The sequence below is a fragment of the Musca domestica genome, unplaced genomic scaffold (genome assembly GCF_030504385.1).
Source record: "Musca domestica strain aabys unplaced genomic scaffold, Musca_domestica.polishedcontigs.V.1.1 29, whole genome shotgun sequence".
Taxonomy (NCBI): domain Eukaryota; kingdom Metazoa; phylum Arthropoda; class Insecta; order Diptera; family Muscidae; genus Musca; species Musca domestica.
The window spans coordinates 2,784,297-2,856,385 of NW_026712296.1; the positions used below are offsets into that span (position 1 = coordinate 2,784,297).

General features: G+C 35.3%; 4 protein-coding genes across 6 annotated transcripts; 1 reads left to right on the forward strand and 3 right to left on the reverse strand.

Annotated features, from left to right (window-relative positions):
• Nucleotides 1-13,611: 13,611 nt before the first annotated feature.
• On the reverse strand, nt 13,612-18,325 carry LOC101888909 (cytochrome P450 4d8). Its single transcript, XM_005189732.4, has 4 exons — nt 18,107-18,325; nt 17,568-18,024; nt 14,122-14,666; nt 13,612-14,059 (listed from the first exon to the last, which is right to left on the reverse strand). Exons 1-4 carry the CDS (start codon nt 18,267-18,269, stop codon nt 13,713-13,715), a joined length of 1,512 nt encoding a protein of 503 aa, XP_005189789.2. The 5' UTR covers nt 18,270-18,325; the 3' UTR covers nt 13,612-13,712.
• A 4,025-nt stretch (nt 18,326-22,350) lies between these two features.
• On the reverse strand, nt 22,351-28,933 carry LOC101888728 (cytochrome P450 4d8). Its single transcript, XM_005189731.4, has 4 exons — nt 28,752-28,933; nt 28,218-28,674; nt 22,858-23,429; nt 22,351-22,793 (listed from the first exon to the last, which is right to left on the reverse strand). Exons 1-4 carry the CDS (start codon nt 28,912-28,914, stop codon nt 22,450-22,452), a joined length of 1,536 nt encoding a protein of 511 aa, XP_005189788.1. The 5' UTR covers nt 28,915-28,933; the 3' UTR covers nt 22,351-22,449.
• Nucleotides 28,934-32,072: 3,139 nt separating this feature from the next.
• Nucleotides 32,073-49,287, reverse strand: LOC101899206 (cytochrome P450 4d8). Of its 3 annotated transcripts, none has more exons than XM_059124454.1 (5): nt 48,943-49,287; nt 39,846-40,077; nt 39,328-39,784; nt 32,685-33,268; nt 32,073-32,615 (listed from the first exon to the last, which is right to left on the reverse strand). In XM_059124454.1, exons 2-5 carry the CDS (start codon nt 40,006-40,008, stop codon nt 32,269-32,271), a joined length of 1,551 nt encoding a protein of 516 aa, XP_058980437.1. In that variant the 5' UTR covers nt 40,009-40,077; nt 48,943-49,287; the 3' UTR covers nt 32,073-32,268. The 3 variants fall into 3 exon arrangements, with proteins under 3 accessions (XP_058980437.1, XP_058980438.1, XP_058980439.1); XM_059124455.1 differs by having other exon boundaries at nt 39,846-40,166; XM_059124456.1 differs by having other exon boundaries at nt 32,685-33,256; nt 48,943-49,286.
• LOC131803329 (uncharacterized) lies at nt 33,434-36,382 on the forward strand. Its single transcript, XM_059124453.1, has 3 exons — nt 33,434-34,101; nt 34,174-34,433; nt 34,492-36,382. Coding segments are annotated over exons 1-3 (1,911 nt in total). The 5' UTR covers nt 33,434-34,100; the 3' UTR covers nt 36,142-36,382.
• Nucleotides 49,288-72,089: the final 22,802 nt, after the last annotated feature.

A 72,089-nucleotide genomic window follows, 5' to 3' on the forward strand; every position in this document is an offset into this window, starting at 1 on the left:
TCAGTTTAGATTTGTTCGAATTGGTCACCTTTAGCACGAATTATGGCCTTCAAACGGCAAATGAAACCATCACATGCTGCCCGAATGTTTCTCTGCGGTATTTTGACCCATTCCCGGCGAAGAGCTTTCTTGAGGTGATCGACGCTTTGGTATTTTTTAGTGCCAGCCTTGCGTCCCAAAATACTCCAGACAGTATAGTGCAACGGATTTGTATCCGGAGAGTTTGGTGGCCATGCGCCACCAATGCGCTGGAAATGAAGCGAGGAACCTCATTTTGTAACCATTCTTGGGTGGAGCGTGCTGAGTGCGATGATGCTGAGTCATGTTGGAATGTCCAAGGTCTGCGGCCAAAATGATTGCGTGCCCAAGGCTTTAATACACCCTCCAAAATAATTTTGGGACAATATTCGGCATTTATTCTGACGCCACGGTCGATTAATACGAGCGGAGAGCGGCCATCGGCTGTTATGGCGGCCCACACCATCACCACGACCGAAGGTGCATATTCTCAGCTAACCTCTTTGGCAAGTAAACACGATCACGTACGCTTGTAAACAATATAATGAGCTGTCACTGGAATAAATGCCGAAGATTATCTCGCAAATATTAAAAGCGTTGGGCACTCAAACATTTTGGCAGCAAACCTTGGACAAACCAACAGGACTCAGCACGCGCCACCCAAGAATGGTTACAAAATGAGGTTCGTCGCTTCATTTCCAGCGCACAATGGCCACAAAAATCCTCGGATACCATTCCGATGGACTATTGTGTCTGGAGTATTTTGGGACACAAGGTTGGCAGTAAAAAATACCAAAGTGTCGATCACCTCAAGCAAGCTCTTCGCTGGGAATGGGTCAAAATACCGCAGAGCAACATTCGTGCCAAAGGTGACCAATTCGAACAAATCTAAACTTATTCTAAAATTTGATGCTATTTCCGAAATTTTTTTGCTTTCATTCAATAAAATCTAAAAAAAATGTAAAAATTATGGCGTTTGACTTTGTTGCAGTTTTTTATCTCACCCTGTATATAAATTTTTGAGTTTTCAAGACAATATAGCCCTCCCCGTCCGTCTGTAATCATGCTAGTGTCATAACGAATTATGATAGGAAGCTAAAATTTGCACAGATAATTCATATAATGCTTGGAGATGTCCGGTAGCGACTTTTTTACAAGAATTGTTTCAAATTCCGTACTTAAAGTTCATAATGTGTACAACAGCTAATGTCAAAATTTTGCATGATAGTCCAAACCTTCGTATAGGCTCATACAACGATACCCCCGATATTCGGTAATTTGATGATTCACCGAAATTACTTCAAATTTCGCATTTAAAATTCATAATGAGTACTCCAACCTATGACGGAAAATCGTCTTCGTTCGGCCCGTAGAACTTATTTAATTACATCTTTTTGCAATGTGTTGCTACAGCATCCGTAGATGAAATATTTCTTCCCTTTTTTTCCTATAAACAGGTTTGATATAGACATAAGAACTTATATAGGTCTTCAATTGATAAAATATAACCTACATATTTTTCGTATACCAAATACTTAAATTAAAATAACATTTTATGGAAAGCCCACACAGCATTAAATATTTTTTTTTTATTGATGATGTGTCGAATGAAGTTTTTATGTCCCTCGCAAATGTTATTGACCCATCTAATCATCGCTGTTCCCACACTCATCTTCAAGTCTCCCTTCTCAAACTTATTCCAGTTTGTTTGTGTCCGTTCTTATTAAATTATCTACATAAATACTAACAATTTCGTTTGTAATTCATATTCACACACATTCGTTACTGAGTCATACAACTCTCGTTGGGAATTCCCATAATTGGGTCGGCTCGTTTGGTCAGACGTTCATTACAAATGCCAATCGATTCCAATCATTTACTTTTTTTTTATTATAGTTTTTCATAAATAATTGATGGCGATAACTCAAAGTGTAGAAAAAAACCAGGTGCGGCGATAAGACAATAAACCAACAATAACAAAGTAAGAACACAAACAAAAATATAAATTGATTGAATAAAATAATTTTGAGAATAAAATCTCAAAATAGGCGAAATCTAAACAATGGGCCTTTAAAGTTAACACTCACAACGAATGTTCTATTGGTTTGTTGGGAGATCTATATACATACTTTTATTCTACATGCCACAAAAGGTCACACACGCAAAACAAAAAAAAAAACAAGTAAGCAAAGGCTACAGTCGAGCGGGGCCGACCGTTGAATACCCTACAACACTATAATAAACGAAACTGTTTATATAGGCGAGAAACTCGGAAGAATTCCAGAAGATATTGTGACAAATTATAAAAGAAAACCATCAGGTTTCGTTCTCCAATTTTCGGATAATAGCAACTTAAACTAATTTGCTCATTTCCAATTTATTGGTAGATGTTGCACGTAAATGGTCTTCCTAGATCTGGAACCAATATTTCCCAAAGACCTATAATCTCTCATAAGTCGCAAAATATTAACATTTATTATTGGTTTTTGACTGAAACGCATCTATATGAGATACAGACATTTGACTATATTCTTCAACGAAATCAGCGTTAACGAAATAGTCAGAAGTGCGTCTTTCCTGTATTTGTGAATTCTCCAAAAAGTCACTGGAATGGACATTTTCGTATTTTGTCTACAAAAGTTGACAAATTATTCACACATTGAATATTTTTCGATGGCCATCCAAAACTGCTTGGCTTTTGCAATGTCCGGTAACCACCATTCAAATGAGCGTGAGGATTGGGCGATAATTACGACCTGCTGACAATTTTGCACTTTTTGGTCCATTTCAACCCCTAAATATATGGCGATCATCTCCAAAAAGAGTAGGCTTCTATTCTGACCCTCATGTTATCCCCATGCAAAATTTCGTATGGATCGGGCCATAAATGCGATCTGTATATGATATCCTGATATCCTAACTACTTAGTTTTGTTAGCTGTAGAAATATTACCAAATGTTTAATTCAAAATGAAAATATGCCAAAAATATGACAAAATGGAAAAAATATGAGAAAATGTTACAAAATCAATATTTTCGTCTTTAGAGAGATATTTGTATGCGTTTTTTAGACGTTTTTCCTTTCCTGCCAAGAGGCCATTCTGAATTAATGAGAACTGTCGAAATCAGTTCAGCCGTTCTCGATATATGTGAGATCTTTCAAGCATATCCTCTTTGATAGACATATATATCGCATATATTTTGCTATATATTCGATTTTTTGGATCTTAACATCAATGTAAAGATAAGAAGTAACCTTGTCATGGCTTTGTGATTTCCCCGGAACATAAAATATTCGCGGTTTAATGAACAATTTTGAATTTTTTCAACAAAAAAGATATGGTCTATTTTACCCGCTAAATTTTATCCGATGACCACCCAAATTGGTAGGCTTCTTCCCCGCCCTTAACTCTAGCTACATGCGAAATTCCGCGTCGATTGGTCTATAATTGCGTCCTGTATAGCTACTGCAAAATCCGACATTTTTTTGTATTTGGTCCATTTCAACCCCTAAACATTTCGCGATCATCTCCAAAAGAAATAGGGTTCTATTCTGACCCTAGCCCCATCTCCATTCTAAATTTCGTGAAGGTCGGGCCATAATTGCGACCTGTAGAGTGATTACAAATTAACATGGACAGACGGACGGACGGACATACATAACTAGATCGACTCAGCTCGGCGAGATAGGAAGATCCATTCTTTCCTATGTGGGAAATCAATATTTCGAGGTGTTACATAATTTTTGGCCCAATCAAACTTATAATACCCTCAACACATAGTGTTGTAGGGTATAAAAAGGTTAATGGTACTAAGAATTGCTAGACAATTAGTAAATGTACGATGCGTCACAAAATAATCCAAATTCGTGTTGGGAATAAAAACATTTAAAGGAATTTATATGTAACTTTTAACCTTTATTTATAATTCGATTCATGTCAATGGTAATTCAAAATAATTCACTCCTGAAAAAATGATCACAAATAATAGCTAAAACGCCGAAAACTCAATATTTAAGGAGTTATGCCCATTTTAAAATATTCAACAATTCACTCCTGAAAAACTGATCACAAATAATAGCTAAAACGCCGAAAATTCAATATTTAAAGAGCTATGACCATTTTCATACATTCAATAATTCAAGCTTTAGAAAGTGATCATAAATAACAGCTAAAAACGCCGAAAACTCAATATTTAAGGAGTTATGGCCATTTTTAAATTTTCAATAATTTAAGCTTTAACAAGTGATCACGAATATTAGATAAAAACGCCGAAAACTCAATATTTAAGGAGTTATGGCCATTTTAAAATATTAAATATTCAATAATTCACGCTTTAAACAGTGATCACAAATAATAGTTACAAATAATAGCTAAAAACCACGAAAACTCAATATTTAAGGAGTTATGGACATTTTAAAATATTCAATAATTCAAGCTTTGAAAAGTGATCAAAAATAATAGCTAAAAACGCCGAAAACTCAATATTTAAGGAGTTATGGTCATTTTAAAATATTCAATAATTCAAGCTTTAAAAAGTGATCACAAATAATAGCTAAAACCCCCGAAAACTCAATATTTAAGGAGTTATGGCCATTTAAAATATTCAATAATTCAAGCTTTAAAAAATGTTCACAAATAACGGCTGAAAATGGGTTATGGCCATTTTAAAATATTCAATAATTCAAGCTTTAAAAAGTGATCAAAAACATTAGGTAAAAACGCCAAAAACTCAATATTTAAGGAGTTATGACCATTTTAAAATATTCAATAATTCAAGCTTTAAACAGTGATCACAAATAATAGTCACAATTAATAGCTAAGAACGGCGAAAACTCTATTTTAAAGGAGTTATGGCCATTCTAAAATATTTAATAATTCATGCTTAAAAAAGAGATCATAAATAATAACTAAAAACGCCGAAAACTCAATATTTAAGGAGGCCATTTTAAAATATTCAATAATTTAAGCTTTAGAACGTGAACACAAATAATAGCTAAAAACCCCGAAAACTCAATATTTAAGGAGTTATGGCCATTTAAAATATTCAATAATTCAAGCTTTAAAAGTGACCACAAATAATAGCTAAAATCCCCGAAAACTCAATATTTAAGGAGTTATGGCCATTTTAATATATTCAATAATTCAAGCTTTAAAAAGTGATCACGAATATTAGCTAAAAACGCCGAAAACTCAATCTTTAAGGAGTTATGGCCATTATTAAATATTCAATAATTCATGCATTAAAAAGTGATGACAAATAATAGCTAAAAACTCAATATTTAAGGAGTTACGGCCATTTAAAATATTCAATAATTGAAGCTTTAAAAATTGACCACAAATTATAGCTGAAAACGCCGAAAACACAATATTAAAGGAGTTATGGACATTTTAAAATATTCAATAATTCAAGCTTTAAAAAATGTTCACAAATAATGGCTGAAAATGGGTTATGGCCATTTTAAAATATTCAATAATTCATGCTTTAAAAAGTGATCACAAATAATAGCTAAAAACTCCGAAAACTCAATATTTAAGGGTTTATGGCCATTTTTAAATATTCAATAATTCATACTTTAAAAAGTGATCACAAATAATAGCTAAAAACTCAATATTTAAGGAGTTATGGCCATTTTGAAATATTCAATAATTCAAGCTTTAAAAAGTGATCACAAATAATATCTAAAATCCCGAAAACTCAATGTTTAAATAATAGATAAAAACGCCGAAAACTCAATATTTAAGGAATTATGGACATTTCAAAATATACAATAATTCAAGCTTTAAAAAGTGATCAAAAATAATATCTAAAAACGTCGAAAACTCAATATTTAAGGAGTTATGGGCATTTTAAAATATTCAATAATTCAAGCTTTAACAAGTGATCACAAATAATAGCTAAAAACGCCGAAAGCTCAATATTTAAGGAGTTATGGCCATTTTAAAATATTCAATAATTCAAGCTTTAAAAAGTGATCACGAATATTAGCTAAAAACGCCGAGGCTTAATATTTAAGGAGTTATGGCCATTTTAAAATCTATATATATAAATGAAAGTTGTGTTAGTTACTACGCTTATAACTTAAGAACCGCTGAACTGATTTTAATGATTCATACAAATTCGGAATTGTCTCTTATCCGAAAAGGATAATATCCAAAAAAATCGCGTAAAAATGTGATATGTTAATATTTTCATTTTGACTTTTGAAATGTACAATAGTAATGTTTTATTTTGTATGATTTTTTTCCATTTTGACTTACTTTTTTCTAATGTACATTTGTAGTGTTTTTTATATTTTTTATTTTTGAATTCGAATATTAATACCAATTTATTTAATTGACTTGATTTCTTGAGAACTGAAATTGATGGCGGGTTACATGGAAGTGTAGTACCGAATTATGTGGTGGCGAAACGGAATAGATGATACCGAAATAATTTAATGCGGTCACACCAAAGTTAAAAGATAATTACTTTTTCAAAATCACGAAAAAATAGATCTCATTTCAACAATTCTCAAAACGGGAAAATATCGAAAAAAAAACTTCCAATGGAATTGAATTTTAAAATAAAAGTACATTCTATTGATAAACTTTGTAAGGATCTTTAAACAGTTGCAGTTGAAGATTTTTTTTCAATTTGTTATTCTTCTTTTGTCAATTTTTCTCAATTTGTAATATCATATTGAATTCAGTGGATTTTTTGTGAACAAAATAAAGAATAATTTTTCACTATATACAAATTTTCACCAAAAAATGAAATAAGAGGGAAATACGATGTTAACTGACATCTACCTTTGAACTCCAGGGCCGACATCGTGGTTCAGCTGGAAGATGCGAACACATTTGAACAAACAAAAATTACCGAAGAAGCCTAATGGGGCTCATTTCAAAGCGTGGAACTACTTCTTTCCTGTCACAATAATCCGTCCAATGTACAATCAGAAAAATACCGAATATAAAGGGTGGAAAATAGTAGAGCGAATGGGACTCTTAGTAAGAAAAGGATTTCTATCCTTCCAGAAATTCTTCCCAAACATTCAAGATACCTTAAATCGCTTTTGCAGGTTATGATATCGATCATAACTGACGGGTAAGGGTACAACCTGATTTCATATTTATATAACCATCGTATGATTTAAGCTATATTTGGCATCTTTGTTTCTAAGAAGGTAGAGAACCTCTTCGCATAAAATTTGAAATTTTCAGAGTAGGGCCCATTTTGGTCTTGACCACATTCATTAATTGATTTGGCTAAAAATTGTATTTATGCTACCCTGGGGTAGGGAACCATCATACAGATAATTGTCACATAGGAATTTATTTAAGTAAAGTCCCCACATTGGAGTATCCCCAAGTCCAATTTCACATCTAATTGGTGGTCAGAAAAAAATTTTGTTTTCTATGGAATTTGTAACCCCCAAGAGAATATTGGTTGGGCCACGTTTTGGTATAACCCTTATATAAATGTATCCCTGATTTCAGCTGTGACCGTGGTCTTGGCCACGTTTTTCAACTGATTTGGCCATTATTTGCTGTATTTAGGCTACTTTGTGAGTAGAGAACCATCTTACAGAAAAATGTCAACATACGTAAATATTTTGGTACAGTCCCCATATAGTCCCCAGGCCCGCCGATCTATAGTGATGTTTACCGATTGGCGAACAACAACGCGGGTATTGTTTAATCGTCATTGAATTTTACTATGAACAAGAACATAGACTTTTTGGGGACTCTAATGCGCAATTTGAGGTGCTATGGTAATGGGTGTAAAAGCGTAATTAACTTTGACTATTCAGAAATCATTTTGCCCTCCTTCCATAGTTATTTATTTCTATTTAGTCGAATCAATATTTATATTAAAATTTGTTCACCTTTATGAGCTAGATTTGTGAAATATTATGCTATGCAAAATTTGCATTAAAGAGTAAAACTACGGGCCGGCAACGCGGACCGGGCCAGCTAGTATTCAATAATTCAAGCTTTAAAAAGTGATCACGAATATTAACTAAAAACGCCGAAAACTTAATATTTAAGGAGTTATGGCCACTTTTAATTATTCAATAATTTAAGCTTTAAAAAGTGATCACGAATATTAGCTAAAAACGCCGAAAACTCAAAATTTAAAGAGTTATGCCATTTTAAAATATTCAATAATTCTGCTTTAAAAAGTGATGACAAATAATAGCTAAAAACGTCGAAAACTCAATATTTAAGGAGTTATGGCCATTTAAAATATTCAATAATTCAAGCTTTAAAAATTGATCAGAAATTATAGCTGAAAACGCCGAAAACTAAATATTTAAGGAGTTATGGCCATTTTAAAATATTCAATAATTCAAGTTTTAAAAGGTGACAAAAATAATAGCTAAAAAAAGCCGAAAACTCAATATTTGCAGAGTTATGGCCATTTTAAAATATTCCATAATTCAAGTTTTAGAAGTGATCACAAATAATAGCTAAAAACGCCGGAAACTCAATATTTAAATAATAGATAGAAACGCCGAAAACTCAATATTTTAGGAGTTATGGCCATTTTAAAATATTCAATAATTCAAGCTTTAGAAAGTGATCAGAAATTATAGGTAAAAACGCCGAAAACTCAATATTTAAAGAGTTATGGTCATTTTAAAATATTCAATAATTCAAGCTTTAAAAAGTGATCACAAATAATAGCTAAAAACGCCGAAAACTCAATATTTAAATAATATATAGAAACGCCGAAAACTCAATATTTTAGAAGTTATGGCCATTTTAAAATATTCAATAATTCAAGCTGTAAAAAGCGATCACAAATAACAGTTAAAAACGCCGAGAACTCAATAATTAAGGAGTTACAGTCATTTAAAATATTCAATAATTCATGCTTAAAAAAGTCATCACAATAATAGCTAAAAACGCCGAAAACTCAATATGTAAGGAGTTATGGCCATTTTAATATATTCAATAATTCAAGATTTAAAAAGTGATCACAAATTACAGCTTAGAACGCCGAAAACTCAATATTTAAGGAGTTATGGCGATTTTATGGTAAGGAATGCTCAAAAGTCGGGCGGGGCCGACTATATGATACCCTACACCACTATGAATATTTAGTAGAGCTCTCGTAAAAAGGTTTATACAGGGCATTTCAGAGCTCTATGAGATATTTGGTACAAAATCAAAATCTATCTAATTCTATCGTGCATTTTACGAACTATAGCTATATCTGCACCGGGTTTCTCCAAATTTGACATATTAGCTTCTAGACTGAATTCGGTCTTATGTACGAAAATTCAGGTGATTTGGGCTGATATTGACCATTTAGTGCACAATTAACCTGAAATCGTTAGAATAATGTGAAGAGTATGCTAGGCTATGCTATATCCATATCTGAACAGATTTTGATAAAATTAAAATCGACTATTTTTGGGCTTTATCTGAAATCTGGTACCAAATATCATTCCTGTGAAGAGTATATTACGAATGTAAGGGACTAAAACACTAACTCGGATGAAACATATATATGGTTGCTATATCTATATCTGAACCGATTTTCACTAAATTTGACTTTTACTTGCTTCTAGGCTGAATTTGGTCCGATGTACTAAAATTCAGTCCATTTGGACTTATATCGGCCATTTGGTGCACAATTAACCCGAAATCGGATGAAGATATATATGGGAGCTATATCCAAATCTGAACCGATTTCGATAAAATTACAAACAGCTATTTCTGGGCTGTATCTTATATCTGGTACCAAATATCATTCTTGTGGAGTGCATATTACGAATGTGAGAGGCTTAAACACCAAATCGGATGAAAGATATATATGGGAGCTATAGCTATATCTGAACCGATTTTCTCCAAATTTTATATACTTGATTCTAGGCCGAACTCGGTTGGGTGTGCCAAAATTCAGGTAATTTGGACTGATAGTGGACATTTGGTGCACATTTAACCCGAAATCGGATGAAGATATATATGGGAGCTATAGCTGTTTCTGAACCGATTTTCTCCAAATTTGTTGTGTTTGCTTTAAGGCTAATCTCAGCCACATGTGCCAAAATTCGGGCCATTTGGGCTGATATTGGCCATTTGGTGGTCAATTAACCCGAAATCGGATGAAGATATATATGGGAGCTATATCCAAATCTGAACCGATTTCGATAAAATTTAAAACAGCTATTTCTGTGCTCCATCTAATACCTGGTACCAAATATCACGGTTGTGGAGTGCATAGTAGGAATGTGAGGGACTTAAAGATCAAATCGGATGAAAGATATATATGGGAGCTATAGCTATATCTGAACCGATTTTCTCCAAATTTGATATACTTGCTTCTAGGCCGAACTCGGTTGGGTGTGCCAAAATTCAGGTAATTTGGACTGATAGTGGACATTTGGTGCACATTTAACCCGAAATCGGATGAAGATATATATGGGAGCTATAGCTGTTTCTGAACCGATTTTCTCCAAATTTGTTGTGTTTGCTTTAAGGCTAATCTCAGCCACATGTGCCAAAATTCGGGCCATTTGGGCTGATATTGGCCATTTGGTGGTCAATTAACCCGAAATCGGATGAAGATACATATGGGAGCTATATCCAAATCTGAACCGATTTCGATAAAATTTAAAACAGCTATTTCTGTGCTCCATCTAATACCTGGTACCAAATATCACGGTTGTGGAGTGCATAGTAGGAATGTGAGGGACTTAAAGATCAAATCGGATGAAAGATATATATGGGAGCTATAGCTATATCTGAACCGATTTTCTCCAAATTTGATATACTTGCTTCTAGGCCGAACTCGGTTGGGTGTGCCAAAATTCAGGTAATTTGGACTGATAGTGGATATTTGGTGCACATTTAACCCGAAATCGGATGAAGATATATATGGGAGCTATATCTAAATTTGATCCGATTCTCACCAATTTCAATAGGGTTCGTCCTTGGGCCAAAAAAAATATTGTTTGGAAAATTTCATCTCAATCGGATAATAAATGCGACCTGCATTTTGTTCACAAGAATACATGGACAGACGGACGGACGGACAGACGGACTGACATGCATAAATCGACTCAGAAAGTGATTCTATGAAGGTTCTCAAAAGTAACTATGGGTCTATCTCGTTTCCTTCTCCATGTTACAAACAAATGCACAAAGACATAATACCCTTACCACTATGTGGTGTAGGGTATAAAAAATGTGATCAGAAATAATAGTTAAAAACGCCGAAAACTCAATATTTAAGGAGTTTGGCCATTTTAAAATAATCAATAATTCATGCTTAAACAAGTAAAAAAGCTGTAAGTTCGGCCGGGCCGAACTTTTAATACCCTCCACCATTTGGTACAAATTTGGCAATTTCCAAAAAATAAAACCCGTTAAAAATTCTGTTAAAATCTTAAAAATACCGAATGCTTATACGACGACGTGGGCCTGCATAGGCAACTTTTGTCATAAATTATTACAATATTTAAATGCGAAACTTGAAGAAAAATCTGTTCATAATGTAGCTAAAATCGTCAAAATACCGAATATGGGGGGTACCGTTATATGGGGGCTATACGAAGACGTGGACTTGCACAGACAATTTTCTGGCATGGGCTGAAGTATCCATTACGAACTTCACATACGAAATTTGAAACAATCCCTGTAAATAACGTCGCTAAAATCATTAAAATATGGAATATCGGGGGGTACCGTTATATGGGGGCTATATGAAGACGTGGACCTACATGGCTCATTCTTTGACTTTGGATGAAGTATCCATTACGAACTTCAAATACCAAATTTGAAACGATTCCGGTAAACAATGTCGCTAAAATCATCAAAAACCGAATATCGAGGGTACCGTTATATGGGGCCTACAGGAAGACGCCTACAGACACAGATAATTTTCTGTCTTAGGCTGTAGCATCCATTACAAACTTCAAATGCCAAATTTGAAATAATTCCGGTGAATAATGTCGCTAAAATCATCAAAATACCGAATATCGGGAGGTACCGTTATATGGGGGCTATATGATAACTAGGACCAACATGGCCCATTTACGAACTTAAACTGCCTACTGGGAAAAAATACATGTGTGCAAAACTTTAGCCTTCTATCTCAATTTGTTCGAAAGATAGCGTGATTACAACAGACAGACAGACGGACAGACAGACAGACAGACTCACAGACAGACAGACGGACATGGCTAAATCGTCTTAGAATTTTACGCTGATCAAGAATATATATACTTTGTTGGGTCTGACATGAATATTTCGAGGAGTTACAAACGGAATGACAAAATTAATATACCCTCCATAGTATGGTGGAGGGTATAAAAAGTGGTCACAAATAAAAGTTAAAACCCCGAAAACTCAATATTTAAGGAGTTATGGCCATTTTAAAATATTCAATAATTCATGCTTAAAAAAGTGATCGCAAATAATAGCTAAAAACGCCGAAATCTCCATATTAAATGAGTTATGGCCATTTTAAAATATTCAATAATTCAAGCTTTAGAAAGTGATCACAAATAATAGCTAAAAATGCCGAAAACTCAATTTTTAAGGAGTTATGGCCATTTTAAAATATTCAATAATTCAAGCTTTAAAAAGTGATCACAAATAATAGCTAAAAACGCCTAAATCTCAATATTAAGGGAGTTATGGCCATTTTAAAATATTCAATAATTCAAGCTTTAGAAAGTGATCACAAACAATAGCTAAAAACGCCGAAAACTCAATATTAAAGGGTTTATGGCCATTTTAAAATATTCAATAATTCATGCTTAAAAAAGTGATCACAAATAATAGCTAAAAACGCCGAAAACTCAATATTTAAGGAGTTATGGCCATTTTAAAATGTTCAATAATTCTAGATTTAAAAAGTGATCACAAATAATAGTTAAAAACGCCGAAAACCCAATATTTAAGGAGTTGTCGCCATTTTAAAATGTTCAATAATTCATGCTTAAAAAAAGTGATCACAAATAATAGCTAAAAACGCCGAAAACTCAATATATAAGGAGTTATGGTCATTTTAAAATATTCAATAATTCAAGCTTTAAAAATGGATCACAAATAATAGCTAAAAACGCCGAAAACTCAATATTAAAGGAGTTATGGCCATTTTAAAATATTCAATAATTCAAGCTTTAAAAAGTGATCACAAATAATAGCTAAAAACGTCAAAAATTCAATATTTAAGGAGTTATGACCATTTTAAAATATTTAATAATTTAAGCTTTAAAAAGTGATCACAAATAATAGCTAAAATCGCCGAAAACTCAATATGTAAGGAATTATAGCCGTTTTAAAATGTTCAATAATTAATGCCTAAGAAACTGGTTAATATCAAATTTTATTTGGCGTTAAGAGCACAAAATTCAGTACTGATTCCGAAAAACAGAGCTGCACATATGGGTTCGTATCAATATTTACTTACGTAGGAAACTTCGAGATTCTATAAAGAATAGGGGTTATACCAAAGTATGAAAAATCCCACTTATTTATTGCTACCTTTATGTCAAAATTCAATTTTCTATTGGGTATTTCTTTTTTACTGTCCAGCATCACTTCAATCCTCCGAATTTCATTTTCAAAATTTGTGCTTGTTTAAGCAAAATTAAAAAAATCGCAAAATTGTGTTCTGCAACGAGGCTCATGTTTGTCTCAATGAGTATGTAATTTTTTATTAAAAATATCACAATTTGTCTTTCATGAAAATTTAAATGGTTCTCTTCCTCAAGCCCAATTGCATGCCAGTGACGGAACGTAGAACAATTCCCAGCTCGGGCACGAATGCTTCGCCCAATGGCAACAATTCGAACGATCGGATGACGTGGATCAAAGTGACTTTCATCTCGTACATGGCAAACTTTTGGCCAATGCAATTGCGTGGGCCAGCACTGAATGGGATAAATTGGAAACTGCTCTTTAAATCCAGGTTTTCATGGCGTTCAGGAATAAAATTAAGCGGATTATCGAATGCCTGCGGATCATATCCCATGCCAAAGACAATGACAATGAATTCCGAGCCAGCTGGTATAACTCCATCGCCAAGGATCGAGTGTGCTGTGGGAAGAGGATTACAATTTATTTTCCAATAATGGAAATTTTAAACATATTATACTTACTATACTTAAAATCTTCTGTAAGATTTCGAGCAATTAACGGTACTGGGGGAAATTTACGCAGCGACTCCTTTATCACACACTCCATATATTTCAGATCGTTTAGACTCTGCAAAGTTATGGGCTTGGAGAAATCTTCGCCATAAACTTGATTGATTTCGGCCAAGAGTTTATCCTGCACTCTGGGGTGACGGGCTAAAATGTAAAGGGAGCATGCCATTGAAGTGGCTGTGGTATCATGGCCCTCAAACATAAAGGTATCGACTTCTTCACGGATATCTTCATCGGTCAGCGGTTCTCCATCAATTGTTGACTGCAACAAGACATCCAATAAAGCCATTCGTTTTTTAGTGGCCACATCTCCATTGGCACTCTTCAATGATGCTTCCAAGGCATCTCGTCGCTCCTTGATCACTTTGTGGGTGAAATCATGCATTATTTTTAAATTCTTCTCTGATTGCCTCTTTTTGAAGGGATGCAGTACGGAAAAGAGGAAATCACTGTGCAGATGAATGCGCAGAAAACGCCATGCAACCGTTTTAGTCATTCTGAAATTGTAATGTTTCGATTAAAAAGTTAGTAATTATCTTTTTCTTACACCTGTATGGAACGGCCAAAGGCCGGTCGGGTCCGAGATTCCAATAGTGATCTTTTTAAATGCTAGTTACGACTTTATAACGGCTGAACTTTGAAATCTGTATTAATTTCTACTAAATTTGACGAGGTTTTTTTTCTGCTGTATGTGTACATGTATATTCATATAATCCCGAATTCAAATAGGGGTTTCCTTGGGCAAACAAATGTGGAAAATATAGTGTCATTTAGTACTACTCCAAAAAGTGGACCATGTGATGATAAAGATCTCTGTCAAATTTAAAAACTCTATACTAAATGTTTTCAAACATATATCTCAACCTATAGTGGTCCCTGTGCTGGTGTGTATCTACAAACGAGTAATATCAAGTCCACTTGGAATTATCCACAATTCAGACTTGCTATTGAACAGCGAGATTTATAGTGGAGTTTTATATGGAATATTGCTTCTTTTGATAACTTCTGATTAAAGTGAAATTTTATGTTAATTTCATCATTCTAAAACAAGTAAAGAAAGTAAGTCAGGCGGGGTCGACTTTGTGATACCCTACACCACTTTGCTAATTAAGTAGAGCTCCACATAACAATTAAAAGTTTTTATGGGAGAATTCAATCATACGCTCTATGATTATAATTATAATTTAAAGTTCAAAGGACTAAATATGCCGAAGCATTTGTATCTTTTAAATTCGGAATTATATTGCCCATTTGGTGCACAATTAGCTTGAAATCGGATAAAGATATATATGGGAGCTGTATCCAAATATGAACCGATCCCGATAAAATTTGGCAAAGGTATTTCTCAGCTGTATTTGATAGATTTCCCCGAATACCGTAGTTACGTAGTGCATATTACGGCTGTGCAGGACAAATTCAACAAATCTGATGAACAATATATAGAGGAGCTATAGCTATATCTGAACCGATTTTCCCCAAATTTGACATACTTGTTTCTCAATTTGGTCCAAAGTGCCAAATCCCATTTGGACTAATATTACACGTTTGGTGGAAATCAAAAGGCACATCGGTCGAAGATATATATGGGAGCTATATCCAGAACTGAACCGATCTCCATAAAATTTAGCACAGGTATTTCTGCGCTGTATTTGATATATTTCCTTAAATATCATTGTTACAGAGTGCATATTAAAGCTGCGGAGGACAAAACTAACATATCGAATGAAGAATATATATGGGAGCAATAGCTGTATCTGAAACGATTTCCATCAAATTTGATATACTTATTTTCAGGGTTAATTTGGTCGTATGTGCAAAACTCCATAACATTTGGGCTGATATTACACCTTTGGTGTACAATAAAAGACAAATCGGACGAAGATATATGTGAACCGATCTCGATAAAAAAATATCAATGGTATTTCTCAGCCGTATTTGATATAATTACCTAAATAGCGTTATTACAGAGTGCATATTACGGCTGTGGAGGACAAAAAAAAAAAACAATCAAAAAAATACCCTGACCACCTTGTGTGTAGGGTATAAAAACAAGTAAAAAAGCAGATCAGTTCGGCCGGGCCGAACTTTTTATACCCTTCCACTATTTGGATCTCGATAAAAAAATATCAATGGTATTTCTCAGCCGTATTTGATATAATTACCTAAATAGCGTTATTACAGAGTGCATATTACGGCTGTGGAGGACAAAAAAAAAAAAACAATCAAAAAAATACCCTGACCACCTTGTGTGTAGGGTATAAAAACAAGTAAAAAAGCAGATCAGTTCGGCCGGGCCGAACTTTTTATACCCTTCCACTATTTGGAAAAAGCTTGAAAATTTTCAAAAAAAAAAAATTGACAACTCTCTTTCAGGGGGTTATGTACTCACAAAGAATTCCTTTTGTGGATTATAAGACCATTCCATTGAAAAATATGGCTAAAATCATCAAAATACCCAATATCGCGGGGCACCATTGTATGGGGGCCATATGATATCGTCGACCTATATAAAAAAATTACTTTCAGGGGCTAAAGTACTCACAGAGAACTCCTTGTGTAGAATTTCAGACAATTTCATTAAAAAATGTGGTTAAAACCATTAAAATACCTAATATCGGGAGTTACAGTTATGTGGGGGAGATACAATATCGTGGACCTATATAGACAATTCTCTTTCAGGGGGTAAAGGGGGTACTCACAAGGGACTCCTTGTGTGGAATTACAGACAATTCCATTGAAAATCTGGCTAAAATCACCGAAATACCGAATATGGGGGGTACCGTTATATGGTAGCTATACGATATCGTGGACCGATATAGGCCATCTTCGAACTTGACCTGCCTGCAGAAAAAAGACAGATCTGTTCAAAATTTTAGCTTCCTATCTTAATTCGTTTTGACCGTAGTGTGATTAGAACAGACAGACTGACGGACAGGGCTAAATCGTTTTAGAATTTTACGCTGATCAAGTATATATATAATTGTTGGGTCTAAAATGATTATTTTGATGAGTTACAAACGGAATGACGAACTTAATATATCCTCTATACTATGTATGGTGGTGGGTATAAAAATACCAAAGTGTCAATCACCTCAAGCAAGTGCTTCGCCGGGAATAGGCCAAAATACCGCAGAGCAACATTCGGGCAGCGTGTGACGGTTTCATTGGGCATTTGAAGGCTATATTCGTGACAAAGGTGGCCAATTTCAGCAAAGCTAAACTAATTCTAAAATTTGATGCTATTTCCGACATTTTTTGTTTCCATTCAATAAAATTAAAAAAAATTGAGAAATTTTGGCGTTTGACTTTGTTGCAGTTCTTTATCTCACCCTGTATATTTGGGTTCAGAAAAAGATACGTTTTTTGCACTTTGTGTCGATTTATGTCAATCTACTTACTCCAAAACTGCATTCGTATATTGCTTGGTCCCACCCGTCTGGGCATTCACCTTTGTCCCCATTGCGGTTTCGGCAATTATGTCCAGTGTGTGGGCACACACAAACGGATACACGTCGAAAGCACTCTTACCATCGGCCTTTGTGGCTAAACAATTCACCAAAGTCTTTGAATTGCGATTGAATACTTCTACAAATTCTTCAAGAATTTTAAAATGAAATGCTGGGGTAATTACGCGACGTCGTGTGTACCACTTGTGGCCATCACTGGTCAACAAGCCATTGCCCAGCCATTCGTGGAGGATGCTGTACAATGTGTGCTTACGAATCTGAACGGTACTGCTTAAGAGTTGTTCGTTTAATTCGGCGTCGCCACTTGCAATAATCAAACGATTGAAAATCCACGCCTTTAAAACTAGGCCATATTTTAAACCCATTTCAAAGGACTTGTCAAAGATATCTGCAAATAAAAGCCGAATTAACAAGAAGTGTGTGGGTGTGTGTGTGTATGACACAACAAAGTGGTTTTGAAATTGACTTACTTTCCGGAGTTAGACCATAAGATTCTTGCAAAGCCCCCAGCAGGGGTATATTATATGGTCCATTTATGTTCTTCACTGCATCTCGTCTGGGCTTTTGTGACAAATGAATCCAAAATCCAAGAATAAACAGAGATAAGGTAATAACAGCTAATGCGGTGGACATTCTTGAGCGGAGGCTAAAGCGTTAATGCCTTTGTTTGTTTGGCCAGTATTTGACATTCAAATTATGAATCTTATCGGCCTAAAGTATATACAACAACTTGAGATAATCTAATCGTGGTATTTGTTTATAATAACATTTAACAAATATTCATTTAAAATGAAAAAAAGAAAGAGGCTGTTTTGTGGATAGAGTTCTTAATTCAAAATCTATGAATCGATTTGAAATATAAAGACCCCCACCCTACTTAATGATATGTGAGTCACACCACTCTTTTTACGCCTGTTAATTATAAGGTCATATGGCTTAAGAGCCTCATCTTTATTTCGATGAGGCTCTGTAGCCATATGATCCTAGTTTTACATCCTAGGTCTCTTTGGACCAAATCCGTTTCAGGATATTTGGAGTCGATTTAGGGGCGTCCGTCCGTCCGTCTGTCTGGCTGGTGCGAACGATAACTCTCGAAGGGTGTACTATTATTTTCAAACTTAAATCGCGTTCGGAGATGGGCAATATCGGTCTACTCCTTCTGGTACCTCCCCCAAAAAACGTAAAAATTTAATAGAAAATAATTTATCTCATAGAACAAGAAAGTAAGTTTAAATTATGTTCAAATTTTGCAAATCCCATTATTTATGTCAACGCGAGGTCCATATCGGACCACTCCATAAACATGGAACAATTACAACTCTTTTAAAGAGAAAAAATTATCTCATAGAACAAGAAAGGATTAATAAATTCTGTTCAACTTTTGCAAATCCCATTATATTTATCAGGACAAGGTCCATATCGGCCCACTCCATCAAGTACTTCCCCCACCTTGGGTCAAAACTTGGAATAATTATAACTCTTTAAAAGAGATTAACTATAACTCTTTTAAAGTGTGAAACAATAGTCCGATATTTTTATTAACAAAAGATCTGGTGAGAAGGTGGGATATATCGGTCTTGCGGTCTACTCCATCTGGTAGCTCCTCCACAAAGGGTCAAATTTTTGAATAATTGTATATCTCATAAAATGTAAAATAAGCATCACATTCATGTATCCCAATATTTTTACCAACGCACGTCCCGGGGTGAAAATGATAAATATCGGTCTATACCCTCTGGTACCTCTCCCACAAAGGTTCATGGTTTGCAGTACTTATATCTCTCATAATGTGCGAAACAAGTCGGCGATTCTTTTCAAACTAGGCATTTATAAATATTTTGCTCAATCAAAGATCTGATGAGAATATAGAATTCATCGGCTTACTTCTTCTTGTACATCCCCACAAAAGGTAAAAATTATGACTAACAATTATACCCCAAAATTGGTTATAGATGTCTGATTTTCTTCAAATTTTGCACAGACATATATTTTTATACCCCCGCCTTGAAAAGTCTGTCTGTTGAAATCACGATACAGCCCACATTACTTGACGTACATAGAGCTTTTACGCAGAGCATTTTGTTTTGTGTCTGGGATTAAATATATCTATCCACGTTTTGGTATAGCTGCCATATAACGGCACCTCCCGATATTCGGTATTTTGATGACTTTTGCCAGATTTTTCCACGGATTTGTCTAAAAATTTGTGTTTGTAGTTCGCAATGGTTTCTAGTTTCGGTGGCGGAACATTTTATGCACAAGTTCCATGCATATGTCCACATTTTCGTATAACGCACACATAACGAAACCCACCGATATGTGGTATTTTGAAAATCTTTGAAATTGATAAAATTAGGAAATATTTTTATATGGGGCTGTACCCAAAATTGGTCCTATAATATTATTATTGAGAAGTTTTCGAAAATTTTAGTTACAACTGATTTGGTTGGAAATTGGGGCGAAAAGCTTGTGTAGCAATGTAGCCCACTTCAAATATCAAACTTCTTAAGATTACTACAAACATCTATGTCAAATTTCATTATTTTATCTGATCATGAATATATGCACTTAATGAGGTCTACGACGATTAGTTCCGGGTGTTACAAACGGAATGACAAATTCAATATACTCTCCATCTAATGGTGAAGGGTAAAATAATTTAGATCAAGTCGCGTGTACGTTTTGTTATGTGCCTTTCCATATTGAATCGCTAAATATAAGTGAAGTAGAAAGTATCAAAAACACTTTTGATTTTTGTTTATTTCTTTATTTGAATTAGGTGCATTGATAACAAAATGGTCTAAGGCCCCCTGTTGGTTGAGATTATTCAATTGCTCAATGGACGATAAGAAAAGCCAAAGCCATTTTGGCAAATTAAATATATTTGTACACAGAAAGAAGTGTACAATAAATTTGTCATCCCGTTTGTAACTTCTGAAAATAATACAGCGTAAAGTTCACAACCGATGTTTTAAAAACTCTATCTTTTAAACGGATTCTGAATCGATTTTCACTAAATTTGACGGAGACATTTTAATATTTCATTCCAAATAACATTGCTATAGAGTGCATGAGAAGGATTATATTAAAAAATACATATCGGAGCCGAGTTCACAATATGGAAACGTTCACTCCATTTGGTCTGATCTTAACCATTATTTGCAAACCTGAAATCGAATTAAGTATATATATGGGAGCTATATCCAAAACTTAGACGTTCTCGATAAAATTTGGCAAACGTATTTCTGAGCTCTATAAGATATCTGGTACAAAAGTTGGCGAATGCATATAACGAATGTTAGGGACTTAAACACCAATTCGGATGAAACATATATATGGGAGCCATAGGTATATCTGAACCGATTTTCACCAAATTGGATGTACTTGCTTCTATGCTGTCTTCGGTCGGATATACCAAAATTCAGTACTTTTGGACTGATATTGGCCATTTGATACACAATTAACCCGAAATCGGTTGAAGATATATATGGGAGCTATAATCAAATCTAAACCGATCTTGATAAAATTTAATACACCTATATCAGAGTTGTATCTGACATCTGGTACCAAAGATCATTGTTGTGGAATACATATTGCGCTTGTGAGGGACTTTAAACCCCAAATCGGATAAAACATATATATATATATATATAGAAGCTATAGCAATATCTGAACCGATTTACACCAAATTTGAAGTACTGGTTTCTAGGAAGAATTCAGTTTTAATTGCCAAAATTCAGTCCATTTTGGCTGATATTAGCCATTTAGTGCACAATAAACCTGATAAAGATATATATGGGAGCAATATCCTAATCTGAACGGATCTCCATACAATTTGGCAGACGTATTTCCAAGCAGTATCTAATGTTCGGTACCGACTACCATGCTTGTGGAGTGCATATTACGCATGTGGGGGACTTAAGCCCCCCAAATCGGATGAAACATACATATGGGAACTGTAGCTATATCTGAACCGATTCTCTCAAAATTTGATGCACTTGCTTCAAGACTTAATTCGGTCAATGGTGCAAAATTCAGGTCATTTGGACAGATATTGGTGCACAATTCACCCGAAATCGGTTGAAGATATATATGGGACCTATGTCCAAATCTAAACCGATCTTGATAAACTTTAATACACCTATATCAGAGTTGTATGTGATATCTGGTACCAAAGATCATTGTTGTGGAATGCATATTACGCTTGTGGGGGACTGTAAACCCCAAATCGGATAAAACATATATATATATATGGGAGCTATAGCTATATCTGAACCGGTTTACACCAAATTTGAAGTACTGGTTTCTAGGATGAATTAAATTTTAATTGCCAAACTTCAGTCCATTTGGGCTGATATTAGTGCACAACAAACCTGATAAAGATATATATGGGAGCTATATCCCATTTAGTTTCACAGAGGTGTTTTTGGGCTGTATCTGATATCTGGTACCAAATAAAAATGTTGTGAAGTGCTTATTACGCATGTGAGGGCTTATATACCAAATCGGATGAAACCTATATATGGGAGCTATAGCTATATCTAAATCGATTTTCCCCAATTTTCATGTATATTTTGTATAATTCGGGTCATTTGGACTTATATTGGCCATTTGGTGCACAATTAAACCATTTTCCACTTCCATTTCACTTACCCCTCTCTCCAACGAACTATGTGGCTTATATAAAGAATGTATTTTGCCTCACAGAACTGGAATCAAAACTTACATTAATTATTCAAATTTTATTTTAATTTTCTAAACATTATCACATGTATTAATATCACAAATATCAGTCAACAATATAGGGTGTCGTCTACTTCACTCTCTTCCTCAGACCCAATTGCATGCCCGTTTTTGAACGTAAGACAATACCCAGTATCGCTTTGGTATCCTCACCCAGCGGCAGTAACTCATATTCCCGAATTACATTGGTCAGGGTAACTTTCATTTCGTACATGGCAAATTTTTGGCCAATACAATTTCGTGGCCCCGCACTAAATGGCAGATACTCAAAGCTTTTGCTCAGAGGTTTTTCGTGACGTTCGGGTATGAATTCTGAGGGATCTTCAAATGTAAATAAATCGTGTGACATTTTGTAAATGCCAATAATGAGTTCCGAACCAGCCGGAATTATTCCTTCGCCCAGTTGCGAGTGTTCTAGGGAAGAGATTTGAATTGGTTTAATATACTGTAAACGAAAATCAAATTTGAATATACTTACTATATTTTAAATCTTCCTTAATTTCCCGACCAATTATGGGAACAGGCGGAAACATGCGCAGTGCTTCCTTAATTACGCATTCCATATATTTCAATTCATTCAAATTCATCAGAGAAAATGGTTTGGGATCCTCCTTTCCATAGACGTTATGAATTTCGGCCAAGAGTTTTTCCTGGACCTCTGGATGGCGGGCCAATATATGCAGGGTAAAACTCAGGGCTGTAGCTGTGGTATCATGCCCCTCAAACATAAATGTATCGACTTCTTCGCGTATATCCTCATTGGACAGGGGTTCACCCTCAATTGTCGACTGCAGCAGGACATCCAGCAGCGCCATTCGCTTCTTCTGGCCAACATCAAAGTGCTCCTGATCATCGGCCGTCTCCTGGCTTGCTTTCGCCAAGGAAGCTTTCAGTGTGCTGCGTCGTTCATTGATTACCTTATCTGTGAACTCATGCATTATGCGTAAATTCCTCATCATCTGCATCTTTTTGAATGGATGAAGAATGGAGAAGATAAAGTCGGAGTGTATGTGTAATCGTAGAAAGCGCCATGCCATCATTCGTGTCATTCTGCAAAGACAAAATAAAGAAAAAGTTCATATTCAAGTTTGCATTTACAGGTGAAGTGGACGTTTTATTGTTGAGCAGAAGTAAAATTTCGTTGAGTATTTTACATCCTAATTTATTTCATATTTGGGCTAAAATGCGGCTCAAATGTAGGACTCAAAAGACAATCTGATTATTAAGAAGAAGATGTAAAATTTGTATACCAAAATCCCCGAATCCTGATTATAACGAAATAAATTATGGAAAATGCCCCCAACGATCCATTTGACTTTTTATCCTTTCACATTTTGTAACTAATCAAAATTATAAATTTTGACTCAAGCTTCAATTTATACATATTTCTTTTTTTAAATTCTGTAGAAGATGTGGCTAAACTCGTAAAAATATCGAATATTCGAAATATTTTGTAATCGCCTTTATTCAGTCTCTAACCCCACCTCCATGCTAAATTTTGTGAGGATCGGGCCATAATTCCGACTTGTGGCGTGAATACAAATTAACATGAAGAGACGGACATACATAGCTTGATCGACTCGGCTCAGCGAGATAGGAAAATCCATGTGTTACATTCTATGTGCAAGACCAATATTCCGAGGTGTTAAATATTGTTTGGATAAATCAAATTTATAATACACGCAACACATAATTTTCTAGGGTATGGTATATACAGGATGAAAAAATTGCAACCAACTTCAGACTGTTGTGATTCCAGTGACAGCTCATTATACTTTGCAAGCAAAAGCGTACAAAAGCATTTTGGTGAGAATTTTGCAGAAAAAAGTTATTCGTGATGGAATTCAAGCGTGATAGTGTGATTTCTTTATATTTGTCTGGAAAACCACCAGTGGCTATCCTTAGAGCACTCCAGCATTTCAATGTGAATAAATCTTTTGCGTCTCGTACCATCGCTCGTTGCCGTGATACTGGTAGCTTAGCTCGACGTCAAGGAAGTGGACGGAACAAAGAAGCAAGATCAGCAGAAATGGTTCAAAAAGTACTTGATCGAAACCCGCGACGCAGTGGCCGAAAAATGGCTCTTGAGCTGAACGTATCGCAATATTTCATTCGGCAAATATTGAAAAATGAGCTCGGGGTAAAGTCATTGAAATTCCAAAAAGTGCAAGAACTTACACCGCAATAGAATGAAAATAGACGCAAAAGAGCTAAAGAGTTGCTTTGCTTGGCCGAAAGTGGTGAACTGGCGAATTTGGTTTTCTCCGAGGAGAAAACATTCGTTGTCCAGCAGTTGTAAACAAACAAAATGATCGTGTTTACTTGCCAAAGAAGTCAGCTGAAAATGTGCACCTTCGGTTGGCCAACAGAACTCAAGCGATGGCCATGGTGATGGTGTTGGCCGCCATGACAGCCGACGGTCGTTCTCCGCTCGTATTATTCGACCGTGGCATCAGAATAAATGCCGAATATTATAGCGAAAATATTCTGGAGGGTGTATTAAAGCTTTGGGCACGCATATAGTTTGGCCGCAGACCTTGGACATTCCAACAGGACTCAACACCATCGCACTCAGCACGCGCCACCCAAGAATGGTTACAAAATGAGGTTCCTCGCTTCATTTCCAGCGCACAATGGCCACTAAAATCTCGGATACCAATCCGTTGGACTATTGTGTCTGGAGTATATTGGAAAGTAAGGTTGGCACTAAAAAATACAAAAGTGTCGATCACCTCAAGCAAGCGCTTTGCCGATAATGGGCCAAAATATCGCAGACCAACATTCCGGGAGCGGGTGATTGTTTCATTGGCATTTTGAAGACCATAATTCGTGCCAAAGGTGACCAATTCGAACAAATCTAAACTTATTCTGAAATTTGATGCAATTTCCGAAACATTTTGCTTTCATTCAATATAATTTTAAAAAAATGTAAAAACAGCTGATTCTCAATCAGCTGATGGTACTGGATAATTCTTTCTGACAATTTTTTTAAAGTAGGAATTTTCAAAATCTTAATGAATCTATTATGAAAATTACCCTTTCCTCTCCCGCTCACTAACTGGACTTTTGGGTTATCAAACAACATTTTGTAATTATCAGTACAAATTAGTGGGTTATTGTACACACCTAATATCAACATTACCCACAGTTTCGTATGTGATAAGAATGTATGGTTCTTATCACATTTTAAATTCTATAATAAAACAGCTGATTGACATACTTTTTTTGGAAATCGTTGAACAGAAGCTAATTGCAAGTAGCATAAACAAGTCGAAAAATGTAATCAGTGCCATTAAGGAAATAACAAAGCGGAACCCTACAGCATAACGAACATTTGCTTTCTGAACTACAACTGCGAAATTAGAAGAAATGTATATGCTAGACCTATAACAAAATGAAACCCGAAATGAAAATTAGCTTAAGAAATTTATTATATGGCCATCTGTCTTTTTACGATAGAGTCCACACTATTTAATCTAGAGCTTTCAAATTTGGCACAAAAGGTTTATATTATATGCAGGCTGATTGGTATTGAAAATGGGCTATATGAGTCTTTGATTAGGTATAGCCCCCATATAACGGTACCTCCCGATTTTCGGTATTTTGAAGGTTTCTGCCACAATTTCCAACCAAATTTGGTAATAAAATGGGTTTTGCTATTTGGGTTATTATACCCCCAGCCATATGGCTGGAGAGGGTACATCCCCCACAAAGGGCAACATTTTGAATATCTATGAACCTCATAAAACGCTAAATAAACATCCGATTCCACATCTCAACACATCTCAATATTTCCATCAACACAAGATCTGTTAAAAAGATGGTAGAGATCGGAACATTTCTTCTGGTACCTCCCCCACAAAGAGTCAAAATGTTGAATAACCAAAACGATTATAAAATCCGAAATAAGCACCCGGTTCCCTTAATATTTCACATATCCCATTAGAAGAAGGAATCTGCTATGAAGATGGGACCCCAAAAAGGGTCAAAATTTTGAACATGCTTCAATTTTGAATAAGCTCATAAAACGCGAAATTATTATCGATTGCATTCAGACTAGGTACATCTCAATATTTTCATCAACACAAGATATGTTATAAAGATGGTGGAGATATCTAAATATTTATCTTAACCAGAAATCTGATATGAATATGTCATTTATCGGAATTTATCCATTTCTTCTCCATAGAAGGCCAACAATTTGAATAACCATAACAGAAGACAACATAAATTTAAATAATCAAACATTGGCTGAGGGTATACATCTGTCGGCAAAGCAAAGACTGATACTTTTTAACTTGTTATTGTTTCCTACACCACAAGGTGGTCAGGGTATTATGTCTTTGTGCATTTGTTTGTAACAGGCAAAAGGGAACAAGATAGACCCATAGTTCCTTTTTATGATCTGCATAGAATCACATTCTGAGTCGATTTATGCATGCCGTCCGTCTATCCATGTATTTTTGTAAACAAAGTACAATTCGCATTTATTGCCCGATCCAAATGAAATTTTGCACAAATCATTTGTTTGGCCCAAGGACGAACCCTATTGAAATTCGAGATAATCGGTAAAAATTTAGATATAGCTCCTTATATGTATATATCTTCGTCCGATTTGCCTTTTATTGTGCACCAAACGTGAAATATCAGCCGGAATAGTATGGAATTTGGCACATACAACCAAATTAGGTCTGCAAATAAGTATTCGAAATCAGTTCAGATATAGCTATAGCTCCCATATATATTTTTCATCCAATTTGTTATTTTTGTCCTCCGCAGCCGTAATATGCACTCTGTAACAACAATATTTGGGGAAATATATCAAATACAGCTGAGAAATACCTTTGCTAAATTTTATCGAGATCGGTTCAGATTTGGATATAGCTCCCATATATAACTTCGTCCGATTTACCTTTCATTGTGCACCAAACGTCTAATATTTGTCCAAAGAGGATGGAATTTGTCACTTATGACCGAATTGAGTATAGAAGCTAGTATGTTAAATTTGGTGAAGATCGGTTCAGATATAGCCATAGCTCCCATATATATTGTTCATCCGATTTGTTATATTTGTTACCCACAGCCGTAATATGGACTCCGTAACAACGATATTCAGGGAAATATATGAAATACAGCTCAGAAAAATATTTGCCATATTTTATCGAGATCGGTTCAGATTTGGATATAGTTCCCTTATATATCTTTATCCGATTTTAAATTAATTGTGCACCAAATGGGCAATACAAGTCAAAATTTAAAAGATACAAATGCTTCGGCATATTTAGACCTTTGAACTTTAAATTATAATCATAACGTGTATGATTGAATTCTCCCATAAAAACTTTTAATTGTTATGTGGAGCTCTACTAAATTAGCAAAGAGCTGTGGGGTATCATAAAATCGGCGCCGTCCGACTTTAAGACTTTCTTACTAGTTTTACTTTGATGAACATAGTTGTGGAGAGCTTTTTTATTTATTTTTGGAGATTTCTGCCATTTACTCGAATTTCGAAAAAATTCCGGCACACACTTAGCGCGATTCAGCAACAATTTTCTTTTTTCGACTATCGAAAATTATAATTCCAACGAACACAACATGTACAGTAGGGCGCAGGATATAAAGATGTAAAGTTCAGATGTATGTTTTGTAAATACATATGCATACATTTGTATTGACTGCTTAACCAGCTAGCCTTAAAGTGTTCATTCTGATTGATATTATTTTTAACAACTCTAAACAACATTTTCAACAGAATCGACTCCTATTTGAAGCATTAATTATTATTTCCTTTTTTAAAAATTTCAAATACCTCAATACAATCGGAAATAATTTACTTACTCCTCAACAGCTTTCGTATACTCCTTCGTACCACCAGTCTGAGCCATTACCTTAGTACCCATGGCCGTTTCCGCAATGATATCCAATGTTTCAGCACATACAAAAGGATAAACATCGAATGTGGTTCGGCCGTCGGCCATTGGCGACAAACAGTTCACCAAAACTTTAGACTGCTGATCGAATACCTCCAAGAATTCCTCAAGAATTTTGAAATGAAATGCCGGTGTAATAATTCGACGTCGTGAGTGCCATTTACGACCATCGCTGGTCAACAGGCCATTGCCCAGCCAATCATAGAGAACTCCATACAGACGATGTTTGGTTATGTGCGTGGTACTGGTCAGAATCTGTTCATTTAGTTCGGCATCGGCAGAGGCAATAATCAAACGATTAAATGCCCACACTTTGTGAATGGGCCCATATTTCAGAGAATTTTCACGAGCCCGTTGAAGGAAATCTTTAAATACGAAAAGGGTAAGGTATTAGTGAAGAGAATACCAACAAATAGAGGCAACACTTTCTTCTGCTTCTTACTTTCGGGATTCAGTTGATAGGCGAAATGTACTGCCCCCACAATCGGCAAATTGTGGGGTCCAACTATGTTTTTAACAGCTTTACGTTTTCGTTTTGTCGTTACATGGCTTAAAAAGGCCAATACAAATAGTGTCAGAGCTACGACTAATAAAACTGTGCTCATTCTAAGGCAATTACTTGAGGAATGATTAAATTTGACAATTGTTTGTTTTTTGTGACCCAAGAACAGAAGAAATCGAATCTTATCATTATGCAGCTAAGGCATATTATGCGATAATCTATCTAATCGTCACAAATTGCGTGTGGTTGTCGCTATTTAAATTTTGCTGCACACTTTAAATTTGAATTTATTTAAAAATAGATAAGAAGGGCTATAGTTGGACGGGGTCGATTATGTGTTACCCTGCAGAGATACTTGACGTGAACATTAAAAATTATAATATAACATTGTTTTCCATGTTGATAGATATTTAAAAATCCCATATTCGAATGCCTTTTTCATCTTGTGAGAAACTCGAGGTCTGGATCAGCGTAAAATTCTAAGATAATCTTACGATGTCGGTCTGTTGTAATCACGCTATCTTTCGAACGAAATGAGATAGAAGGCTAAACCTTTGCATACATGCATAGTTTACCATTAGGCAGGTTAAGTTCGTAAATGGACCATGTAAGTCCACGTCTTCGTATAGCCCCCATATAACGGTAGCTTCTGATATTCGGTATTTTCATGATTTTATCGACATTATTTGCCGGAATTATTTAAAATTTCGTGTTTGAAGTTCGTAATGGGTGCTACATAAATTTTTGTATGCAGGTTCACGTCTCCGTATAGCCCCCATATGACGGTACCTCCCGATACTCGGTATTTTTAAGATTTGTGTGACATTATTTACCATTATTATTTTAAATTTCGAATTTAAAGTTCGTAATCGGTACTACAGCCTGTGACAAAAAATGTTGTAAGCAAGTCCACGTCTTCGTATAGTCCCCATATAACCGTTTTCATTTAAGTGGTAGTTTTCGGAGGGTATTAAAAGTTCGGTCCGGCCAAACTTAGCTGCTTTTTTACCTGTTCGACATTATAACTGTAAAATCCTTTCGATTTTTCGTATGTGATTGATTTCTTTTAAAATAAATTAAATACAAAATTGTACTAAAATATGGTTTTGGCAATAAAATTCTGGACATGACATAAGGGGGGTTTTGGAAATAAAACTTAAACTTAGCCTTGTAGTGGTTTTAGGTCATAAAAGAAATTCGTAAAATTCCATTTGAAATGCGAAATATTTCATTGTAATTCCAACTTTTCTATTTGTAATTCGAATCATTTTATTTGTTATTTAACAAAGCAAATATGAAGCCAATTCGAAAAAATTTTTTAATCTATTTCGAATTTCAAATGGAATAATTCGAATTTAAAATGGAATAATTCGAATTTCAAATGAAATAATTCGAATTAAAAATGGAAAAAATTTAATTACAAATAACCAATAACAAGTGAAATTCTCGAATTGCAATTAAAACGTTTCAAATAACAAGCGGAGATCTCGAATTACAATTGAAATATTACATATTACAAACAATTCTCGAATTTCAAATAAAATGTTTCGAATTGCATCTGAGAAAGACACTCTGAAATTTTGTATTAGGACTGAGATAAGGCGGAATATTCCCAAAATTCGTACGTGAAGGTTAAGAAATGTTCTAATTTACATCATTATTTCTGAGTGAGTGAAAAGAGCAAAAATTTTAAATTTCGGAGTAATATGGCGGACATTTAGAAAATGAATGATTTAAGTTTACAAATGTTATGAATGGTACAAATCATGTTACAATGGTTTACCTTGTCCACCTTTCAATTTAATTCTGGATTTAGATCAATTGCGAAGTATTAAAATTAAAAATTATTTTTATGTTTTCCACGATAGTATTTCAATCCAAATCAGCTATACTTTGAAATTTCTTTCAGTGTTCAGTGGGTAGTTTAACTTCTCAAAAAAACTGTCCAATGTAAGGCCACTTTTTGGTATAACGGTTAATTTTGATTTTCGGCCTTCGAAGGTTTTGGCCCCATTTTTTCAATAAATTTACTTCAAAAGTAAAGGGGCCATAGCCAAAAGTCAAGTTTTCACATGGCGGATAGTAAAAACGCAGATTTTACATATTTCTTTTAATCTTGATATTAAAAATGTGTGCAGGTTCTAAATATTGCTGCAAAACATTATTTGTATAGGTCCACGCTTTATTATTGAAGATTTCGGGTTAATTGTGCCCCAAATGGGCAATATCAGCCTAAATGACCTGAATTTTGGCACATCCGTCCGAATTCAGTGTAGAAGCAAGTACATTAAATTTAATGAAAATCGGTTCGGATAAAGCTATAGCTTTCATCCGATTTCATGTTTATGTCCCCTACTTTCATAATAGGCATTCGACAACAATGATATTTGGTACCATATATCTTATAGAGCTCGGAAAAACCTTTGCCAAATTTTATCGAGATCGTCTAAGATTTGGATCTAGCTCCGTTATAACGATTTCAGGTTCAATGTGCAAATAATGGGTAATATCACTCCAACTAGGCTCCTATATATTTTTTTTTAATATAATCCTTCTCGAAGTGAATATGTTAGTTAGTTGTTTGTTCCCTCTGAAACCAAACTATAACTGCTCTAAACCCAAGTGTTGGTAGGTGGTATGATCTCCTTGAAATAAATACTTTCGTGACGAGAGCTCTACTAAATATGTACAAGGGTATCATATAGTCGGCCCGTCCAACTTTTGACTTTTCCTTACTTGTTTTTAATTGAATTTGGCAAGACTTTTGCCTTTTCCTCCTGGTTTTTAATTGAATTTGGCACTTAGAGTTTGTCCACATTTTCCTAAATCTCTCCATATAATCGTTTTTTTTTTTTTAGATTTAGGTCACATTTTCTATATATTTCACACGGAATTGTTTCAAATTATGTATTTAAGACCCAAACAAGATAACAATCATTGTAGTAGAAAATTGGCAATATAGGTCCCGGCTTTAGTATTTTGAAAAATTTAACTGAATTAAATTTGAACCGGTCTCATTCGTATTTACAGTTTAAACACGTCTGAATTTAGATATCTTAATTTAAATTGTTTACCTAATGGTGAAGGTTATTAAAAGTTAGGTTCGGGTTCATCTTCTTTATGAAGATTAATTTGTAGTATATATAATAGTATTGACAATTTAAATCGACTGGCTTTCCTGACTTCATTCCGACCTAAACTATTACAACATTTTATAATGACCCTTATTTTGTTCTCCATTAAAATGAAACAATTTTTTTGTTAAGGTACTAAACAAATTTGAATTCTTTCGTTTATGACACTTCAAATTAGTTTTTAATCAATGATTTCCAAAAACGAATAAAAATAAACAATAGATTATCGCCCAAATCTGTTTGAAGGTGATAAGGAAATATTGTACTATGTAGGTTGTTGCTTTTAGTGCTGATAGTTGACAACAAAAACGTTTTGTAACCAATTACGTCGCCCTTCGCTTCATACCCAATTGCATGCCGGTACTGGAACGTAACACAATTCCCAAGAGGGGATCAATTTTCTCCCCATACGGCAGCAGTTCATATGTCCGAATAATGTTCGTTAAGACAACCTTCATTTCATACATGGCAAATTTTTGGCCAATACAATTTCGTGGACCAGCACTAAAGGGGGTGAATTGGAAGTTATGCATCTTTGCAGGTTGTTGATGTCGCTCGGGTAGAAATTCGTTGGCATTCTCAAAACATTTACTCTCGCTGGCCATAACATAGAAACCCATGACCAGTTCTGAGCCAGCCGGTAAGACTCCTTCCCCTATGGTAGAATGTTCTGTAAAGAATCAAGTAAATAATTATAAGTATTTCATATAAAATATATATAAACTCTTCCGAAACTCACTGTATTTAAAATCTTCCTTAATTTCTCGTGCAATAATGGGGATTGGAGAATATAGACGCAAAGACTCCTTAATAACACATTCCATATATTTCAGATCATTTAAATTCATCAAATTAATTGACTCCAAGTCATCGCCAAGAACTTCTTGAATTTCTTTTAGCAGTTTATTCTGAACACGAGGATGTCTGGCCAGTAAATGCAAAGTGCAGCTAAGTGCCGTTGCGGTGGTATCATGTCCCTCAAACATGAATGTATCCACCTCTTCGCGAATATCTTCATCTGTTAGGGGTTCACCATCCACCGTGGCCTGCAACAGCACATCCAGCAATGCCATTCGTTTCTTTGTACCGAGAATCTGTTCTGTTTCACTGGTTGTTCCTGCAGAAGGGTTTTGAGATCCCAATGTTACTTCCAAAGCTTTCCGCCTTTCTTTAATCACATTCCGTGTAAACTCATGCATTATTCGTAGATTCTTCATTGATTGCAACTTCTTAAATGGATGTAAAATTGAGAAAACCACTTCACTTTGTAGGTGTACCCTTAAAAATCGCCATCCTAACATTTTCGTCATTCTGAAAAAAGAACTATAAGAATAATTTGTTTGTTACATTTAATAATATCTTAGAACCAAAAGTGTACACAAGTACCAAACTGTAATAATATTCCGGGTGAGATGAAAAAACTTCAGACTGCTGTCATTTATAAGCCACTCGTCTGATAGCTGTTAAAATTATTCCAGTGTTAGCTCATTATATTGTTTACAAGCGTACAAAAGCATTCTGGTGAGAATTTTCCAGAAAAAAAGTTATTCGTGATGGAATTCAAGCGTGATAGTGTGATTTCTTTATATTTGGCTGGAAAACCACAAGTGGCTATCGTTAGAGCACTCCAGCATTTAAATGTGAATAAATCTTTTGTGTCTCGTACCATCGCTCGTTACCGTGATACTGGGAGCGCACAGTGTCACGACCGCGGCCAAAAATGGTAAAAACCAAGTACATAAGAGCACAAATTTATTGATGAGAATTGATAGAAAACATTCCAGTTAGGAATAATATGAATTTTGGTAGTGATACGTCAAGTAGTTTTGCCTGTACGAGGGTTCAAATCTGATAGTTTTTGGCAATCGGCATTTTTCTATTTTTTTCGGAAAATTGACACTTTTTTCATATGTTCAAAAATTTGAATATTAAAAGTAACGGTTATAAAAAAAGTGTTTATTTTAGTTACTTGGGATGTCAAAAACTTGGCTTCACCTTTGTTTGGGTGTAAATAGTGATCATATGGTGTTTACAGTTACAAACACCTGTTGTACTTAGTTCATCTATTTTGTAAAGCAAATCTTGAAATTAGTGGAGTAGAAAAAAAAAGGTTAAAAAAGTTTAGTCTACATTTTTGTTGATTTTAGTTGTGAAAAGTATGTATTTTTAACCTATAAAAAAATTAGCTGCGGAAACCTGCGGTCCTAAGAGTTATTTGCTTTTTTTAGTGACCACCTCTTTAAAAAACTGTGACATATTTTTGGAATGGTTAGAAGTAAAGGATCAAAGTATGTCATATGTTCTGGCAAAACTTAAAGAATTTATTGAGGATCGAATTGGAAGGAAAATGACGGGCGAAGAACACATAAAGGTTAAAAATATTTGCTACAAATTGTCTTCTACGTGGAAAAAATACTATCGAAAGAGGGATAAAGTAGAAATGGTCTTAAAAGATTGGTTTCTTATGGATACGTTTAAATTTGATTCGGTACATTTGAAGATTATTTTTTATTAAACCAATTATTTAAAAACTTTTAAATATTTAGGAACCTGATAAGTCTACATCAAGAGGTCGACCACGCATTAACTTTGAGGAAAGTTCATGTAGAACAAAAAGGCGACGTGTAGGTGAACTTGTTGCATCTACTTCGGCGGACATCATAACAACAGCTGCAAAAAGATTTTCGAATGTAAAGGAAACGGACATTATTTCAGTGGAAAAAGCATTGGCGCTCTACGTGGATATGGATTTATCAGTTAGACAGTATAACATGATGAGAAATGCTGTAAATGCTATACATAAAAATTGTTTCCCATCGTATTATGCTATAGCAGAAGCTAAGAAAAAATTGATTCCAGAAAATATAGAAGTGACGGAAACATCAATGAATGTACCTCTACAAACACTTTTGGATAATACCGCGAAGAGCATTCTAACTAAACTACAAATTTGTCCGAAAAATAATATAACTTTAGAATGTAAATGGGGATTTGATGGCAGCAGTGGTCATAGCCTCTATAAACAAAAATTTCGAAACGAAGACGCAACAGATGAATTTATGTTCGTTTCTTCATTTGTGCCCTTGCGTATTTTAGATGATACAAACGAAAATGTCTTGTGGCAGAACGACAGGCACTCATCTTCAAGGCTATGTAGACCTATTAAAATACTTTTTACAAAGGAAAATTCACAGACTATAAATGAAGTCAAAGAAAACATAGAGAAAGAAATAGCAGATTTGGATGCTTGTGTATACATTGATAACAGTTATGAAATTATGATTTCTCATCGCATGAAACTAACAATGATTGACGGAGCTGTATTAAATGTATTGTATGGCAATAAAAGTTGTGCAACCTGTGTTTTATGTGGCGCCAAGCCTTCACAAATGAATGATGAATCTATATACCAAAGAGAAGTCAACGAAGAGTGTTATTGGAACGGTATATCTAGTTTACACGCCTGGATTAAGTTTTTTGAGTGCATTGTTCATATTGCATATAAACTACCTGTCAAGACATGGCGAATTGATAGTAGAAACACAATATTAGTGAATGAAAATAAAATCAGGATACGAAGAGCATTAAAAACAAATCTAGGTCTTCTTGTCGACAAAATAAAACCGGGCTACGGGACATCAAATGATGGAAATACAGCTCGACGTTTTTTTTCAAACATTGAAGTAGCGGCAGATATTACCGGGGTCGACAGAAGATTAATTTACAATTTTTCCCTCATTTTGCGGATTTTGTCTTGTGGGAGATTTATAAATATAAATTTATTTCATAAGCTTCTTCAAGATACATGGCAACTTTACATCGACTTATACTCTTGGTATTACATGCCAGTCACGGTGCATAAAATTTTAGTTCATGGCATTGGATATGTAAGGTACAGTACATCCCCTCTTGGACTGCTTTCGGAAGAGGCTATCGAGTCATGCCATAAAATAATTAGGAGCAACCGTTTGAAACACACCCGAAAATGTGGTAGAGTCGAGTCAAATAGGGATTTAATTCAGTATTTGATACTACAATCGGACCCTGTAATATCCTTGAACAGTCATAATATATTGGCCCGAAATTATAACATGGAAGACATTAAATCATATATTTGTGAAGAAAATAACTTAAATATTCCGGAAATATGTTCAGAAGATGAATCTGATGATTGCAGTGAGGTATGTAGTGAATAGTGTATTTCAAAGCTTATGTTATTAATAAAAATTAAATACGAATAAAACGTGTTTTATTGAAAAGAGGGTTTTGTAATATAAAATACTCTGAAACGTAAACCTACAGACAATTTTAATATTTCACTAAATAAGAAGTAAACTGCAAATATTCATTTAATATGGTTGAATACATACGATTTCATAGGCCAACAAATCGAAATTTTCAAGCCCCATTGTATGGGAGGTATACCAAATCATAGTCCGATCAATTCAATTTTTTGTCACTTGTTTTATAGCCCAAATTAGAAGTAAACTGCAGATTTTCGTCGAATTTGGGTTAATACATTCGTTTTTATATCCCAAAAGAGAGAATTTTTCAAGACCCATTGTATGGGAGGTATACCAAATCATGGTCCGATCAATCCAATTTTTTGTCAACTGTTTTATAGGCCCAATTAGAAGTTACATGCCAATTTTCATCAAATTTGGTTTAATATTAACGATTTTATAGGCTAAAAGAGTGAAATTTGGAAGACCCTATATATGGGAGGTATACCGAATTTTGGTCCAATCTATCCAAATTTTTGTAATTTGCTTTTTAGCCCAATAATAAGCATCTGTACAAAATTTCATCCACCTACGACAACTCTTTCTATTTTTGGCCGCCGTTTGTATGAACTCGCGACATAGTGGAGCGTAGCCCGACGTCAAGGAAGTGGACGTAAGAAAACAATAACATCAGTAGAAATGGTTCGAAAAGTAAAGAAGCGACTTGATCGAAACCCGCATCGCAGTGGCCGAAAAATGGCTCGTGAGCTGAACATATCGCAATATTCCATTCGGCAAATATTGAAAAACGAATTCTAAAAAACGAAATCTAAAGATACTCAAAAGTATCTCGCTTCTAAAGATACTCAAGGGTCTATCTCGCTTCCTTCTCCATGTAACAATCTAATGCACAAACACCTAATACCCTACCACTATGAGGTGTAGGGTATAATGAATGATATAAGGCATAAGCGTTTATGGTACTCTCGAAGATTTTTGGTATTGAAAATGATATTGGTTCACGTTTAGTACCTCCTGATATTCGACGGTATAAAGACTCCATTTGCATTTTTATTATGAGAGAACAGAACCTCTTAAAAAATTGGCATTCGCATTGGATGATGATCCGCTTCAAGAAATATTAAAATATGTTGGTATTCGTTTTAAATAGTTAATTCGTTTTTATACCCTACAATACTATGTGTTGAGGGTATTATAAGTTTGATTGGGCCAAAAATTATGTAACATGGTTTCCCACATAGGAAAGTATATATGGATCTTCCTATCTCGCCGAGCTGAGTCGATCTAGCTATGTATGTCCGTCCGTCCGTCTGTCCATGTTAATTTGTAATCACTCTACAGGTCGCAATTATGGCCCGATCTTCACGAAATTTAGAATGGAGGTGGAGCTAGGGTCAGAATAGAACCCTATTTCTTTGGGAGATGATCGCATAATATTTAGGGGTTGAAATGGACCAAAAACTGAAAAAATTAATGATTTTGCAGTGGCTCTACAGGTCGCCATTATAGACCAATCGACGCGGAAATTAGCATGGGGCTAGAGCTTAGGGCTGGGCAGAAGCCTTCCAATTTTGATGGTCACCGGGTAATATTTAGTGGGTGAAATAGACTAAATATTTGTGTTAAATAAAAGTAAAATTTCCATTAAACCGCGAATATTTTTAGTGCCGGCGAAATCATAAATAGATGAACAGGTCAATTCTGATCATTACGTAGATGGCGATAGTAAATACATCGGATATATGTAGCGAAATATATACAATATGTATATACAAAGGAAAGGAATGTTAGATGGAATGTTTATATCTCAAGAATGGCCGGACCGATTTTGACAAATTTTGTCAATTCAGAATGCCCTCTTGACATAAAGGATTAAAATCTAAAAATATTGCAAAAAAAGGTATCAATATTGACTTTAATATAGATTTTGTAGTATTTTGTGACATTTTTTATTTTTTCATATTTTTTATCGCATGCGATTTTTTCAATTTGACTTATAATATTTTGTAATATTTTTTCACTTTACAACACATATATTATATACAGATTGCAAATATCGTCCGATCCTCACAAAAATTTTCATAAGAGTAGGGTTGGGCTCAAAAGGGCTAGGCCTATTGTTTTCACAGATGTCCGCAATATATTAGGGGTTGAAATGGACCAACAACTAAAAATGTTCCTGATTTTACAGCCGTTATAAAGTTCACAAATAGAAACCAAAGGACACGAAATCTCGCATAAAGTTAGAGTTTAGGACAGCGGGTACAATGGACCACTAATTTTGTGTGAAAAACTACCAGCATTACTTACAGGCCATATCCGAAATACACAAAAGGCGAACTTCTGGCTTTTTTATGCTGATTTCCTTGACGAATATAGCCAAATATCGTAGACAAGCAAATCATATAGATGAGTCCAAATTTGGAGGTACGGAGGGGCTTCTTGCTTTTGGAGATAATTGCAAAATATTTAGGGATTCAAATTAACCAAAAACAGAAATGTTTTTCCGATCACACAATTGAAGCCAATCGACACGCCTGTGAAGAGAGTTGAGGACAGGGAAGAAGAATTAACAGGCGGACAGAGTGCATAAATGTTGGGCAAATGTCCCTTGTCAAAATCCTAATTTCAAAAGCGAAATCTTCCAATATGGATTTGGACATAAGGGGGCTTCTAACATATGGTAGTGTTGTAGGGTATAACATAGTCGGCCTCGCACGATTATAGCCTTTTCTTACTTGTTTTTTTTTTTTTTTTTTGTATTTTTATCTTTTTTTCAATTTTCCTAAAAATTCCACATTTTAATAAAGCCTATGGCCATTTTCTACTTTTTTGAAAATCTTAAATTAAAATGGTATTTAATTAAGTGTATATGGGTTCTAGTTTTGACACAGACACTATTTCTGACAAGACATCTGTGCGCCTATTCAACAATAAAATATTAAACTATTCCTTTTCGTATAAATATAAATTACTCTTACTTAGCCTGTCGGAATATCTCCGTATTTGCGCTTCGGAAGAACAATATTTTAAAAAAAATTCAAATTCCCTTTAACAAAATTAAATTCTAAACTTTGACGGCTCAGTCCAAATCTCTTTAGTTGTCAGTTAGTTAGTTACATTGTTTATTACACTTACTCTGTAACAGCTTTGATGTACTGCTTCGTACCGCCAGTTTGTGCCTTCACCTTGGTGCCCATGGCTGTCTCAGCAATGATATCCAGAGTTGCTCCACATACAAAGGGATATACATCAAATGTCGTCTTACCATCAGCTTTCGCTGCCAAACACTCGACCAATATCTCCGACTGCTGTTTGAATATTTGAAGAAACTCCTCTAAAATTTTAAAATGAAAAGTTGGCGTTATGATTTTTCTCCTCGACTGCCATTTCTGGCCATCACTGGTGAGCAGGCCAACACCCAACCAATCGTGTAGGACTCCATACAAACGATGTTTGGTTATGTGTACGCTGCTGGTTAAGATTTGTTCGTTGAATTCGGCATCTCCACTTATTACTATCAAACGATTGAGGGCCCACAATTTGAAGAGATCACCGTATTTGTTCTTCAGCTCGGTTGGTATTTGAAAAATGTCTAAAGAAAAATTGTTTCATTAGCTGCGCAACAAAATCTAGAATAAAACAAATTAACTTACTTTTGGGATCAAATCTATAGGCCAATTGCAGGGCACCTAACAACGGGATATTGTATGGACCTCCCAAATTGCTAACCGCCTTTCGCATATGCCTTTTCGATGCATGCAAATAAAACGCTAAAGCGCTCAGCGCTAATATAGCAATTAATGCAATAGCGTCCATTTTGGAACAGGCCAAATGTTGTGGAAACTTTCCGGTGGTCTGCCACCTGAATGTGTTTATGACAAACTTCTAACAGTGCGATAACATTAAATGGATTATCTAATCGTTGTATTTGATTGTTTGTATATTGGAGGGGTGTGAACATTGTGATAATTAGACTTTATGAAATAATCGCACAAAATTAAACAAGTAAAAAAGCACCTAAATTCGGCCGGGCTGAACTTTTAATATCCTCCACCATTTGGAAGGAACTAGAAAAACTTAAAAAAAATTCGCCGAAAAATACGGCTTAAATGAAAACCGTTATATGGGGGCTATACGAAGACGAAGACCTGCATACACAATTTTTGAGGTACACATTAGGACCTTCAAATACGAAATTAAAAACAATTCCGTTGAATAATGTCGCTAATATCATCAAAATACCGAAAAAACGGGTATATGTGGGGTATACGCAGACGTGGACCTGCATAGACAATTTTCTGTCATAGGTTGACGCATCCATTACGAACTTTAAATACGAAATGTAAAACAATTTTGGTGAATAACGTCTCTAAAATCATACCGAATATCGGTGGCTATACGAAGACGTGGAACTCCATAAGTAATTTTTTTTCGTAGGTTGTGGGGTACTAACATCTTAAAATACGATATATGGTAGCTATAGCTATATCTTGAACGATTTTCACTAAATTTGGCATACTAGATTCGTCGTAAGAGTTAAATTCCATCCCATTTGGGCTAATATTACAAGTTTGGTGTACAATAAAAGGCAAATCGGACGAATATATCTTCAGAGCTATACCCAAAAATGAACCGATCTCGATAAAATTTGCCAAAGGTATTCCTGAGCTGTATTTGATATATTTCCCCAAATATCGTTGTTACAGAGTGCATATTACGGCAGCGGAGGACGAAAATAAGAAATCGGATGAACAATATATATATTTGGGAGCTATAGCTATATCTGAACCGATTTCGATCATATTTGGCATCCTTCTTTTCAGGCTTCACTTGGTAGTATATCCAAAATTCCATACTATTTAGGCTGATATTAAACATTTGGTACACAATAAAAGCCTACTCGGACGAATATATATATGGCGCTATATTTGAATTTTGACCGATTATTTCCAATTTCAATAGGGTTCGCCCTTGGGTCAAACAAATCAAACTTGTGGAAAACTTCTGGAACGGGCAATAAATGTGGCCTGTACTTTGTTTACAAAAATACATGGACAGAAAGACAGACAGACGGACGGAAATGAATAAATCGACTCAGAATGCGATTCCATGCAGATCATCCAAAGGAACTATGGGTCCATCTCGTTTCCTTTTGCCTGTTACAAACAAATGCACAAAGACAAAATACCCTGATCACCTTGTGGTGCAGGGTATAATTACTGATTCCTTCTGATTTTTAACATAGTATCAGCTACTAAAATAAAAGTTTTCAAAAGATGTTAACTTGGCAATAATTAAGATAATACCATGGAATACTAAAGCTATGATTAGCTACATACAGGGAGAGATAAAAAATCTGTAACAAAGTCAAACGCCATAACTTTTTTTAATGTCATTGAATGGAAGCAAAAAAATGAAAATAGCATCAAATTTTAGAATAAGTTTAGATTTGTTCGAATTGGTCACCTTCGGCACGAATTATGGCCTTCAAACGGCCAATGAAACCGTCACACACTGCCCGAATGTTGCTCTGCGGTATTTTGGCCCATTCCCGGCGAAGAGCTTGCTTGAGGGGATCGACACTTTGGTATTTTTGGAGCCAACTTTGCTTTCCAAAATACTCCAGACACAATAGCCCAACGGATTGGTGATTTTGGTGACCATTGAGCGCTGGGGCGTTCAAAGTGCGATGGTGCTAAGTCCTGTTGGAATGTCCAAGGTCTGCGGCCAAAATGTTTGCGTGCCCAAGGCTTTAATACACCCTCCAGAATATTTTTGCGATAATATTCGGAATTTATTCTGATGCCGCGGTCAATTAATACGAGCGGAGAGCGACCATCGGCTCTTATGGCGAACCACTCCATCACCATGGCCGGCGCTTGAGTTCTGGTGGCCACCCGAAGGTGCACATTTTCAGCAGCCTCTTTGGCAAGTAAACACGATAATTTTGTTTGTTTACAAACTGCTGAGCAACGAATGTATTCTCGTCGGAGAAAACCAAATTCGGCAGTTCATTTTTTCATAGTTCAGTTCATATTTTCTCTCTGTTGCGGTGTAAGTTCTTCTACTTTTTGGAATCTCAATGGCTTTACCTCGAGGTCGTTTTTCAATATTTGCCGAATGGAATATTGCGATATGTTCAGCTCACGAGCCATTTTCGGCCTCTGCGACGCGGGTTTCGATGAAGTCGCTTCTTTACTTTTCGAACCATTTCTGCTGATGTTGCTGTTTTCTTTCTTCCACTTTCTTGACGTTGGGCTACGCTACCAGTATCACGGTAACGAGCGATGGTACGAAACACAAAAGATGTATTCACATTTAAATGCTGGAGTGTTCTAACGATAGCCCCTTGTGGTTTTCCAGACAAATATAAAGAAATCACACAATCACGCTTGAATTCCAACACGAATAACTTTTTTGTCTGGAAAATTCTTCCCAAAATGCTTTTGTACGTTTTTAGGCAATATAATGAGTTGTCACTGGAATAATTTTAACAGCTGTCGGACGAGTGGCTTAAAAACGTCAGCAGTCTGAAGTTTTTGCAGTTTTTTCATCTCATCCTGTATATGTAATTAATAACCCAAAACTTCGTCCATATTGTAATCAGCCTAGAGTGCACAACATACCAAGTTAATGTAGGGTATAAAACTATGCATTATGTTGCTTAACATTGTCAAACACATTTTGGACGAACCTCTCTATAATAACTAGCCCCGATAGATAATACAAATAATATCTCAAAATATATATTTCTTAAATTTATCTTAGGATTCAAAAAAACAACAACAGAAAATAACTATGCCATTCATAAAATGCATGATATGCCTTAAGTAACAACGCTTCGTTTATTTTGTGGGTTATTCTAAGTGGATCTGTGTTTATGTTTCGGGCTATGTGGTCAGAGAAAACGTGAGAATCTAAACACATCACTTTTGCCAAATGTAATTCTAAGCGTTGCCGGCGCGCTGGCAAAGAACATCCAAAACTCTTGAGTTGTCAGTCAATTTGTTATTTTGATTAAGAATACTACGGCGATGCCTATATGTAGGACGGGTGGATAAGAAATGGGAAAATGGACTAAAATTTAGTTTACATTGTGTTAGAGTGCCATTGAAGAAACAACAACATAATGGAAAGAATAATAAAGGGGATGTGGTCGGTAGCGGTCGATCGTGTGGTACCCTACGCCACACCGTGATGCAAGGTATTACTTCTTTGTGCCATTTGTTTGTAACTTGCAGAAGTAAACGTCTCATAGTTCCTTTGTTGGTCACCGTTTGACCATGCATTTTTATAAACAAAGTACAAGTCGAATTTATTTTTCGAATGAAGTTTTCCATAAATTATTTGTTTGACTCAAGAGCGAACCCTATTGAAATTGCTGATAATCGATCCGAAATTAGGTGTAGCTCCCAAACATAACTTTGTTAGACTTCAATTATATTGTGCGCCATATGCGTTATATTTATATTTATATGAATATTGGTTCTGATATATCTTTAGCTCCCCTATATATGTTTCATTCATATTAGAAGGTCTTAAGTAGATTTTTATACCCTCAGCCTCATGAACTCTATGCCTACATTCGATCCTGCCCTTTAGACCGTAGGTGTCTTTGAACTAAATCGATACAGCGATATTCGTCTATCTAGTTGGTACGCACGATTACGAGTACTTTTGATTTGGGCCAAGCTTGATTCATTGCAATACAAACTTAGATCAAATTCGGAAATCGGCAAAATGGGTACACTCTCTATAGTATCTTCCAGAAATTTTTCAAAAGTTCGTACAAAATTTATATTAAGCTATAGTTCAAGCCAAAGTCAAAGACCACAAAAGATCCCCTAAAGTTCAACATTTTAGAAGAGCGGCGTAGGAATCTAAATTCCGAATTTAAAAAAAGATCTTATGAAAATTTTGGCAAACATCGTCAAAATACCGAAAATACCGGAAAGTACAGTTATATATGAGCTATACGAAGATGTGGACCAGTATAGGCAATTTTTCAGTCATAGGAGGTAGTAACCATTACAAACTAAATTTAAAACAAGTTAAAAAGCAGTAAGTTCGACCGGGTCGAACTTTGAATACGCTCCACCATTTGGAACGAATTTGAAAATTGCCAAAAAATAAAATCCTTAAAAAATTCTGTTAAAATTTTAAAAATGCCATTAACCAACAAAGGCATTGTTTGTCATAAGCCATTACCATATTCAAATTCGAAACTTGAAATAAACGGTGAATAATGTAGCTAAAATCATCAAAATATAGATATATAGAGAGGTACCGTTATATCGGTGCTGTGCGAAGACCTGGACCAGCATAGACAAATCTCTGTCACAGGCTGTAGCATCCATTACGAACTTCAAATACGACATCTCAAGCAATTTCGGTGGGTACTGTACCTAAACTCGTCAAAATACCAAATATAGGGAGGTACTGATAGGTGGGCCTATACGAAAACCTGGACCTGCATAGACAATTTTCTGTCACAGACTGTTGTTCCCATTACGAACTCCAAATACGTAATTTGAATCCATTCCGGTGAATAATGACGATAAAATCATAAAAATACCGAATATTGGGAGGTACCGTTATATGGGGGCTATACGAAGACGTGGACCTGCATAGACAATTTTCTGCCTTAGGCTGTAGTATCTATTTCGAACTTCAAATGCCAAATATGAAACAATTTCGGTGAATAATGTTGCTAAAATCATCAAAATACCGAATATCGGTAGGTACCGTTACATGGGGCTTTACAATATTGGGGACCTATAAAGATAATTCTCTACCAGGGGATTAAGTACTCACAAGGAACTCCTTGCGTGGATTTTCAGACAATTCCACAGCAAAATATGGCTAAAAACATCAAAATACCGAATATCGAAAGGTGCCATTATATTGGGGATATACGATATCGTGGACCTATATAGACAATTCTCTTTCAGAGGGTAAAGTGCTCACAAAGAACTCCTTGTATAGAATTTCAGATAATTTCATTGAAAATGTGGCTAAAATCACCGTGGTACCGTTATATGGGGGCTGTAAGATATTGTGGACCGATACAGCCCATTTCGAACTTGATCTGCATGCAAATAAAAGACAGATATGTGCAAAATTTTAGTTTTAGTTCTTCAATTAAATAAAAAAGATTTTATTTTTTAATATCTCATTTTTCTTACTTTATTAAAATGTATGTCCTGAGTTCTTTGTAACCCAAAGGTCTCTACCCAATTTGAAATCTCAATCTAAATATCCAAATAATTTATCCTAAATCTGACTAAAAAAAAAAAAAAAAAAAATATATATATATATATATATATATATATATATATATATATATATATATATATATATATATATATATATATATATATATATATATATATATATATATATATATATATATATGTATATATATTTTTTTTTTTGCATATTTATAGGCCAGATATTGTACATTTAAAGGTCAGGTATTCTATCCATGGAAGGTCGAGTTATCTATCTATATTATATTAAATCTTATATGTATAGAAGACCAGGTCTTCTAACAATGAAAGTTCATGATTTCTTGCTGCAGGAGGCTAGGTCTTCGATCTGCATAAGAAAAAGCCATATTTTCATATAGCAAAATCGTTGAAATATGTAATATGTATCGTTATAATAAAGATTCTAGCATACCGTAGACATATTATCTAAATGGACCGATGTATGGTACCAATATATATATTCTCTTACACAAATGTATGCATTTGGAGCATAACAAGCTGTTGAAAGTTTCTTGCTTGACGCTTTGGGCTTTTTTTCTCTCATCGACGGCAGTGCATCAATCTATCTGGTAAAACCGAAACGCTTAAAGGTTATCGATTAAGAATATGCACAATTGTCTTCAAGAGTCTGCAGGAAAAAAATCATGCAAATCATTGGAGAGTTGAGATGCTTGAAACGGCATGAAATTCAATTTAAAATAAAAAAATAAAAAAATGCCGAAAATCCTTTTCTCTTCTCTTTCGTTAAAAAGTTCAAAAGGCTAAGATGATGATGCCGATGATGAAATGAATAGCCTTTGGTCGCTTTTTCTACTTTGTTTTGATTGCGAACTAAGCCGGTGGAAAATAAAGAATTGCGATAATGCATCGACCAAGGACCTACATGCAAGCGCATAGCTATGTGAGTGTTTACCTGGCTCTGTTGTTATTATTTCTGTATCCATGGCGTCATCGGTTTTATTATTGTCGGCACATCATCTATTCAACTGATCGAGTGGCCCACACTCGTGACTGACATGTATTGCCGGGCGGCCCGGCTGCGTGACCAGCATTTGACGAACACAATTGTTATAAATGGAAAATCAAGCTGTAGATTGAATGGCAAAACTCGTTGCCGATATTATGTCTTAATTGATACATAATTTATCTGCAACTGTCATTTGATTACTTTGCACTTAAGATACGTCTCTTGTTTGGTGTTTTTTGCTTTTCATCACAAACATACATCTTTCCAAATAAACGTAACTATAAAGGCAAAAGACAACGTGTTTTTTTTTTCTTATTATTGTTAGAAAACATTAAGATACTTACGAACCTGTTTGACATTTGATTCATTGCAATCAATGTGAAAACCTAAAACTAGTAGAGCTGAAAGCCTGAATCGAGATTAAAATTTCCTTTTTGATAGGTTAATACAATTTTTTTTAGTTTTGTACTACTGCCAATCTGGGGTTCTTCCACAGCAGAACATGACCCTAATGTTTTTCTTTTTATTCACATGTATAACATAGTTATGTGGTGTTCATATAAAATAGTCAAAGTCTCCAACTGCGACGACATTATTACTTACCCTTTAGGAAATGTCAATAAAGAATTACTACATACTTTCCTGTAGGAAGGCTGGTTTTAAATCTCCACGTCACCACTTTTTTCTACAAATTTGAGACATTGTCAACACTTTATGTACAAGTTTTTTATATCCTCCACCATAGTATGGAGACTATATTAAGTTAGTCATTCCGTTTGTAACTCATTGAAATAATAATTTTAGACCCAACAAAGTATATATATTCTTGATCAGCGTAAAATTCTAAGACGATTTTGCCCTTTCAGTTCGTCCGTCTACCCATCTGTTGTAATCACACTAGAGCCAAACCGAATAAAGATGGGAAGCTAAAATTTTGCACAGATCAATCTTTTTTCTGCCGGAAGGTCAAGTTCGAAGATGGGCTATATCGGTCCACGTTATGGTATAGCCCCCCACTTAACGGTACCCCCCGATATTCGGTATTTTGATGATTTTAGCCACATTTTTCAATGGAATTGTCTGAAATTCCACACAAGGAGTTCCTTGTGAGTACTTTACCCCCCGAAAGAGAATTGTCTGTATAGGTCCACGATATCAAATATCCCCCATATGACGGCACGTTCCGATATTCAGTATTTTGATGATTTTTGCTAAATTTTTCAATAGAATGGTCTATTAATCCATACTAGAAGTTCTTTCTAAGCACTTTACCCCCTGCAAGAGAAATGTCTTTATAGGTCCACGATATCATATAGCCCACATACAACTGTAACCCCCCCCGCCATAATTCGCCGGAGTTGCTTCAAATTTCGTATTTAGAGTTCATAATGTGAACTATAGTCTGTGACAGAAGATTGTCTATGCAAGTGCAGGTATTTTGACGATTTATGTACAATATTCACCGAAATTGTTTGCAATTTCGTATTTGAAGTTCCTAATGGTTACTACAGCCTGTGAAAGAAAATTGTCTATTCAGGGTCAGGTCTTCCTATAGCCCCGATATAACGGTATTTCACTAAATTCGGTATTTTGATGATTTTAGGTACATTACTCACCGAATTTTTGTTTTTAAGTCTCGTATTTGAATATTATAGTGGCTTATGACAAAAGTTGCTTATGCATGTCGACCTCTTCTTATAGACTCCAATATATCGGCTATACTCGGTATTTTTAAGATTTTAACAGAAGTTTTAACGGATTTATTTTTATTTTTTTGAAAATTTCCAATTTCGTTCCAAATGGTGGGGTGAATTCAGAGTTCGGTCCGGTTTTTTTTTTTTTTTTTTTTTCATTTTTAACCAGTTAGAGCTCTCGTAAGAGAAAGGTTTATATTATAATTTCTGAGCACTATGAGATATCTGGTACAAAATATTATTAAGGTAGAGTGCATATTCCGAAAGTTGGAGTTTTAAACACCAAATCGGATGAAACATGATATTAGCCCTTTGGGCCACAATAAATCAGAAATCGGTCGTAGATATATATGGGAGTTATATCTAAATCTGGTCCGATTTTCACCAATTTCAATAGGGTTCGTCCTTGAGCCATTCAAATGTTATTTGAAAAAATTCATCTCAATCTCAATTTGCAAAGTGACCCATTTCCGAACTCGATCGAATATTACGAAATTTGAATGCATAGATAAAACCTTAAGATAGGACAAGACAGATTCAAATTATTTTCAATTATTATGACCAATAAAAATTTGAATAGAAGTCTGAAGTTTGTATAATCCAAAAATTGAGTTTTAAATTTGATTACGTTGACCTTTCAAATTAATTGCATATTGCCTTAGCTGTTTAAATTACTTAACATTGGTAAATATGTTGCTACGATACCATAACAACAGAGGTATTCACACCTGGTGACAAAATCTTTATACTTCTATGTCTTTGACCGGTATTCTGATTTGTATGTTTTTTATGTTCCCTCATTTCGTCACTTTTTATTTACCTATATAACAATAATAGCACTGGATTTATAATTTAAAAAGACTGCAGGCGAACAATTTCAATATCACAAACATTTTCAAGGAACGCAAAAATATTTCAATATTTAAATTTGATTCAAACTCTTAATAAAATACTGGCACATTAAACCACAAATTCAATTCACTTTGCGAATTTAATAGAATTTACTAAATCTCACAATTAACCGAATTAATATTTTAAATTATGGAAAACATTTTTAATACGAGTCCAATGAGAGCATCGCTTGTCAAATTATTTTTATTCGTCTACACAAAGAAGCATGCAGTTTATAAAACTCAATAAAACTTGTTTTTTTATCAACCGTTGACTTCGGAACTAGACTGAATACTATTTTAAAAACAATAATGTTTTAAAGAAGTGAATTTGATTTTAACGCGCTGAGTTTGTATAATATCATACTAATGCTAATTATCTCTCAAAAATCGAACTATATATGAGAACAGAGAGAAATACTTAGTGTTGTTTCCACTCTCTTCTATAGATAAATTAAAACAACAACGTATAGCAATAATACAACCAGTTATGGTAGACTTACAGTATTTTGGTACCGAGAATATTTTACTCTACACCTTTTTAAAAAAAATTGTCTTTGCATTGAAATTGAATTTTAAGCCATCTTGAATTGACGCGAATCTCGATATTTAAAACGAATTAAATTATTAGTGAGACGATAAATAGCACAACGCTTTATATAGGATCATCGCAGCCAACATCTTGCGGTATCAGATTTATGCAGAGTAAAGTAAAGTAAATTTTTGTTTGCGGATCTTGCAGCACCATATCAAATATATCATTATACCCTACACCACAAGGTGGTCAGGATATTATGTCTTTGTGCATTTGTTTGTAACAGGCAAAAGGAAACCAGATAGACCCATAAGTTCCTTTGGATGATCTGCATAGAATCACATTCTGAGTCGATTTATGCATGTCCGTCCGTCCGTATGTCCATGTATTTTTGTAAACAAAGTACAGGTCGAATTTATTGCCCGAACCAGATGAAATTTTGCACAGATCATTTGTTTGGCCCAAGGACGAACCCTATTGAAATTGGAGATAATCGGTCATTTAGATATAGCTCCCATATATATGTTCGTCCGATTTGCCTTTTATTGTGCACCAAACGTGTAATATCAGTCTGAATTGTATGAAATTTTGCACATACAACCAAATTAAGCCTGAAAATAAGTATGCCAAATTTGATCGAAATCGGTTTAGATATACCTATAGCTCCCATATATATTGTTCATCCGATTTGTTATTTTTATCCTCCGCAGCCGTTATATGCACTCTGTAACAACAATATTTGGGGAAATATATCAAATGCAGCTCAGAAATACCTTCGCTAAATTTTCGAAATCGGTTCAGATTTGGATTTACCTCCCATATATAACTTCGTCCGATTTACCTTTTATTGTGCACCAAACGTCTAATATTTGTCCAAATGGGATGGAATTTGGCATTTACGACCGAATTGAGTCTAGAAGCTAGTATGTCAAATTATAATCATAGCGTGTATGATTGAACTATCCAATAAAAACTTTTAATTGTTATGTGGAGCTCTACTAAATTAGCAAAGTGGTGTAGGGTATCATAAAGTCGGCCCGCCCGACTTTAAGACTTTCTTTACTGTTTTTTTTTTTTTTTTGTTCTCTAGCCGTATGGCTTAGGGTATAATGAAATATTTTTAATGATTATACCCTCAGCCATATGGCTACAGAGGGTATACATCACTTAATACGGCCAAAATATAATTGAAATAACGGTTTTAGACCCTAGGTCTCTTTGGACCAAATCCGTTTGAGAACATTTGGATCGATCTGGCGATGTCGGTCCGTATCCGTATCAGTATCCGCTTTCATCCAAACTTTGAACATCGCAATATTATTTTCAAACATATATCGAGTTCGGAGATGAGCAATATCAGTCCATTTCTTCTGGTCCGATAACCACAAAATGTCAATACTATCAAATAAAATAATTTACTGCACAGAAAGAGAAAGCATAATCAGATTTTGTTCAACTTTGTGAAGTTGGAATATATCGGTCTACTCCTTCTGGTACCTCCCCCACAAAAGAGTCAAAATTTGTAATATACCTCCCTATATAGGGTTCAAGATTTTGTAAAAGAAAGCGAAATAAGCATCTTCAAATTTCCGACATCCAAATATTTTTGCTAAGGCAGGATCTGTTGTGAAGATTATATACATATATCTGTTATCTCATGCATATTTCAAATAGTCCATATCTGGCACGTTGTAATATTTATATCAGTCTTAGGTCAGGTTCGGAATCTCCCCCATAAAGGGTCAACATTTCGAATAATCATAACTCAAGCCTGGGGGTATATATCTGTCGGCAAAACTGACTGACACTATTTAACTTGTTTTAAATTTTATCTTATATATCGTGCATTTCTCATTCTTCCTTCAGAATCTCTCTTCTTTTATATGAAAATTTGCAATTTTTTGTTTCTATTTCTTTTAACTGGGCGATGTGTGTTATGGCAATTCGCTGTAAACTGAATGGTTTGTAGCTCAGCTGAATGGAGAGTTATAGTTCGCAACATATTCAAATATAGATGGCGCCCACAGTCAACAGTGTGATAATACAGTGCTATAATAGTTGAAAAGGTAAGTATGGCTCTACCGATGAACTGTTTTACCTACCTGATTGAGTTGTAGTTTTGCTCTGTCTGTGTTTATACCCTACACCCCAAGGTGGTCAGGGTATTATGTCTTTGTGCATTTGTTTGTAACAGGCAAAAGGAAACGAGATAGACCCATAGTTCCTTTTGATGTTCTGCATAGAATCACTTTCTGAGTTGATTTATGCATGTCAGTCCGTCTGTCCGTCCGTCTGTACATGTATTCTTGTGAACAAAATGCAGATCGTATTTATTATCCGATTGAGATGAAATTTTCCAAAAAACATTTGTTTGGCCCAAGGACGAACCCTATTGCCAATCCGTCTGTCCGTCCGTCTGTCCATGTATTTTTGTGAACGAAATGCATGTTGCATTTATTATCTGATTGAGACGAAAATTTCCAAACAATATTTTTTGGCCCAAGGACGAACCCTATTGAAATTGGTGATAATCGGATCTGGTAGATATTGCTCCCATATATCTTCAAGCGACTCCGGGTTAATTATGCACCAAATGGCCAGTATAAGTCCATATAACCTGAATTTTGGTACATCCCACCGAATTCAGTCTAGTAGCATGTACATTAAATTTGAAGAAAATCGGTTCAGACATAGCTATAGCTCCCGATTTCATCCGATTTCGTGTTTCAGTAGCTCACATGCGTAATATAAACCCCACAAGAATGATATTTGGGACCAGATAACTTATTTAGCGCAAAAATACCTCGGTCAAATTGTAACGAGATCGGATCAGATTGGGGTATAAGTCCCATATATATCTTTTTCCGATATCAGTTTTATTGGACGCCAAAAATGTAATATTAGTCCAAATGGACTGAATTTTGGTAATTTCGACTGAATTCATCCTAGCAATAGGTAATTCAAATTTGGTGAAAATCGGTTCAGATATAGCTATAGCTTCCATGTATATATTTCATCCGATTTTAAGTCAGTCACATGCGTAATATGCTCTCCACAACAATAATATTTGGTACCGGGCATCATATACTGCTCAAAAATACCTCTGCCAAAATTTATCGAGATCGGTCCAGATTTTTTCGATACACACCCTTTTACGGTTATGGCTCATCATATATGAAATATCAGCCCAAATTGAATAGATTTTATTCAAAATCAAAGGAATTTTACAATATGGACCTGTATGTATACGCAGACATGTACCTCTATATGCAATTTTTGTCATAGGTCATTACTTGAAACTTGGAACAGTTCCGGTGAACAAAGCGCCAAAATGATCAAAATACCCAATATCGTTATGTGGTGGCTATACGAAGACATGGGCCTGCATACACTATTTTCTGCCATGGACTGTAGTACCCAGTAGGAACTTCAAATACGAAATTTGAAACAATTCGGTGAATATTTTCGCTAAAATCATCAACACACCGAATATTGGGAGGTGCCGTTATATGGAGGCTGAACGAAGGCCTGTACCTGCATATGCAATTTTCCGTCATGGACTGTGAATAATGCCGTTAAGATCATCAAAATACAGAATATAGGGAGCTACAGTTGGGGGGACTATATCTAAACTTAGACCTATATTGACAGTTATATATAATGAGGAGATAATCTGTCAATTTACAGCAATTATTGATTAAAATTGTGACTTAAACACACAAAAAACATTAAATCCGTCGGTATAGTTATATGGGGGTTATACCAAAACGTGGACATATATAGCCCATTTTCAATACCAAAAGTCCACTAGACTTAACGCACATCAGAATACAATTATGTCAACCTTTGTTTTCGTTCGGAAGATAGATATTTCGAGGTGTTACTACAGTGGAGGGTATAAAGAAACTTCTGATGACCGATTGATGCAATTGTGGTTTGCTGCAATCTTTCAGCCACTACGACTTTTCCATCTTGTCCATGCGAACTCCAATAGCCACAACCAGTTTGACGATTATTTCTCTTCTTTGTGTGTCTCTGGGACATCGGTCATTCGAAGCCATGAATTAAAATGATAGTGTTTAGTCCTCTATTAGTATTCTTGATTACCCAAGAGCTGTAGCACGAACAAAAACCATATCCAAATTCAATTTAGTTCTTAGATTGATATGAACGGAGCTTTAATTTCATAGATTTGATATGATGGAAACGTTGTGGAATTTCCTGTACGAATTTAAGCGCCCACATGCGTTGGCCATAAACAGAGCACCAACTCCATCCGACGACATTCGGACATGTGTGCTTTGTTAATTTGACCACTAGGATTGCTGAAACGCTCCATAATGGTGCTGTTGCTACTGCCATTCGATTTTGTAATTGCCATGGATTTTGTTTTACAACTGAGCATGCGCACAGCCATTGAGTTTACATTTTAGTCGAGTCGATCATAATGCCACATATTTTGCATAGTTGTCAAACAAAATACGGTAAATTCCTATGGCATAGGCACGGGTATGGGTATGGCGTTGCTTCAGTCAGTCAGCCTGCCCTCCCGATCGCCGTTTCACGATTCTTTCCAAAGTACACTTGACTGTCCATCCATTAATATGTGTGTGTGCGCCATTATGGCTGTGGACACGAACATTAACATGTCTGAAATTTGTGTTTGGGCACTGGAGTTTTTTTCTGAAGTTTTAAAATATCAAATGCTGTGAAAAATACCTGTGTATGTCGGTCGAACAATGTTTTTGACAAATTGATGCATTTGCGAAACGTAAAACTTAACCCAAAGATTAGTGTGGACATATAACATGATAAAATGCGGGTAAAAACTAACTGCCATGTGATTGAAGCCAAAAAATGCCGAAACTTATGAATGACACTCCCGGCAAAGTAGCGTGGGAATTGAGTTGAATTATAGATTGAAATTAAAAAAGTCGCTATAAAGTCAACAAAATGTTTGTTAAAATTAAATGTGGGATTAATTTGTATATAGGTTGAAGTTGTTATATCACCCTCACCCATATGGCTAGAGGGGTATATAGGCCTTAGGTCTGTTTAGACCAAATCCATTTCAGGACATTTGGAGTCGGTCTAGCGATGTCCCTCCGTCTGTCTGACTTGAAGAGAGTATCCCATTTGGTCCAAACTTGGTACATCGGAATATTCTGATCTATCTTAGATCGAGTTCGGAGATGGGTAATGGATAAAGGTCGAAATTTTCAAAAAAAAAAAATAAATAAATAAATAAATAAAAATATTTTATTCCACAGAAAAAGAAAGAATAATCCAATTTTGCTCCAAATTTGCAAATCCTAGTATTTGCATTAGTGCTAGGTAAGGTGCGAAAATTGACAATATCGATCCACTCTATTAAGTACCTCCCCCACAAAAGGTCAACATTTTGAATAATTATAACTTTTATAAAATGTGATGTAAGAGTCCGATTGTCTGCAAATTACACACATCACAATATTTTTATCAACCCAAGGTCTGGTATCTCCCCCACAAAGGGTCAACATTTTGAATACCAATGAAGCTCATAAAACGCAAAAATCACATCAGATTCCATCCTGACTTAACACATCGCAATATTTCTATCAACACAAGACCTGTAATAAAGATGGTAGGGATCGGACCATTCCTTCTGGTATCTGCCCCACAAAGGGCCAAACTTTTGAATAATCAAAACGATTATAAAATCCCAAATAAGCATCGGGTCCTCTTCTTATTTCGCACATCCCATTATTTCTACTAATACAAGATCCGCTGTGAAGATGGAATATATCGGTCCCCTTCTTCTGGTACCTCCCTCACAAAGGGTCAACATTTTGAATATCAATGAAGCTCTTAAAACGCGAACATAACATTCGGTTCCATTCAGACTTGACACATCCCAATATTTCTATCAACACAAGATCTGTTATAAAGTTGGTAGGTATCAGATCATTCTTTCTGGTACCTCCCCCACAAAGGGTCAAAGTTAAAATCCGAAATAAGCACCCGGTTCTCTTTATATTTCACACACCCTATTATATGTAGACTCCTTCTGGTACCTCCCAAACAAAGGGTCAACATTTTGAAATTAACATCCGTTTCTATTCAGACTTAACACATCTGAAAATTTCTATCAAGACATCCTATTTTTAGTTGCATAACACCTCACGGCGGCGCTTTTCATTACAATTACCTTATGATTCGCAGCATCTTTGAAGAAGTACAGTCTAATGATGCCACCAGTGCATAAACCGCACCAAACTGTGACTTTTTCTGGATGCATTGTTAGCTTTTGAAATTATGCTGACTGATCATTGCTGCAAAATTGACAATTCTGCATTGAGCCAAAACGGAGCAACGTCGCATAACAAAAAAAAAAAAAACTGGATATTCGGCCAACATTCCAATTACCAAAAATTCTGTTTTGCAGTAAATCGTTCTACTTCAATTCTTGCACCAGCAGTATTTGGTATTTCATTAACACTTGTCGATAATCAAGTCAAACGCCACAAGATTTTGGTTGCCATTTTGCGCTGGAAATGAAGCGAGGAACCTCATTCTGTAACCATTCTTGGGTGGCGCGTGCTGCTGAGTCCTGTTGGAATGTCCAAGGTCTGCGCCAACAATTTTTGCGTGCCCAAGGCTTTAATACACCCTCCAGAATAATTTCGCGATAATATTCGGCATTTATTTTGATGCCACGGTCGATTAATACGAACGGAGAGCGACCATCGGCTGTTATGCCGGCCACACCATCACAATGGCAGGCGCTTGATTTCTGGTGGCCAACCGAAGGTGCACATTTTCAGCTGACCTCTTTGGCAAGTAAACACGATCATTTTGTTTGTTTACAAACTGCTGGACAACGAATGTTTTCTCATCGGAGAAAACCGAATACGGCAGTTCATCACTTTCGTGGCGGTGTAAGTTCTTGCACTTTTTGGAATTTCAATGGCTTTACCCCAACTAATTTTTCAATATTTGCCTAATGGAATATTGCAATATCAAGTCGCTTCTTTACTTTTCGAACCACTTCTGCTGATGTTGCTGTTTTCTTCCGTCCACTTCCTTGACATCGGATTACGCTACCAGTATCACGGTAACAAGCGATGGCATGAGACACAAAGGATTTATTCACATTTAAATGCTGTAGTTCTCTAACGATGGCCACTTGTGGTTTTCCAGACAAATGTAAAGAAATCACACTATCACGCTTGAATTCCATCACGAATAGCTTTTTTTCTGGACAATTCTCACCAAAATGATTTTGAACGCTTGTAAGCAATATAATGAGCTATCACTGGAACAATTTGAACAGCTGTCGGACGAGTGGACCTGGACCTGAAGTTGGTTGCAGTTGTTTCATCTCACCCTGTATACATGCAATGTTTCGCCAATGGAGCGAGAACCCATTATTGCTTACAAATACCAATTTTTACACAAATCCGTGAAAAAATGTGGCGAAAATCGCCAAAACACCGAATATCAGGAGGTACAGTTATATGGCGGTTATACCAAAACATGAACCGATATATCTCAATTTCAATACCAACCATCCTAGACACAATACAAATTTTTCTGCCAAATTTTGAAGCTCTACTTCAAATAATGTAGACTGTGTCGTGATTTCAACAGACAGACAGACGGATATCGTTACATCGACTTAGAATTTCATGCTGATCATGCTTTATGGGGTCTACGACGAATATTTAGGGATGTTACAAACGGAATGACCATGTTTATATATCCTCCTTTTCAATGTGGAGGGTTTTAAAATCAAATTAAATTTACTGAAATTACAAAATTGCGGGTTAAAACTTTGGCTTTAATGCTTGAAACATCTCATATCAGCAAAAATCTCTTCACATTTTCTTCAAGATATTTTTCCGCCCACTAAGAACTCCAAATGTCAAATTAAAGCAAATTTGCTTAGAAAATAAACCAGAACAATTTATGCATTTCAACTATGTAATTATTTGGTAACTAACTTTTTTAAATTCGATCTGATAGTTAACAAACAATTCCCGCATTGTCTCTTATGATCTACCGCAATGAAAAACCAACATTTGACTTCAGTATTCTCGGTCAAATCATGCCACAAGCAGATGATGTGCAGCCGGACGTGGAGGACGACGCTGCGAACCGTGTGCCATGCCATAACCATTGGTCAAACTAACTTCATTTGTTTGCCCGACATGACTCGTATCATTACGAATGTTATCAGTAACTGTCATGTTGTGTGACAGGTGGACTATGTGACACAAAACATGTTTGTGCTCGTTTTTGCATATCGGCTGATGAAGACAGTCAGTGTGTGTGTGTGTGTGGTTGTGGCTGTGAATGACTGCTGCCCTGAAAAGAAAGGACGGATATGATGCAAATGAAATATGTGTAACGGTAATGGATGTTAAACGCTGATATTAAGATGTGCTGCCAAATGAATACATAATAAAGCCTACCACAATATTTGGCTATAAAGTCAGAAAAAAGGGTTGGGTACTTTTTGAATAGAAATCACTCCTCCTTATTTAAATTTCCAAATATTCTACTGACTTAAATAGAAAGCAAGTAAAAAAACATTAAACATTAATTAAACCGAAACGCGGACTGATATATCTCATTTTCAATTCCAACCATCTTAAACACAATACAACCACTTCGAATTTTATGCTGATCTTGAATATATATACTTTATGGGGTCCATGACAAATATTTAAAATTTAATATACCCTCTTCTCCAAGGTGTAGGAGTTCTTTTTGAAGTTTTGTTTTGTTTTTTTTTGTTTCGTTTTTTTTTTTTTTTTTTTTTTTTTTTTTTTTGTAACTGTGTTTGCTTGTTTGTTCGGGACACCATACAGGGTGAGATGAAAGAAGTGCAACCAACTTCAGACTGCTGTAATTTCAAAGCCCCTCGTCCAACGGCTGTTAAAATTATTCCATTGACAGCTCATTATATTGTTTACATGTGTACAAAAACATTTTGGTGAGAATTTTCCAGAAAAAAAGTTATTCGTGATAAAATTCAAGGGTGATAGTGTGATTTCTTTATATTTGGCTGGAAACCCACAAGTGGTTATCGTTAGAGCACTCCAGCATCAAAATGTGAATAAATCTTTTGTGCCTCGTACCATAGCACGTTACCGTGATTCGAAAAATAAAGATGCGACTTGATCGAAACCCGCGTCGCAGTGGCCGAAAATGGCTCGTGAGCTGGACATATCGCAATATTCCATTCGGCAAGCATTGAAAAGTGAGCTCGGGATAAAACCATTGAAATTCCAAAAAGTGCAAGAACTTACACCGCAACACAAAGAAAATAGACACAGAAGAGCTAAAGAGTTGCTTCGCTAGACCGAAAGTGGTGAACGGCCGATGAGAAAACATTCGTTGTCCAGCAGTTTTTTAAACAAACAAAATGACTGTGGCATCAGAATAAATGCCAAATATTGTAGCGAAAATATTCTGGAGGGTGTATTAAAGCCTTGGGTACGCAAAAATATTGGCCACAGACCTTGCACATTCCAACAGGACTCAGCACCATCGCACTCAGCACGCCACCCAAGAATGTTCACAAAATGCGCACAATGGCCACCAAAATCTGCGGATACCAATCCGTTGGACTATTGTGTCTGGAGTATTTTGGAAAGCAAGGTTTGCACTAAAAATACCAAAGTGTCGATCACCTCAAGCAAGCGCTTCGCCGGAAATGGGCCAAAATATCGTAGAGCAACATTCGGGCAGCGTGTGACGGTTTCATTGTCCGTTTGAAGGCCATAATTCGTGCCAAGGATGGCCAATTCGAACAAATCTAAACTTATTCTAAAAATTGATGCTATTTCCGACATTTTTTGTTTTCATTCAATAAAATTTAAAAAGAACAAGTAAAAAGCAGTAAGTTCGGCCGGGCCGAACTTTGAATACCCTCCACCATTTGGAACGAACTAGGACATTTTCAAAAAAATAAAATCTTTAAAATATCTAATATCGGAAGGTGCCGATATATGGGGGGATATACGATATTGTGGACCTATATAGACAAATCTATGTCTAGGGGTAAAGTACTCACAAAGAACTCCTTGTTAAAATTTCAGATAATTCCGTTTAAAAATGTGACTAAAAGCATCACAATACCGAATATCGGGGGGTACCGTTATATGGGATCTATAGGATATCGTGGACCTATATAGACAATTCTCTTTTAGGGAGTAAAGTGCTCACAAGGAACATCTTCTGTGGGTTTTCAGACAATCCCATTGGAAAATGTGGCTAAAATCATCAAAATACCGAATATCGGGAGTACCGTTATATGGGGCTATATCGAACTTGACCTGCCTGCAGACAAAAGACAGACCTGTGCAAAATTTTAGCTTCCTATCTTAATTTGTTTTGACTGTAGCGTGATTACAACAGACGGACGGCCAGGGCTAAATCGTCTTAGAATTGTACGCTGATCAAGAATATATGTACTTTGTTGGGTCTAAAATTATTATTTCGATGAGTTACAAACGGAATGACGAACTTAATATACCCTCCATACTATGTATTGTGGAGGGTATAAAAAGACATTAAGTTCGGCCGGGCCGAAGTGCTAATACCCTCACCATTAAGCAATTAAACCATTTTTTTTGCAAAAGTATCTGGATTCAAACGTGTTCGCCTTTAAAGAAAAAAACTCCAGTAATTTCAGTAGGAGAATGCAGTTAGAGTTTTCAAAAAATAATATAGTGGTGCGAGCCGTTCTATGGATGCCATACCAAAACGGGAGCCTACGGTTGTAATCTATTGCGAGTCTTAAATACCAAATTTGATATAATTCCGTGGATAAATGTGACTAGGATTGTAAAAACATCGAATATGGAAGCCGTTGGGCAATATATAAAATGTTTTGAAATCGGTTATAGACACCATTAAGAAGTACAAAAAATAAAATTTCACACAAATCTATTAGAAAATATGGCTTAAATCGTTAAAATGCCGAATATTCGAAGTTATATGGGGGCTATACAAAAACGTGGACCTATTTAACCAATGTTCTGTTATCGAAGCTTCAACCCAGAACAAAAAACAAATAAGATTTTTTAGACGAACCTGTGGAAAATGTGGATAAAACCATCTAAATACCGAATATCGGGAGGTACCCTTATATTAGCCCCCATATGAAAAAAATGACCTATATATACAATACTCCTCCACTGAAACTGGAACCAATTACGACCTGCAAATTCCAAATTGATGACAAAAAGATAATAAAATAACTATTTCCATTCTTTAACGTGTTCAAAAAATTTTTATTTTTAATGACTTATTTTTAATATTTTTTTTTTTTTTTTTTTTTGAATTTCTCTCAATATCATCACACACATCTATATTCGTGCGTTGTGCACTTTGTAAATAGATTTCAAAATGTTTTACAACATCGTCATGTTTAATCCTTAATCCTCCTTCTTGTACTTCCCCCAAAAAAGGTCGAAATTTTCAAAAAAAAATATATATATATATATATATTTTACTGCGCAGAAAGTGCACAAGATCTTTTATAATGATGGCAGAGATCGGACCATTCCTTCTGATACCTCCCCCACATGGGGTTCAAGTTTTTGAAAAACAAAACGCTCAAAGAAAGCGAAATAAGCATCCAACTCTCTTCACATTTCACACATACAGAAATTGTTGCTAACACAAGATCTGTTGTGAAGATGATATATATCTGCGAACCCCTTCTGGAATCTCCCCACAAAGGATCACAATTTCCAATACATTTATCTGTCATAACTTGCAACATCTTAATATTTCTCACAACCAGAATCCTGAGATGAAATTGGCAATATTGGTCCATTCCTTCGGAGATGAAATTGGCAATGTTGGTCCATTCCCCATAGAGGGTCAAACATTTTAATAATCATAACATAAGTCCAAATATATAACACTAGATGATGGTATGCATCTGTCGGCCAAACCGACTGATATTTTTTAATTTGTTTTGGTTTTTGTTCGTTATATCGAATATAAATATTTTTAAGTGTTCGTAATTTGAGGTACAAAATATTTAGAAGTATGTTGTATTCCGAATTCATTAAACTGATGGTTCGTTAATTGGAAAACAACTGTTTATATTATCTCAGTTCATTCTAGGCTCTATCTGATATCTTATACCGAATATTGCTGCTATTCAGTCATATTACAGCATCGGAGGACTTAAATATCAAATAAATAAATATCTCCCAAAATGTTTAGACCTGGTTTTGAATTTAATTGTTATTTTGTTTTATATTTCAAAATAAATGTTCTTATTATTAACTTAAAATTTCTTAACATGCCCTTCAAATAAGTTCTGTTCTGTGTGTGTGTTTTTTATGGTAAAGTGTATGGATTTGGGTCAGTTGTGGGTTTGTGCTCAACGTATCGTTCTTTTTACCATTTGTTTAAATAAGTTTATGGTCGTTACGGTACATTGAGCATAAGTTATGTTAATAATGGACAAATTTGGCAACGACAATATTAGCAATTTCATAGTGGAATAATTTTTCTTTTGTTTCATTGGAACGCGTGCACACACACGAGGTGCATGGGACTGAACGCCGTGGCATAGACAACAAAGTAGCAGATTAAATGAATGCGTCGTTTGAGTCATTGTGTTTGTGATTGACTGTGAAATTCAATACCAACCAATGGCTGTGAAAAAGAATCCAATTATATTTTTTTTATTTGAAAATTGTTCAATAAAAATGCAATGGGGATAATATTTGAATTTTGTAAGAAAAAATTTCAAAATAGACTGACACTACCAATATTTGATACCAAGAAATGCGTCTACAATACTTCATAGAAATCGAATCAGATTAAGATATAGCTCCCATAGCTAAATACAGGATAAGTTAAAAAAACTGCAACAATGTCAAACGACATAATTTTTACATTTTTTTTTTTTTAATTTTATTGAATGAAAGCAAAAAATATCGGAAATAGCATCAACATTTAGAATAAGTTTAGATTTGTTCGAATTGCTCACCCTTGGCACGAATTATGGCCTTCGAACGTCCAATGAAACCGTCACACTCTGCCCGAATGTTGCTCTGCGGTATTTTGGCCCATTCCCGGCGAAGCGCTTGCTTGCGGTGATCGACACGTTGGCATTTTTTAGTGCCAACCTTGCTTTCCAAAATACTCCAGACACAATAGTCCAACGGATGCTGAGTGCGATGGTGCTGAGTCCTGTTGGAATGTCCAAAGTCTGTGGCCAAAATGTTTGCATGCCCAAGACTTTAATACACCCTCCAGAATATTTTCGCGATAATATTCGACATTTATTCTGATGCCACGGTCGATTAATACGAGCGGAGAGCGACCATCGGCTGTTATGGCGGCCCACACCTACACCATGGCCGGCGCTTAAGTTCTGGTGGCCAACCAAAGGTGCACATTTTCAGTTAACCTCTTTGGCAAGTAAACACGATCATTTTGTTTGTTTACAAACTGCTGGACAACGAATGTTTTCTCATCGGAGAAAACCAAATTCTGCAGTTCACCACTTTCGTCCTAGCGAAGCAACTCTTCAGCTCTTTTGAGTCTATTTTCTTTCTGTTGCGGCTGTTACCCCGAGCTCATTTTTCAATATTTGCCGAATGGAATATTGCGATATGTTGAGCTCACGAGCCATTTTTCGGCCACTGCGGGTTTCGATCAAGTCGCTCCTTTACTTTTCGAACCATTTCTGCTGATGTTGCTTTTTTCTTCCGTTCATTTCCTTGACGTCGAGCTACTCTACGAGTATCACGCTAACGAGCGATGGTACGAGACACAAAAATTTTAGTCACATTTAAATGCTGGAGTGCTCTAACGAAAGCCACTTGTGGTTTTCAAGCCAAATATAAAGAAATCACACTATCACGCTTGAATTCCATCACGAATAACTCTTTTTCTGGAAAATTCTCACCAAAATGATTTTGTACGCTTGTAAACAATATAATGAGCTGTGACTGGAAAAATTTTAACAGCTGCCAGACGAGTGGCTTAGAAATGACAGCAGTCTGAAGTTGGTTGCAGTTTTTTCATCTCACCCTGTATATTTTGCTATATATATATCTCCGATATATTTACTATCGGCATCTACGTAACGGTCAGAATTGACCTGTTCGTCTATTTGTGATTATTTTTTTGATTGATTTTGGCTTAGTGGAAAATTTGACTTTATTTAATACAAATGTTATGGTCTATTTCACCCACTAAATATTACCCGATGACCATCCAAAATGGAAGGCTTCTGTCCAGCCCTAAGCTCTAGCCCCATGCTAACTTCCACATCTATTGATCTATAATTGCGATTTGTGGAGCAACTGCGAAAACAGGAAATTTTTCAGTTTTTGGTTCATTTCAACCCCTAAATATTATGCGATCATCTCCAATAGGCTTCTATTCTGGCCTTAGCCCCACCTCCATTCTAAATTTCGTGAAGATGGGGTCATAATTGCGACCTGTAGAGTGATTACAAATTAACATGAACCGACGGGCGGACATACTTAGCTAGATCGACTCAGCACGGCAAGATAGGAAGATCCATATACAGTTTTCTATGTGGGAAACCAATATTTCGAAGTGTTACACAATTTTTGGCCAATTAAACTTATAATACCCCCAACACATAGTGTTGTAAGATATAAAAAACTAAATATTTTCTAATTTTTTGATTGGCCTTCTTTCGAGTTGAGGCCTGAATATACCAAGAAACATAGCGAATTCAATGGAAAAAAATACTTGAAATCGGAGTTATCCTTACATGGGGCTATACCAAAAAGTGAATCGATATGAGTCGCTCTACAGATCCTCCAACGAATTTTATTGTATATATTTGATAACCATTTCAGATTGTCGGAATGTAGTCCCCTATGAAATTTCGCCAATACTTTTTCAAAACAATCTGCTGAATTATACTCTTGGAAAATTGACTTTTGTTCTTTTTCTTAATATCTATCTCTGCTAGGGTATTATACAATTCTGGGATATGTCAGTACTTGATATCAATTCACATAACCGCACTTTGTAATTTATTTAGGCTTTTAACAATAACTTTACCCCCGCACACACATACTCACTCACACACTCCCAAATACAATGTGAAATATGAACTAGCCACCGCCATAACTTGTGAATTTTCGTTTGAAATACAAAATACTTGCATACGTTAACACATATTATTTCACAGTTAACCATTTTATGAGCATTTCGTACTTTTTTTGCGAACGAAAACTCAAACGAAATCAAATTTCGGTAAATTTTGATTTCACATTACCGTAGGGGTGAAATTTTTGGTTATTGTAATAATAACCAAAAATCCCCGTTCAGCCGATGCAGAAAAGCGTCGCAAACATAAAAAATGGAAACAACACCGACCAACTACAAAACAAATGCAACAGCAACAAAAACGTTGGTAAGTAATATAACAGCAAAAGCAACGACAAAATTGCCAAAGTTTGACTTGCATGATTTATCTATTATTTTACATCATTTTTTTCGGAGTTTGTGAATTTTTAACATTTGATTGTTGTTATTGTTGTGTTGATGTTTTTTTCGGACGTTTAGGCTTGTTACAGTGTCGAGTAAATGGCTAAAACGTGTAAAACGGGAGTTAAGATCGGTCGGACCGAATTTTTTATACACAGACTTTTAGAAACCCGAACCTGACTGCAAAATCAATTTCCTGTCGAAATTCCGAATTGTACTTAACTTTAAGAAAATATTGTTAGGTGTATCAAAATACCCAGAATTGTTATACGAGGACTATTTTGTTTATCTCGATATACATAAAAAGTTAGCGAGGATGTTTTCTTCTCATTAAGATTATAAAATATCAAATTATAAGCATTGCGGATCAAAAATCGAACCATTCAATTATACCCCTTCAAATGAACAGTTACACATATATGCCCAAATGCAAAAGTGTTGATCTACTTTAACCCTTTTCGTTTCCTTTGACGTTCGCTTTGAGAGAACAAATTCGACCAGAATTTATGGGAACGAAAAGTCAGTAAAATGCCTAAACTCAACGACAATCGAAATGAAAATACAATAAAAGCAGAGTAACACAGCTGCTATTTTATTTATAAACGTGCGTTTTTTACCCCTCTCAAGAAATGCGGAATTTTATTATTTTTCACTATTAATTATACATAGAATATATTTTTTGTGCTATATAATTTTTATACCATCCACCTTTGTCATTCTGTTTGTAATATCTCTAAGTATTCGAAGTGACCCCATAAAGTATATATATATATATATATATATATATAATAGCAACATCATCGGAAGTACCCTTATATAGGGGCTATACACAAACGTAGACCTATACATACAATGTTCTGCCACTGGAGCTAGAACCCACTATGACCTACAATTAGGAATACATACATATATATATATATATATATAAACCGATTCCAAGCCAAGCCAAGGAAATACAGTTTGGAAATTTTCATCTCAATGGGATAATAAATGAGACTTGCACTTTTTGGTCATACCTCGCAAAATGGAGTGGGAATTATGTCCAAAAAAATCAGTCATAATCCCAGAAAGTAGCGGACATAGTCCCCATAATAATGGGGCTAGTGTCCTAAACAATTACGGACATAAACCGAATTATGGGGTATGTATTTTTAACCTGATTACGGAAAAGTACATTTTTCGTGTGGGAAATACCCGGTTTTTCGACACGGAAATTCTGATACAAATTCCGGGTTTTATCCGGTTCTACAAAACTGATATGTACAAAATTTATGTATTTATCTTTTATAGCGTTTCAAAGTAGGCGACCTAGGGTCTGGACTTGAGATTTTCTCTTCTGGGCTATGTTCAACACCGGCTAAGCGATCCATAGTTGTTATACCCTACACCACAAGGTGGTCAGGGTATTATGTCTTTGTGCATTTTTTTGTAATAGGCAAAAGGAAACGAGATAGTCCCATAGTTCCTTTTTATGATCTGCATAGAATCACATTCTGAGTCGATATATGCATGTCCGTACGTTTGTCCATGTATTTTTGTAAACAAAGTACAGTTAGCATTTATTGCCCTATCCAGATGAAATTTTGCACAAATCATTTGCTTGGTCCAAGGACGAACCCTATTGAAATTGGAAATAATCGGTCAAAATTTAGATATACATCCCATATATATCTTCGTCCGATTTGCTTTTATTGTGCACCAAACGTGTAATATCAGCCCGAATAGTATGGAATTTTGCACATACAAACAAATTAGGCCTTAAAATAAGTATGCCAAATTTGATCGAAATCGGTTCAGATATAGCTATAGCTCCCATATATATTGTTCATCCGATTTGTTATTTTTGTCCTCCGCAGCCGTAATATGCACTCTGTAACAACAATATTTGAGAAAATATATCAAATACAGCTCAGAAATACATTTGCTAAATTTTATCGAGATCGGTTCAGATTTGGATATAGCTCCCATATTTATATTCGTCCGATTTACCTTTTATTGTGCCCCAAACGTCTAATATTGGTCCAAATAGGATGGAATTTGGCACTTACGACCGGATTGAGTCTAGAAGCTAGTATGTCAAATTTGGTGAAGATCGGTTCAGATATAGTTATAGCTCCCATATATATTGTTCATCCGATTTGTTATATTTGTTACCCACAGCATATGCACTACTTAACAACGATAAACAGGGAAATATATCAGATACAGCTCAGAAATATCTTTGCCAAATTTTATCAAGGTCGGTTCCGGTTTGGATATAGCTCCCATATATATCTTTATCCGATTTCAAATTAATTGAGCACCAAATGGGAAATACAAGTCCGAATTTAAAAAGTACAAATGCTTCGGCATATTAGGTATTTGAACTTTTAATTATAATTATAGCGCGTGTGATTGCATTCTCCCATAAAAACTTTTAATTGTTATGCGAAGCTCTACTAAATTAGCAAAGTAGTGTAGGGTATCATAAAGTCGGCCCCGCCCGACTTTAAGACTTTCTTTACTGGTTCTAAATTGTATAACCTTCGATTTGAAAGTCAATATCTTCCGAACTACAAGAAATATCTTAATACCCCATAAGAGGCCATATTCCACTTTTCAAAAAGTTCCGGTAAAAAAATACACATTTTTATGTATTGCTCCGGAACCGGTTCATCATATGACCACTCATTGGAAAGGTTTTTCCACAAGCGTCCAAATAATACCAATTTTCATAAACCCAGATAATCTATCCAAATTTTCGAGTCGTAAAAAAATCTTACAGCCGGACACTGTGTTCCACAATTACAATGATTGCAAATCAAAAACAAGAAAAACTTTGAGTTGACTTTCCATCTCAACTGGGGTTTTGGGCCGACGTTTCAAAAATAAAAGAGAAAAAATCCATGATACAGGGAGGAGGCACAACGACTGAATAACTGATATCGCAAAGATTTTATTTGACTCTTGTTGTTATTGTTGGGCATGGAGTTCGCGGGTGCTTTGTTGTTGCTATTTTTGTTGGTAGTGGTAGTGGACTTCACCACCACCACCACACCACCATCATCATCAGATATTATTTATGCCTGCGCTATTTTTAATGCGATTATAGCCTAAACATCTATAAAATGTTTCGCTCATACATTTTTCGTGCTCTTTCTCACCCTCTGTGGGTTTTCATCAGTTTTTGGTGCAGTTTGCTTTCTTGTGTTTTGATTTGTTCAATTTTCTTCTGGCAGACTTCATTGGTCGCCGCCGTCATCGTTTTCAGTTTTACACTTGCGGGTGTTGATGCCATAATTTTGTAATTTAACTCGAAAGTTTAACGTTTTGTTATTTTCAAGTTGATTTTGTTGCTCATTTTTTTCTCCAAGTTTAAATATAATGTGAATGAATAACAGGAGAGGAATTTCCATAAAGATATTTTCTGGAGGTATGGTGTTTTTTTTTTTGCACAGCCAACTAGGATTCATATTCGTACTTATTCGCATGGCTGAGATATGTATGTGGTAATCGGGCAGGCCATAATAAAATTATTGGTATGTGATGTAAAAGCGATTACAGGTTGTTGTTGCTATTATTTCGTTTAGCGCAGACAGAATTGTTGTAACTCTAAAATGTTGCATAAATGTTATTTTCTATTTTGGAAATCGATACTTGTCATAGCCCTACGGGTACTTCGGCATACATATGATCACCGGTAAAGAGTGGATGGATTCAGAACACTCACCTTGTTGTAAAAAGTTTGGGATTAAGTTAATGAGCTTTGCTTATGAGCATGACAAATTGATGCTAGGTATATTATTGCATAGATTTATACGATGATGATGATTAAATTCAGTTTTTGATCAAATTTTTATACCCTCCACCTTGAAAATGAGGGTATATTAATTTTGTCATTCCGTTTGTAATATCCCTAAATATTCATATTCATAATCAGCATAATATTTTAAGTCGATTTAACTATGTCCGTCTATTCTCTGTCCGTCTGTCTGTTGAAATCACGATACAGCCCATATTATTTAACGTAGAGCTTCAAAATTTGACAGAACAATTTGTATTGTGTCTGGGATGGTTGGTATGATATAAGATATGAGATATATCGGTCCACATTTTGATATAGCCGCCATATAACAGTACCTGTGCATTTGTTTGTAACATGGCGAAAGAAACCAGATAGACCCATAGTTCCTTTTGGTGATCAGCATAGAATCACATTTTGAGTCGATTTATGCATGTCCGTCCGTCCGTCTGTCCATGTATTTTTGTAAACAAACTCCAGGTCGCATTTATTATTCGATTGAGATGAAATTTTGCACAAGTCATTTTTTTGGCCCAAAGACGAACCCTATTGAAATTGGAAATAATCGGTCAAAATTTTGATATAGCTTCCATATATATATATTCGTCCGATTTGCCTTTTTTGTGCACCAAACGTGTAATATCAGCCCAAATAGTATGGAATTCTACACATACAATCAAATTAGGCCTGAAATAAAAGGATGCCAAATTTGATCGAAATCGATTTTTTATTTTTGTCCTCCGCAGCCGTAATATGCACTCCGTAACAACATTATTTGGGGAAATATACCAAATACAGTTCAGAAATAACTTTGTTAAATTTTATCGAGATCGGGACAGATTTGGATATAGCTCCCATACATAACTTCGTCCGATTTGGCTTTTATGGTGCACTAAACGTGTAATATTAGACCAAATGGGATGGAATTTGACACTTACGACCGAATTTAGTCTAGAAGCTAGTACGTCAAATTTCGTGAAGATCGGTTCAAATATAGCTATAGCTCCCATATGTATTGTTCGTCCGATTTGTTGTATTTGTTCCCCACAGCCGTAATATGGACTCCGTAACAACGATATTCAGGGACATATACCAAATACAGCTCAGAGAAAGAAATAAAATTTTACTCAAATGAATATTATGCTGCAGACTTTTGGTATTGAAAATGGGCAATGTGGGTCCACGTTTTTTATAGCCCCCATATAATGATGCCTCACTTTTTTCGCTATTTTGGTAATTTAAGCGACATTATTCACAGGAAATTCGGTATTTGGTTCGTAATGAATATTACATCCTAAGACAAAAAAATCTCCATGCGTGGACCTCCACGCCTTCGTATAGCCCCCATATAATGGCACCTTCCGATATTCGGCATTTTGATAGTTTTAGCGACATTATTAAGTGGAACTGTTTCAAATTTCGTATTTGAAGTTCGTAATGGGTACTACAGACTATGACAAAAAGTTCCGTATGCAGGTCCACGTCTGCCCCATATACCAGTTTTCATTTAAGTGGTAGTTTTCGGATTTTTTTTTTGAAAATTTTCAAGTGCCTTCCAAATGGTGGAAGGTATTAAAAGTTCGATCTCGATCGGACAATAAATGCGACCTGTACTTTGTTAACAAAAATACATGTACAGACGGATGGACGGACAGACGGACTGACATGCATAAATCATAGACATAATACCCTGACCACAGTGTTGTGTAGGGTATAGCCAGTAGGGAAAGGTCAAAGCTATATCCTAATCTGAATCGATCTTTATAAAATTGAAAACAGTTATTTCTTGGCTGTATCTGATATATAGCACCAAATATTATTCTAGTGTCGTGCATTTTATGAATTTGAGGGTCTTAAACACCAAATCGGATGAAACATATATATGGGAGCTTTAGCTATGTCTGAACCGATTTTCACCAAATTTAATATACTTGCTGCTAGACCTAACTCGGTCGAATGTGCCAAAATTCAGGTCATTTGGACTGATATTGGCTATTTGATGCAATACTAACCCAAAATAGGTTAGGGATATATATGGGACCTATGTCCAAATCTGAACCGATCTTCATGCAATTTGGCAGAGGTATTTCTGGACCGTATCTGATAACTGGCGCCAAATATCATTGTTGTGGAATGCATATTACGAATATGAGGGGCTCAAACAAAAATGTGATTTATTTAAATTTGGTCGGATGTACCAAAATACAGGTCATTTAAACTTATATTAGCCATTTGGTGAACACTCAACCCGAAATCGGTTTGAAGATATTTGGGAGCTATATCTAAATCTGATCCGAATGTCACTAATTTAAATTCGTCCTTGGGCCAAAAAATATTGTTTGGAAAATTTCATTTCAATCGGATAATAAATGCGACAAGCATTTTGTTCACAAGATTACGTGGACAGACGGACGGACGGACTGACATGCATAAATTAACTTAGAAAGATCCATAAAAGTAACTGTGGGTCTATCTTTCTTCCTCCTCTATGTTACAAGCAAATGCACAAATCTTACCACTATGTTGTGTAGGGTATAATTAAGAAATTTCTTAAATCAAGGTTTATCCATATATGAGAGCTCTAGGAAAAAGTGGAACGATTTGACCTGTATTTATAACAATAATTCTAGAAGTAATTCAAATGTCTCTAACAAACTTGAAAGCTCGATATTTAAGGACATATCACATAGGTTTGAGGTAATATAAAAGATCAAACAAAAGTTTGGCTTTCAGCCGGTTTGTGGTTTTTGACTATCAGCTTCTCGTAGAATTTCCCACACCTCAGATATTGAAAACATATCAAAATAACATCCAACAAAATCGATAACCTCTAGATAAATAGATGATCATGATCAATTACAAATTAAATGCCTGTGGGCTAACAAAATTGCGCAACTTCGTCGATACAAATCTAAATCTAACAACAGACTGTTAGAATAGAAATCCGTACAACAGTTTCCTTTTGATGTTATTTGAAACTTCTTACATTGTTGTTGGTAATGTTGTTGTTGTCGCCGCTTAACTTACAAAGTGGCCTTAAATAACAGTGTCAATCATAACTGCAAACTGTAAATGAATTGAAACAAATCGGAGGGCAAGAAAGAAATAAGGTTCCGATCTGTTCCAATTCGATCACGATTAAGACATAAATCATTTGGAAATTGTTTACACAGTTCGGCAGTTAGCGAAACGCAGTGGCGCAGACGCAAAACGTTTGCTTGTTATTGGGTATTTGCTGTTGTTGTTAGTGTTGCGGTTTGGCTATAGCA

What these genes read in the sequence shown, in the direction of transcription:
- LOC101888909 (XM_005189732.4), bottom strand. Translation starts at nt 18,269, where the DNA reads ATGTCCACCGCATTAGCTGTTATTACCTTATCTCTGTTTATTCTTGGA. An exon ending in TTATGGTCTAACTCCGGAAA is followed by an intron (nt 18,025 to 18,106) that starts GTAAGTCAATTT and finishes TTTTATTTGCAG; the next exon opens with ATATCTTTGACAAGTCCTTT. An exon ending in TACAGAAGATTTTAAGTATA is followed by an intron (nt 14,060 to 14,121) that starts GTAAGTATAATA and finishes CTCTTCCCACAG; the next exon opens with CACACTCGATCCTTGGCGAT.
- LOC101888728 (XM_005189731.4), bottom strand. Translation starts at nt 28,914, where the DNA reads ATGAGCACAGTTTTATTAGTCGTAGCTCTGACACTATTTGTATTGGCC. An exon ending in TATACGAAAGCTGTTGAGGA is followed by an intron (nt 23,430 to 28,217) that starts GTAAGTAAATTA and finishes TTGTCTTTGCAG; the next exon opens with AATGACACGAATGATGGCAT. An exon ending in TAAGGAAGATTTAAAATATA is followed by an intron (nt 22,794 to 22,857) that starts GTAAGTATATTC and finishes TCTCTTCCCTAG; the next exon opens with AACACTCGCAACTGGGCGAA.
- LOC131803329 (XM_059124453.1), top strand. An exon ending in ATACGTTTAAATTTGATTCG is followed by an intron (nt 34,434 to 34,491) that starts GTACATTTGAAG and finishes TTAAATATTTAG; the next exon opens with GAACCTGATAAGTCTACATC.
- LOC101899206 (XM_059124454.1), bottom strand. Translation starts at nt 40,008, where the DNA reads ATGGACGCTATTGCATTAATTGCTATATTAGCGCTGAGCGCTTTAGCG. An exon ending in CTATAGATTTGATCCCAAAA is followed by an intron (nt 39,785 to 39,845) that starts GTAAGTTAATTT and finishes ATTTTTCTTTAG; the next exon opens with ACATTTTTCAAATACCAACC. An exon ending in TAAGGAAGATTTTAAATACA is followed by an intron (nt 32,616 to 32,684) that starts GTGAGTTTCGGA and finishes GATTCTTTACAG; the next exon opens with AACATTCTACCATAGGGGAA.